Source organism: Callorhinus ursinus, unplaced genomic scaffold (assembly GCF_003265705.2).
Source record: "Callorhinus ursinus isolate GAN/ISIS: 27379988/994484 unplaced genomic scaffold, GSC_fseal_2.0 scaffold7, whole genome shotgun sequence".
Taxonomy (NCBI): domain Eukaryota; kingdom Metazoa; phylum Chordata; class Mammalia; order Carnivora; family Otariidae; genus Callorhinus; species Callorhinus ursinus.
The window spans coordinates 54829973-54890920 of record NW_027397069.1 but is presented as its reverse complement, the minus strand read 5'-3'; the positions used below and the strand labels follow the sequence as shown (position 1 = coordinate 54890920).

Here is a 60948-nt window from a genome sequence, read left to right as displayed (position 1 = left end):
ATAGGTAGTAACTGATTAAGTTGGGATTCGAAATCAAGCAGTCTGATTCCAGAACCCATTCTTGAGAGCTGTGTAAGTGTTCATGAAGAAAAGAAAGGGAAAGAGGCATTGAAGGTAGAAGGAACATGTGCCAAAGCACCAAGTGCACAGTGTTACTGAGAGAGCAGCAAGCAGTTAGTGTGGCTTAAGCACCGGTGAGGTATGGTTGCCAGAGATGGTGTGCTGGGAGACAAGGCCAGAAGTTAAAATGAGTACATATATGACTAACATACATGCCATAAATATGGAATTTCCAAACAAGAAAATGGCAATTTCTCTTTACTCTAAAAGGGAACAGGAACCTCATTTCTTTTTCTGAGATTGCTCTGACATGATGGTAGTCTCTGGTTTCAGTGTTTTGTTCATGGTGAGAACTTCAGGCCTTTTTATCCTTTCAAAGCTATAGCATTCACTTTTGTCTTCAGAGAGTAATGTTCTAGCGCTGACTAGGTGGAAGCCTTCCATTAATAAGGTGTCGATTAGTATCCCGAGGACATTAGTTCCGTTGGCCAATTTTCGGTTATCAGGTTTTATAGAAACATACCTAGGACACACAACAGACGTTTGATTATAAAGCATCCCTTTAATAACTAGCAAAACTAAACACATCAATTTGACTTATAACCTCAAATAAAGGCATCATACCATTTTTGATCAGATTTTTTTTTGAGACTTCATTTATAAATCCAAATTAGTAATTTCAGAGTATTGAAAATAAAGACCTTCCTGTGATCTCCAAAGTCACTTAAATCCACATTTAGGAATATAACCAACACTGATGAATTTTCATTGAGAAATTATTTTCTGGGCAAACAATTTGATTAAACAAATTAGCTTAACTTTTTATATAATTTAACAATTTCTAATTTTTGTTTTCAATTTACAAAATATTTTTTTAATCAGCTTAATTAAATGAACTGACAGTCATTTTAATGAATATTTTATACATTTACTTTCCCCTCCTAGATCTAATTCTACCCATTATTAGCACTGAAATTACAAATTTTTTCTTTTGTGACTTATTTCTATCAAATACATTTTTTCAGGTACAATTTTGCAGATAAAAAATGTCAAGATTTTATTGTCAATTTTTACTCAATAACTATCCATTGTTAAAGAGTAAAGCATGGGGTCAAAAGGCCTCTGGAGTAAAAATGACAAAACTTTGTATTTCCTAGGAGATTCTATAGAACCAATATACATAGTTCAAGAAAAAAGCCAACCTGAACTTTTCAGATTGGCTGTATGTTAGTTTTAATAATGTCAACATAACATGTCCACATAGATACAGCTATATTACCCCTTTAAATACCATCAAGGATATTTTTATGTCTTTGAGTCCTCTCACCGTTTATGAGACGTGAAGACTAACTTACTTCCACAAAGAAACCTAAATTCTCTGTAGTTTTATGGCATAAAAAGAGCCTTTATGACATCCTTTGCCTCCTTTTAACTATGATTAAAATAGAGTGGTTAATTGGGGCACCTGGGTTAAGCGTCTGCCTTCGGCTCAAGTCATGATCCCAGGGTCCTGGGATCAAGCCCCGCAACGGGGTGGGAGGCCTGCTTCTCCCTCTCCCACTCCCCCTGCTTGTGTTCCCTCTCTCGCTGTGTCTCTCTGTCAAATAAATAAATAAAATCTTTTTAAAAATAAAAAAATAAAATAAATAAAATAGAGTGGTTATTTTAGCTCATGTTTAGAAATTAATTCTAGGCAAAGAAAATACTGTAAGATTTATAAAAGTAAAAAGTACATATCAAAAAATGTTTAGTATGTTTGATACAGCAAATTTTTCACATTAGGAGATCATTCCATCTAGTCCCAAATCCCAGATCTTGATTGTGTAGCCTAGAAACATTTATTAAAGAGAAGAAAATTATAGCACATCTCTCATTAAGACACAAACGCTTGCAAGAAATCACTGAGCAATAGTACTTGATTCCCTAGGAGGTCAAATTAAGAAATGAAAGATTTTAAGGCAGAAGGAAAGGGTGGAAGAGTGAATGCATTGAGAAATAGAAAAATCAAATCTTATTTTTAAAAAAGGCAACTACACTTTTCCATTTGATCCAATTTAAAAAGGAAAGGTCAGATAGAATAAAGGCTACCAGAGACTCTAGAATCCTATGACCATAACTTGAGCTTGATAATGTGGTATCATATGAATGACTTTCTGCAAGATGCAAGCCAAGTATTTCTCATTCTGTGAACTTGAGAGATAGTAACTGAGCAATCTGCTGGGTTAACAAGATCTTAGAGTGGTGAATCATATTAATGGAACATACTGAACAGCTGGATGATACGCCAGACTCTTAGGAGCCATCCAGGCTTACTCCTCCACTTCCTACCTTCAAAAAACATCTGAATGGATGATTCAGAACAGGGAGTGAGCAAGAAATAAAAATGATGGCTAGCCAGGCAGTTATGTACCTAAGGTGGGCCTTTCAGGGCCAGAGTTTTCATACAGTCACCTGAAATCCCAATAATGTCCCCTTACTCAGGTTATCCATCTCTACTTTGAAATTGGCATGATAGAAAAAAATTGTAAACACTTATAGGATGGAAAAAAATTCTGAACCTCCAGCAAATGAATACTATTTGGTGATGAAAAAAAATAATTATTAAAATAACTTCTGGTTTTGGAATTATCTATATTGGAAGTTTAAATATAATGCCATTCTCAAATTAAGATGAAAAAACTTTGTAGTATTTCTAAAACACAAACACTTAGCAAAGGTAAAAACACTTGGCACTGTACATACAAGAATATTCCAACCTTAGTTTTTAATCTTGTTTTTCAGCATATTTTTTTCAATTATTTTCTCCACATGCATAGATTTTTAAGTGTTTAGTATTTCCAGGATGTTTTTACCTTGCATGTTTCTTCTTAAAATTAATTATATCATTTCCTGGGGTTTCTATCTTTTTTTAAAAGGGAACCTCAAAAATCTTTTTTTTTAAGATTTTATTTATTTATTTGACAGAGAGAGACACAGTGAGAGAGAGAACACAAGCAGGGGGAGTGGGAGAGGGAGAAGCACGCTCCCCACTGAGCAGAGAGCCTGATGCGGGGCTTGATCCCAGGACCCTGGGATCATGACCTGAGCCAAAGGCAGTCGCTTAATGACTGAGCCACCCAGGCACCCCGATCCTCAAAGATCTTAATCATTAAATCAAATTTTAAAAAAAAACCAATAGTTTTCCCTTCTGAATTATTCATGTTAGTGCCCCACCAGGGAAAAGAAAGGTGTATATAGAGATATCTTAAAACACTTTGAGATAAAGATAGGGTCTTAAGTTCTCTTCACAATCAGCCTATTAACTTAACTGGCTCCCTTTTCCCAAAGTGACATTTCAGCCTTTTTTGGGAGGGCAGGAAATTATTAAGTGTATAAACTGAAGAATTGTCATACTGCCCAGTGTTCTTCAGTTGGTAAGTAGAACAAAGGGGTGTGTTGTGGGAGAGGCAAACATTGATAGTTCCTGATGGCGACTGCTGAAGTCAAGAAAATATCCCAAACTATGTGTACCTTTTCTCCCCCCGCCCCGCAAAAAAAAAAAAAAACATTTTAAATAGTATCAGTAAAGAACATATGCAGACTACTTTTTTTTCCTCCTGGAAATTAAAGCCAGCTTTCACAGTTAGTAAAATAATGGTGGGACAGCTTTAAGACATTTTTAAGGAGAAAAAAAAGTGTCCCTGACAGCAGAGTAGAAATCAGCCTTAGTGTTCAGCCAAGAACAACAGGGAGAGAAAGTGAATAATTGACTCAGGAGCAACTATCCTTAACATACTGACAGCCTATCCCAATATTTTGAGTTGCCTAAGAGTGCCAAAGATGTAATAGGATACCAAATTAGCTATGGGATATATCTGCCTTAATGGTGTTTAAAAATAAAGTGAGATGGAGGAAAATCAGTAGTCAAATCATAAGGACTAAAAGAACAAATATACATAGAGTGTAAGGAAATCAAGAGAAACTACTGAGACTTTACCATATGCCAGCCACTAAAAGAATCTCTTGGGGGAAAGAAAGGTGTTGTCTCAGTCTTAAGCCAAATTCACTAGCAATAGAACATAATCTATAAAATTATTTCCTCTTACAACTTGAATGACCATAGTTCCAATTTTCCTTGGACAGTCTTGGTTTATTCCTACTGTCCCACATAATAACAATACCCTCTTTCACTCTGAAAAATAGCCCAGTTTGGACAATAATTATCTGATCATTCTACTCAACTCTACTTATTACCCCCAAAACATTTGAGTAATAATTTTTTCCAAGAAAAGTTTCAGCCATGAGAAACTTTCAGTCTTGAGGGGAAACATCAGGAACTGATATAGAAGAGAGATACTTCAAAGTACAAAATACCTGACTCCAATTTGGTTATCAGTAGTGCTGTCAGAGCCACACTGGAAAACCAGGTCATGGTAAGAAGGTCTTTGTGGAGGCAGTGGAAGTAAGGTCATCTGAGGAGGGAAAGAGTTACTACTCCAGGTCAGTGCTGAAGGTTGCTCTATAAACACTGTAATCCTCCCAGTTAGCATCTCAATTGTTTTGCTGCAAGAGCCAAACACCCTGAAAAAAGCTTGAGTGTTTCGGCTTAGGAAATGCACTTCCACAAGAGCAGGTCTTGGCTGTAGCAGGTGTTCTTGGTTTAAGAGATCAACCAGAGGATCCAGTTCATAGAAAAGAGCCTCTCTCTGAAGCCTAAGATGGTCTGAAAAGTCGGTGGGTAATAAAAGCTGGTGAGTTCTCAAAAAATCCAAGATGAAACTAAATAGAACACCATCTCTGTCCACAAAAATCTGGCCACCAATCATCTTGAATTCTTGGTCTCTGCCATCTATCATTCGTGTCAACCGAGAAGCAGGAAACTGCTTAATGGTAGAAAACCTTGTTGTGAATATCTTCCCTCCAACGTTCAAAGTGACCAGTTCCTGACTACTCATTCTTTTCTTCAAACTAGAGGCTACAGACTTAGAAACTTGTAAATCAAACTCTAGCCATAAATGTTGCTAGTTATATATGATTAAGAAATGGAGGGGAGGGGAAAATAACAAAAAACAGAGACCCAGATTCCCTCCTAACTACTGTAAAGCAAATAGTGTATCCATAGCTGTGTTTGCAAATTTGAGTTGCTTGGAAACTTGCAGTATACACAATGAAAAAGGAACAGATGAGGAACTGGATTATTTAAGAAAAACGGCCAATATTTCTAAGGATAGATGTCAAGTAGATCCCTCTCCTGTATTCCATTTAAAATATATATATATATCCATGAAAACCTATTATAAATCTGCATTTTATTTTTATTTTTTTAAAGATTTTTTTTATTATTCATTTGAGACACAGAGATAGAGAGAGAGAGAGCATGAGCAGGGGGAGAGGCAGAGGGAGAGGGAGAAGCAGGCTCCCCGCCAAGCAGGGAGCCTGATGCAGGGGTCGATCCCAGGACCCTGGGATCATGACCTGAGCCAAAGGCAGACACCTAACCATCTGAGCCACCCAGGCGCCCCGTAAATCTCTATTTTAAAAAAAGTACTGGGAGGGGGCGCCTGGGTGGCTCAGATGGTTGAGCGTCTGCCTTCGGCTCGGGTCATGATCCCAGGATCCTGGGATCGAGTCCCGCATTGGGCTCCCTGCTCTTTGGGAGCCTGCTTCTCCCTCTGCTTCTCTCTCTCTCCCCCTCTCTCTCCCTGTCTCTCATGAATAAATAAATAAAATCTTTAAAAAAAAAAAAAAAGTACTGGGAGGGGTGCCTAGGTGGCTCAGTTGGTTAAGCATCTGCCTTCAGCTCAGGTCATGATCCAGGGGTCCTGGGATCGAGCCCCCACATTGGGCTCTCTGCTCAATGGGGAGTCTGCTTCTCCTCTCTGCCCCTCCCCCCGCTCATGCTGTTTCTCTCTTGCTCCCTCTCTCTCAAATAAATAATCTTTAAAAAAAAATTTAAAGATTTAAAAAAATATTTAAAGATTTAAAAAATCTTTAAAAAAAAAAACAGTGGGAGCAGAAAAACATTCCTCTTTCCCCAGACCTATCTACAATGAGTTGTCATGGCAGAAGTAAGATTTACAGAGAAACATTATCATAATTTATGAACCCTTTAGCAATTTAGTGGCTAAATCATGAATTGTCAGTTATGGATGAGGCAGCCATTACCTCAACTAGCAGCTTAATTTGACTCTTATTCCCATAGGTGGATTCTTCTGTTCTTTAAATTTAGTTGCCTCCTCTCAACCAAATTAAAGGGCAGGGTAAAGACACTCTGGGCTTTCCAAGGAATGTCTTGTTCCATGACAGAAATAAGGGACTAGAGAGCAGTTCTAACATGAGATCACTTCTTGTTTTCATCTGGATTCTAAGCAAGTATTTTTAATCTGTGGGAGGTAGGGGGCACCTGGGTGGCTCAGTCCATTTAGGATCTGCCTTCAGCTCAGGTCATGATCCCAGGGTCCTGGGATTGAGCCCCACGTCGGGTTCCCTGCTCAGTGGGGAGTCTGCTTCTCCCTCTGACTCTCCTCCTTGCTCTTGCTCTATCTCTCAAATAAATTTTAAAAAACTACCTAGTTCTTAAAAAAAAAATCTGTGGGCGGTATCTTTATCTTATGTGAACATTAGTGTTTTATTTTTCCCTCAGTAGTATGTATGTATGTATGTATTGCTATTTTTTTTAATTTTTATTTAAATTCTAGTTAACAAATCATTTGTTTTTAGCTGATTACTTTGCACTTTATAATAGCTGAAAGATTGTTCCATCTATTGTCAAATTAATCTTACTACTCTTTAAAAAGATGTTAAGCAGTGGATGGTTTGGTTGTACAGTTGCCATGATACTTTGGAACAACATGACACTTAGCTGCCAATAAAAAGAAGGCTTTCCCATTTCCTGTTCTTGCCATGTGTTAGACTTTGTTGTTTTTTTTTTTTTTTACCTACACCTTTGCTTGCACAGCCACCTAACATTTCCTTTGAATTCCTTTGGTGACAAATTTACACAACCGAAGGAGAAAAAGGCAAGATTCCTCCTAAAAATGTAAACTTATTGAAAGAAAAATGCCACTTTTTGTTTACCTAAGATTTACATTTTAGCAAAAACGTAAAATTTAGAAATCCAAATCTAGAAAAATTTGAAGTCCAATCCACCCATATCTTCTTTTTTAAAAGAACGTCCAGTCTCCAAAAAAGTTGCTTTACAAGAGTAGTCTTTATTACATGTTTAAATGAACAATCACTGTTACACTACCTCATTTACATAATATTAGATCATGTGCTCTTCTTTCACCTCTTTTCCATAGCAAAACACAACCAATATTGGGGGTAGGAGGAGTATTACAAAAGCACTATTTAAAAAGGAAGGAGGGTTCAGGACTTAGTATCAAATCTCACATTTATCTTTATGCTACCTAATTTGAACAACACGTATAGGACATTATTTTTGAAAGGAATACTTTTGCAGGAAGATATCTGACTGAAATCTTGACCAAATCTGAACTACCACTCAGCTCTTTAACAAATTTCTAACAAAAGACAGAGAACCATACACTTGCAACAGATTTTATAGTAGTTTATATTTGCACACAAATTCTGCCACATTGTTCAGCACCACCAAAGTAAAATTCTTAAATCTTTCACTGAAAATGAAAAACCCATCCATCACCTGTTCCCAGTAAAACATTGATTGTTCTACAAAATCAGCTGATTTAGTCAGATAGGAACTGAAGTTTGAGAGATGGTCTTTCCAACTTGTGAATTCATCAAATAAAGACCCTTCTAGAAATATGGTGGGACCAAAGAAAATAAGAAAGCTAAGCAGAATGACTACCACAAATAACTGATAAAAGCTCCAGGGAATCCTGCTAATGAATGTGCCAGTGTCTTGAGGCAAAGAAAGTTTATCCACATCTACTAGTTTTATGTCTTCCCATTGACTGGTATCAAAGTTCTTCATTAAAGGGCTTGTGGGCAAATTAGAGGGAGGTAAAGGAGTTTCCTTGATTACTTTTATTTTCTCCCTGAACTCCTGCATCTGTTGCAGAAATATGATGGGTTCTGACACGTCTTTGAAAGCCTCAGCAATGTTAAAGGCCATTCGTTGTTCCTGCAAGATGGTGTTGAGTTTGTTGATCTCTGGGTCATAGGCTTGCATAACTGCAAGTTTCATGGTCTCAAAGTCAGACAGGATTTCATTCTTTTTTTGATCTAATGTATGTTGTAACTTCTCAAAAAACTCCTTTACTTTATCTGAATCTTTAGTCAGTAACTGTAGAGATTTCCTTTTGCTAGTTTCCAAGGTATCCAAGCGAGAAAGAGCATCTCCCCGACGCCAGGTCTCAAAGCTCTGGAAGAGGGACTCAAAGGCATCTCTTTCCTGAGCATAGGCATCTTCAATAGAACAGAAGACATGCTTGGTGTGGTCACCACGAGTAGCACAGATCCCACAAATCAGTTGCATATCAGTCAGGCAGAAAATGTTGAGAGGCTGCCCCAAGTGTCCTTTGCACACTGGCATTTTGGGAGAGATCTTGATCTTGTTATACTTTTCTACAATACCCTTCAGGGAGTAATTAACCTGCAGGCTATTGACTCCAGTAGCTGAAGTTTCCTTACGGCATGTAGGGCACTTGAATGGAGAGGATCTCCACAAGGAATTCCGCACAGTCCCCTCTAAGATCCCTTCTAAGCATTTTTTGCAAAAGTTGTGTGAGCAAGGCAAAACTCGCGGATCATCAAACAGACTGCAACAAATTGGGCACGTGAGATCTTCTTCAAGCAGCTCCATCACATCCTACCATAGAGAAAGAAACATTTTACTCCAGTAATCCCCTCCACTCAGACTATGTAATAATCAGAAGAAACTATCTTCAAAGGCTTTAAAAATGATCTCTCACTGAAATAGCCAGGCAAACAAAGGAAATGAATGAGAAATTTGGGAAGGGAATGCACACCAAAGCAGCTTTAATCTGCTGGGACTAGAACACCCTCCTTATTAGCAGGACTCCCTTACACAAGGCCTTTGTGTGGGCTTTCCAGCACCAGTCTTTGGCTGAGATAGGGTTAGGTCTAGGACAACTGCAAGTTGAGCCAGCAGGACCCAACTGATTGTTTTAAAACAGAAAGCTGACTACTTGCTGTCAGAAACAAAGCTACTCAGTGTTTGAATAGAATGAGCTCTTTAGTCTGGGCCCACAATTATAAAATGGTATGCTATTTAAAATAAAGAAGCACAGAAATATAAATTCAAGCATGCATCTTGTGCAGGCTTTTATTAAAAATTGGCAAATTTTTCTATTTCAGAGGCAAGATTACAATTATTGAAATCGTAAGTAAAAATATGAGTTGCAATTCATTCTTCAGAGAATTAAATGTTTTCTTTTAAACCACCACAACTGTCTAGTATGCATCAGTTCTCAAAATGTGGGCTGAAATCTGGTGTTCCTAAGACTCTTTCAAGTCATTTGTGAAGGTCAATACTTTTTTCACAATAATACTAAGATGATATTTACTTTTGGCACCATGTTGACAATTGCACTGTAAAAGCAATGCTGAGTAGACACTGCTGAAGCCTTAGCAGGAATGAAACAAGGCAAAAGGCAGCACCAAACTGTATTACAAGTTATTGTATTCTTCATTACCACATACCCACAGTATGGGTGGGGGTAGCCAGTTTCGTTTAAGAATGTTCTTTATGAAGCAGCAAAAATTATTCATTTTATTAAATCCTGATCACTGTGTACATGCCTTTTTAATATTTTGAGTGCTGCACCCAACAGATACTGTCTGGAGAAAAAGCAATTACATGATTGAGTCACAATCTGAACCAGCTGCTTTTTTTTATGAAAACACAATTTTTATATAAAGAATGAATGACAAACTGGCTATTTAGACTTAGGTAAAGCAGACATCTTCTCAAAAATGAACAAAATAGCTCTTCACTTCAAGGAAAACAAATGGTAAAAGTTTTTGAGTGAAAATTAGAATTTTGGAAAACATTTTTGCCACTTAAGTGCTTGATAACTTCCCATTAATTATTTTCTAATGAAATAAGTGGTAATTTTAACAAATGGGGGCTTTTACTTTTTTAGGGGGGAGATTACTGTATAATAAAATGTTAACATTTGGAGATCTGCATAACACAATGAACTAATTGGTTCAAATCACCAATGCATGTTATAAATCATGCTTGGGCAAAAGATCAAAAGACCAACACATTCAATAATATGATTTCAGATTCCATATTGCAACTTTTCAGAAACTACCACTTGTTGAGTTTTGGTATAGTATCAAAGAAGATCCACAATTATCAGAAAGGCTAATATTCCTCCCTTCACCAACTATATATCTGTGCAAGGCCAAATATGATCTTTGTATATTTCAACCAAAATTACTTAACAGGTGTAATGCAGGGACAGATATAAGACTCCAGTTATAATCTATTAATAGCAATTCATTAAAGAGACCTATAAATATGTAAAGCAATGCCACTCTTCCCACAACTGTTTTGAAAATGTTATTTTTCACAAATGTTAACATGTAATAGGTTTATCATTATTTTAAATGAAGATTTTAAATTTTTTGTTTTAATTTTTCAATACAATAAATATCTATATACAGTACATTGTAAACAAAAACTTTTGGGATCCTCAGTTTTTAAGAGTGTAAAGTCATCCTGAGACAAAAAAATTTGAGATTCCTGACCTAGAGAATACCATTTCTCAGTTCAAGTTTATTATTTTAAAATGTACATTTTAAAACTTCTATCCCTAAAGTTTTAAATCCAAATATAGTGCTAACTATGTCCTCATTCAGCTTACTGAGGGACAAATTACATCACATTACCACCAAACTAATAAATAAAACAGGGTCTAATAATCTACAGACCATTTTATAATCAAAAATAAATAAATTTTAGCACTAATTTTAAGAGTCACAATTAGAGCTATAATCTAGAAGACAAATAGTATTTAAAAGATTAGCTGAGTTTGCAAGGCTAATTAGTTTATGGCTTTACATTTAGTTGTGAGGGATAAGGTATAATAAATTATAAAATTATATGCAGAATTAAAGCAAAGATTATTCGGTCAAATTTAATGTCAAAAGGCAAAAATATGTGATGAGCTGATTTTTCTGAACAATCTTTTGTAATATAAGAAATCATAAGACCTTTTAAAGGCATTGGGAGGAGAATGGCTATAAAGACAGGTTAGTGTGCTCCCTGAGAGAAGTTATGAAGCAGCTGTAAAACATTCTGCCTCTAGGGGAACCTAGAAGGGTTGGTCAGTTAAGTGTCTGCCTTCAGCTCAGGTCATGATCCCAGAGTCCTGGGATGGAGCCCTACATCGGGCTCCCTGCTCAGTGGAGAGTCTGCTTCTCCCTCTCCCTCTGCTGCTCCCCCTGCTTGTGCTTGCTCTCTCTCTCTCTCTGTCAAATAAATAAAATCTTTAAAAAAAAATTCTGACTCAGGGCGCCTGGGTGGCTCAGTTGGTTAAGCGACTGCCTTCAGCTCAGGTCATGATCCTGGAGTCCCAGGATCAAGTCCCGCATCGGGCTCCCTGCTCAGCGGGGAGTCTGCTTCTGCCTCTGACCCTCTTCCCTCTTGTGCTCTCTATCTCTCATTCTCTCTCTCTCAAATAAATATATAAAATCTTTTAAAAAAAAATTCTGACTCTAGAACAGAGAAAAGAAAACTTTTGATGATCCTCCTACCTTAGTCCTGTTTTATATTTTATCATCTCCACTGCTCTTTGTCCTCTTTCACCTAAGAACTCTATGCTAAAACTAGATTTTGGAGAAGGTAGTAGAAACAGGAAAGTAATAAGAGGACAGCATTCAATAAAGTAAACTAATTTACTCATTCTTGCAAGGTTAATATTTCCAGAGAATCTTATCCAAGCATATTAAATAAATAAGAGGAAAAACAAAGAATACCAAGTGGTTGGAATGCAAAGGAAAAAAATGGGCAGCCAAGGCAAAGAAGATTTGAAAAAAATGGAAAAAGATACAGCAATAGGGGGCAAAAAGAATTTTAAGGCAATCAAGTATTAAAAAAATAAATAGGAATATGTCATACATGGGAAAATTTAGTAGTAAACAGTCATCCTACAGCCATGAATCACCTTATAGCTCTGAAAATGAACCAGAGGAAAAAAGGAAAAAACTATTTAGAAAGTCCCTTTTTAAAAATTCGCATCAAGGGGCACCTGGGTGGTTCAGTTGGTTAAGTGACTGACTCTTGATTTTGGCTCAGATCATGATCTCAGGGTCCTGGGATCAAGCCCCGTGTGAGGCTCCTTTCTCAGCAGGCAGTCTGCTTGTCTCCCTCTTCCTCTGCTCCTCTGCCCCTCCGCCAGCGCTCTCTCTCTCTCTCTCTCTCAAATCTTTTAAAACATAAAAATTTGCATCAAAATTATGGTGGATCCAGTTCCATTTTTAGTGATGCAGCTTACAAATTTTGGTTTATATTTTTTTTAAAGATTTTATTTATTTATTTTTTTGAAAGAGAGTACAAGTAGGCAAAGAGGCAGGCAGAGGGAGAGAGAGAGAAGCAGGTTCCCCGCTGAGCAGGGAGCCCGACGTGGGGCTCGATCGCAGGACCCCGGGATCATGACCTGAGCCGAGGGCAGCCACACAACTGACTGAGCCACCCAGGTGCCCCTATAATTTAAAGATTCTTATTTCTGTTCACTTTAAAAGCTAAACATTTTCTTTTCTTCTCTTTATACTCAAAACTTTCTCTATGACCAAATTAATGTGACCACTTCCACAGCCGACTTTAGAGAAAACTGAAACAGCCGAATCCAAAAAACCATAGCAAGTTTGTTGCCTCAAAAGTTTTAAAGGAAAATAGATAATTAATAATGTTTTTAGGCTAAGTGAAGAGTATACTTTGCAGTAAAGGAACTTTCAGATCCTTTTCTTAAAATGTGGCTAACATGTAAAAATCTGGAGAAGTCACTAAAACATACTCCTTTGTAGGAACTAAAGTACATATCCCCTCTTTTCTACAGCTAATCTTCTTTACCAATATAGAAGTCTAGAAACTTTATGTGAAAAAAATTATTGCTCTCCAGCAATAAAATCTCAACTTAAGCACTGTCAAATTCAGTGTACAATAGCAAACACATTTCCAAGATTTGTTTTTTTCCTTTGAATGTGTTTCTAAAAACCAAGAAAGTCTAAATTTTGAAGGACAAAAATCTTTTACCCACTAATTAGGAATTTCCCAAGTTTTATACCAACAAAGTAGCAAATATATATCTAATTATCTACCACCTCTCATTTTCAACCTCATTTTCCTGCCATATGTGTGTTTTTAAATATACTTTTAATTTACATACAATAAAATTCATTCTTTTTGGTATACAGTTCTGTGAGTTTTGACAAATGCATAGTGGTATAACACCACCACAGATTTATTTTTAGGCAAATATTCATATCTACACTCAAGGTAGACTATGGAAAAGTCAATACTTACAAAGGAAGTAGTCTTAAAATAAAAAGCAAAACCTACATATGTGTATTAGACTTCTCTCTCCTAGAAATCCTGTTTTTAAATGATCAACTCAAATGATTACAATGCAAAAGGTGCTCATTTATTTACTCTTAAAAGTTAATTTTAATAAAAAAAACTATTCAAAGAAACTTTCCTATTAAGGCTTTGAATTTAATTGGTAGGAATATAAAGTTGTTCAAGATACTACCCATGATTTCCTTCCAAATCCCATTAAAGAACAAAAAAAAAAAGTTAGTAATACTTTGTATCTTAAGGATTTAAATCAAATTTCCATCTTGCTTTGAGGCGTCTTTGGATTCAGGAATTCCAAAGTAGATACGTAATAAGAAACTACATAGCAAATATTGAAACCTCACAGACAAAACTAAATTATGCAAGCCTCTACTAAACTGGGAGCCATCAATCTTTCCTGAAACAATGCTTGGAATAAAAGGAATCACTTTTTTTTTTAAGCACTTCCTCTCAGCATATTAGTTAATCTTATTTTCAAGTAGTATACTGTATCCTGCTAGTATGAGGTCCACTAGTAATGCTTTCTTTTTTTTTTTTTTAAAGATTTTATTTATTTATTTGAGAGAGAGAGAATGAGAGATAGAGAGCACATGAGAGGGGGGAGGGTCAGAGGGAGAAGCAGACTCCCTGCTGAGCAGGGAGCCCGATGCGGGGCTCGATCCCGGGACTCCAGGATCATGACCTGAGCTGAAGGCAATCGCTTAACCAACTGAGCCACCCAGGCGCCCCCCACTAGTAATGCTTTCTTGAAACTTAGGGTCAAGTTACTGAATCAAGGTAGAGGATGTAAGGATATTTACTGTAGTACTTTCCAAATTTTCTGTATACTTGAAAATTTTCACAATAAAAAATTAAGGAAAAAAACTAAAAAGGGAGACCAATTATAAGAAAACCATATTGAGCTTAAAAAGCAAAACTTCAGAAGCATTAGCTAGGTATGATAAGCTTTACAAGAGCTTGATCTGCTATAGTATTGTTTTATCTTTTATAAAATAAAAAATGTTATTACTGAGAATCTCTGGATCCAGGCCTGTGAGGAGGCCTGTTTGTTCTTGTTTGGTTCTTAGTAGCCTTTGACAAACCACATACACATATTGCAGTTTCTCTCCTCGTTATACAACTGTTTTGAAAGTCATAATATATGAAAATTATTTACAAAATATTTGTTTTAAGTACTCCTTATCAATGTGTTATTATACTTTATTATGGCTATTAGAGACTGTTCCATAACTTATATGATCAAAACAGGATAAAGTGAGTTTAAGAATCTCAAAAAAGGACTATGGAAGATACATATAGTGTCTAAAATAGCTTGTGTAATTGTTATGCGGCTCCTGCAAACACAATATAAAAGTTACTTATGTGTCAGTGTAAGACAATAAGAAACTTCTGTTTTCTGGCATATCTTAGAATTAGTAGTTAAAATTTCCCCAGGATATTTCTAGTAGGATTCCTGATAAGTAGGACAAAATAAAGCTAGAACAAAAGTTCCGTCAGCTTGGAAGACCCACCTATTCAGCAATTTCAGAGATTTTGGACTATGGTAACATTCTCAGAAACGTAAAAGCCAGGTCATTATCCTTACTAGTTAGTCCAGACCACTCAAAAAAACAGGTTTTTTCCTTTTCTTCATTCTCTTTTCTGAACCACTATTTTGTCTTGCCTCTTTCCTTTGTTTTATTCTCTTAACTCATCATACTCCCCATGTCAAGGTGTACAATCTTTTGATTTCCTCCTATTCTTCCCTTATCCCCTACCTGCCTGTTCACCTTATCTTTCTTTCCGTTTTATCTTTTCCTTGTGTCTCTTGATAACTGCCCCAGCTATTACTTTGTAACAGCATTATATCAATAGGGTTTTAGGATACCAGCTCGATCAGATATCCCACTATCCCACTTCTGTACAACTATCAAGAAATCTGTGGGAGGATGCCTGGCTGGCTCAGTCGGTAGAGCATGCAACTCTTGATCTCAGGGTCATAAGTTCAAGCCCCATGTTGGATGTAGAGATTACTTAAAAAAAAAATTTTAATTTAGCAACAAAAAACCCCCACAGAAGTCTGTGTGATTTCCAAATAGTATTGAAGCCTATTCTCTCCCACCCAGATGAAATCTATTTGAATGAGTCTGAATTTGAGGAAAACATACGTATAGACTAAATTATTCTCCTACTCTGGTATCAACCAGATTCAGATATTTATCTTTACCTGTTAAGAGTTCCAATTTAGTTAAGTTGGAACTAATGACTTCTGGAAAGGTCAAACCAGAAATGTCTGGTCTCTTTTCTCCCAAATAAATATAAGTGGGTTTCATGAAGCTGGAAAATTTTTACCGCTAAAACAATTTGTCTTCTTTTACAACCATAAATTTGGCAATCACTATTGGTTGGTATCTATTAAAAAGTTTCCATCATCATCTAAATCTGTATTTCAGGTTAATGCCAGCTTTCAGAAAGTACTGTCAAAGTCTAGCATTTGGTAGGCAGCTAGCTGGATTTATCTAGATAAGTGAGGTTACTTATGTCATATATAATACTGTAGAAGGGAAAATAGGCATTTTGTAAATAAATGATAAGCACTACATATCAACTAATAACTTACTTCTGAGATGCCTATTGGAAATATAATTAGTATAACAAAGGTCCTTTTGCTCAGTACAGAATTATGTATACATCTTATTCTAAAGTAAACGTGAGCTATAGGCTATATCAAGTAGAAGGCCAATTATGCTAAACTTTGAGCAATTTTTAGGTTGGCTATATTATACATACTATGTTGGCACTCCTCGCTCATATTCAATACCACAAATATGCAGGGGGAATAAAAAAGCTCCTCATGGAGTTATAATAGGGAACCTGGCTATTGCCGTAGAATATACTTGTGGCACGAATGCCACACGAAAGACAGTAATTTAAACTGTCAACCAAAATTTTCAGTTCAACTTTTCCTTAGTAATATGTCTCCATATATAATGAAAATGATTTTTTATTTTTTTAATAAGATTTTATTTATTTGACAGAGAGAGAGATAGCGAGAGAGGGAACACAAGCAGGGGGAGAGGGAGAAGCAGACTCCCCGCCAAGCAGGGAGCCCGATGCAGGGCTTGATCCCAGGACCCTGGGATCATGACCTGAGCCGAAGGCAGATGCTTAACCAACTGAGCCACCCAGGCGCCCTGGAAATGATTTTTTTAAAAAGTTTATAGGAAATTGCTTTATAGAATTGCTTTAAGCCTTATAGAAGGCTTAATGGGACTAAAACTATTTTGTATGTCAGAGGACACCTGTATTTGGGTTAATTGTTATGAGAAGTGGGTATAGCAGTCTATTCATCAGTACCATTCTAGTATCCAGAGTTCAAGGCCAAGGTAATGAAGATGGCAGTGTCTTTAATGAATAATAAGAATGAATAATCCAATGACCTAATGATATTTAAAAAGATGAAATATAAGCCAAAAGTCAATTCCTACCCTAAATTCAGAAATACAGCACATTTACAAAGATATTGTTCCTCTAAAAGGTATGATAAATGCCTTATAAAAAAAGGACATAGAAAGTGGACACCATACTGAAGTTAGAGAGGTTATCCAAGCAACCAACTATAAAAGTAATTTGTGAGTATAGAAAATTCAGAAAGTACAGGGGAAAAATCACCCATAATCACATCAGCAAGGAATAACCATTATTATTGTTTTATTTCTTCCAATCTTGTGTGTCCTGTGTTTGTGCACATACCTATTTTAACAAAACTGGTAGCTTCACACAATTTTGTATCCACCATTTTTCACTTACTTTATCACATGTATTTCCCCTATTATTACATATTCTTCTAAAATGTGATAGTCCATCTTATGGATATGCTCTTATTGGCTATATGTCTTTTTGGATTATAACATTTAAATGAACATCTTGTAGAAAAGTCTTGGTCCATCGCTCTGATTATTTCCTTAGATGATTCCTGTAAGTGTACTGTTAGGTGTGTCAATGAGTAGAAACACTTTTAAAGACCTTGAAAAGATTGTCAGGTTTCCCTCTAGAAGGGGTGTACCAATTTATGAACTCTAACCAATGATGTATGAGTGCCCCACTTCTCCATGCAGTTCCTGATCTTACAATAGAACCATACTTTTATAGTTTAGTAAAACACCAAGAATAAGGCAGACATTTTTACCATACCTACCCAAATTTAAAATATAAAACAGTTTAAGGCAGTTAATATTAATATGTGTTTAGGATTACCAATATGTATAAGGGACTATATGGTAATAAAAGTTTTGGAGTAGGAATAAAATAGAAGTACTAGGTCTATGTACCTCTGAAACAAATAATACATTATATGTTTAAAAAAAAGATAGTAGGAAGGGAAAAATGAAGGAGGGGAATCGAAGGTAGAGAAAAACCATGAGAGACTATGGACTCTGAGAAACAGAGGGTTCGGGGCAGGGGGGATGGGTTAGCGCAGTGATGGGTATTAAGGAGGGCATGTATTGAATGGAGCACTGGGTGTTATATACAAACAAGGAATCATGGAACACTACATCAAAAACTAATGATGTAATGTATGGTGACTAACATAACATGATAAAATAAAATTTAAAAAATTAAAAAAAGAAGCACTCGGTCTAAAAGTATCTTAGAGACCATCTAGAAAACACCTAACTTTATAATTGAAAAAACTGAGCCCCCCCCCTCCAAAAATGGAGCTTTCTCAATTATACAAAGCAAGCTAGGCTTAGGACCTGAGTTCCCCAATTCTTAGACTTTTAGCACTATCCAGAAAGTGGATCAAGAATTCAGTGTTCTCATTCATAAAATGGAAAAGTTTAATCATGGCTCTCTAAATCCCTTCTAAAATTTTATGATTTTTACAAATTAGGCTATAACAGGCTCTCTAGTAGACGAAACACAGCACTGAACCTGTCTCTGAATACCTAACGTCAAGCAAAGAGTTTTAGCCTTCATAGAATGAGGATGTTTACATTATCTACCTCATCATGTTTCTGGGAATATTAAGTAATGAGTGCCAGTTTTGTAAATTGCTAAACTATATAAAGGTAAAGTGGATAATTACAGTTGGGTACAAATACACAAAATGTAAATTCACATTTAAAGTGTTATTTTAGAGCATGAGTATATTAACCAAGAAAGGTCCTGAAAGAGCCAGACTCTCTTGAACTACAATTTCTTGAAAAGGTAAAGCATTATATAGGATAGCAGGTACAAAGCACTTTCATGGAAACGGGCATATCTGAACAGTAGCTATGGTACAAGTAAGACCAGGTAACCAGCCAGTCATAAGTGTATAGAATGGAAAGAATAACCTGGTGTTATGGAAGGACTTACCAGGGAAGCTTAGTATCTCAGCTAGTGCAAAAAAAGATAGTATTTTTAAGAAAAGGAGAGCCTGAAGAAATGTACCTTCTCATTGTGGAAGACAGAAGTATAACCAGTTAATCAACAGCTCCATCAAGTTCTACCAGAAGGAGTGGCTATGTAAATGAAATTCTGCTTTTAAAATACCTATTGTATAAAAGTCTCTAGAGTTAGAAAACTCAGTATTTGTACAAGTCCTAGCAGCACAGTATGGGAGAAGGAAAAAAAAAATCTTAAAAAAAAAATAAATGCTACTAAGGCCTCTCTTTTCCTTTTCATTATAAATCTGTGGACTGCAGTACATGTCGAATAACTGCTACATAAAGATTTTCCAAATACTGAATCTATTCTCCTGAGTTTTGAAAAAATATGAAAAGAACAGAGACTGCCCATGAGGATGAGAACACATTCTGCACCTAGTTCAATTTTGCGTGATTCTGGGCTTAAAAAAAAAAAAAAAAAAAAAACTGGGTGCTTTTTTGGTTTCTTAATGTAGGGAGAAGTATTGTAGTTTACCTCTGTCCCCTGCGAGCAGGTGTATTCGTCAGGGTTACTATTTCCCAGGACAAAGCAATCAGGTTTTTGTTTTTTTCTCACGTTGTGATTGACAATCAAACGAGGCTACTGCAAAGAAAGAACAAAGAAGAGAGTATTATGCATTTATTTGCACAGGACTCTTAGTCTTGACTCTTAATTTTTTCAGTCGTCCCCCACAAATAAAGCCAGCGTGCTAGGACCTGGTGAAAAAGCCAGGAGCATGGCTGGAAATCTTTTTGCAGTACTAAGGAGCTTCCCGGTTAGGGCGCCCTCCCTCGGCGCCAGGCACCTCCCCAGGTTCAGTGCCAGAAAGTGCTGAGTGCTCGGACTTGTGACTCATGGTCGCCTTTTCTTTCCTAGGCGATACTGAGGCGCCGGCAGTGAAGCCGGTCATAATCCGTAGCGGAGCAGGTTTTCTGGAACACAGACACGCTGCGGGCCCAGCGGACGCCCCCTGCACGCCACTCCACCCCAAGCCCTGTTCCAGCGCCCAGCTGGTTTCCGCTCTGCAGCTGTGGAGCTCAAAGTGAGCTCTCCGCCAGCCCCCCACCCACGCAGGTCGCTGTTCTGCCAGGGCAAGTCCCCACCCTCGCTGCCGGCCCAAGAATCACCCCCCCCCTCGAGAGGGACCCGGCGGGTACTTATCTCGGACCTTGGGGGGTCGTGGGAGGGGCCCCACCTGGAGCCGCGCAGCTGCCTGTCCTCCAGCAGCGGGGACCGCGCGTTACCGGCTGGGCACCGCAGCAAAATGGACTCGCGGCGCCCGCCGTGCCCCGCCCCACCGCCCTCCTCTCCCGGCACCTCGGTCCGCCTCCTCGGCCGGGCTTCGCCTTTGTTCTGTCTCCCGAGTCTCGTCTTTCCCAGGGTGGGGGTGGGGGTGGGGGTGGGGGGCGGTGGGTGAGGTGAGGCGGGAGTCCTTCCGGTGTCAACAACCGCCACCAATAACTGCCACCGCCTGCGGTGCGCCTGGAAGAGGGGAGGGTCCCGGGCTGCTCGCTTCTCTCCCTTCCAGAGGGGCTGCGCGCGGCGCGGAGCACGGTGCCCAGAGCCCGCCGAGCCTGGGCGCTGGCAGGCTGACGGCTCGCTAAGACTCGTGGGCTGGGCCTGACGGAGCGCGGGCGACAGGAGGCGGCGCCGTCCCCGGTGGAGCCACCCGGGAAGAAAGCTGGCGCGCAACAAGATGGTTGGGTTTGGATTGTTGTACTTTTTTTTTTGTTCGTTGCATTTTTAGGAACAAAAAAAAAAGCCCAACCCTTCACACCACTTCATCTGCATCTCTCAAGACCAGAAACCCAGCCACAGTGGCTTGGAGGGACGGAGACAACTGTCTGCCTTGCACCCCACATTCGGGTTGGGTGGGACGGGCATTACTGTTGGGACCAGCGCCAGGGCTCCTCCTGAGCCAGAGCACAACCGAAATATGGTTAATTATCGTCCTCCCCAACCTTGCACCTATTTCTTTGCCGGCTTTAGGCTGAACACTAGCGACCCGATTCAATTTAAGATTTTCTTTTAGGAAAAACACCACTGTTCTTTCCTTTGGAGAGAAGGAAGAACTTAAAATTGGCTTTAACTTAAATACTGATAATGGTTATCCAGTTGCTAACCGGATTCCCTATTCTGTATAGGGACTTTGTCTAATATCAAACACATCAAGCACTTATACTAATGATCTGTTTGGTTCCCAGAGGATACAAAGGTGAAAGAATGGCTTCTCCAAAATTTACAATCTTGGGGGGAAGGGCAACAAGGACAAAAATCACAAAATATGCCCTGGGGTTGAGTTCACCCCCAGTAGGGAAGTCTGGTCTTTGGAAGTAGAATTTCAGGGAGAGGTATTCTAGGCCTACCATACATAGCACTTGGGCTCTGTGACTAATAATGCTTAGTTCAAACTCCATAAAGAGCCCCTCCCCTCTCCCTTCTGAGATGTCTAGTTCCTTGCCATGCCCCTGTCCCTTAAACCCAATTTTGCCTCTAGAGAACAGCTCCTATGTGCCATATCGTCTTCATAAAAAAACATTGGGGGATGGAAATTATGATTCTCATCCTGTAGATGAGTAAGTGGATGAAGTGATTTCTCCAAGATAAAAATCAAGAGGCAGAGCCAAGACTCTATAATAAAGTTAGATTCCAGGTATAGTTTCTTTCTATAGCACCATAACTGTCAATGCCATTGAAAACTGCACCCTAGTCTCCTACTAAGTTAGTGTTATTTTTTTAAACACACCAAAAAAATCTGATTTATAAAAGCATTTTAAATACCTAATATTAAAATGATACAAGAGTGAAAGTTTATTGACTCAAACACAAATTATCCTTAATATAATTATATAATACATATTTATACAGTTAGATCTGTTTGGTGGCAAATACTTATTAATAAACTTCTGCCCAACTAAATGTAAAACATTGGTTAAATCAGCATAGAAATCTTTAGACTCTTAAATTACTAAGAGAACATTACGCAGTAAACTCTCAAGTATAGAAAAATGGGGGAAGAATAGCCTCTCTCCTCCCATGGTCCTAATAAAACAGCAATGGGAATCGCCACATACAGTATGACTAGAATAAGAGTAACTGCCAGATTAAAACATACATACACAGCTACATCCTTCCTGGAAGATCACAATGTAACTAGATCCCATTAGAGATAATACTGAGGGATTGTCAAAATTCTTGTCACACTGGAATTTCCTTCTATTGACTGTTCTTCAAATAAGTAAACTAACAGCTGAAGGTTGGAATTCATATGTCAGAATAAGACTATATAGTCTTATTTAACTTTGTCTTTGCGATCTATTATTACAGGGAGAATTTCTAATATACATATGAAATATATGTATATACTTATTGTTGTGTTGATTTCATTCTGTTGTTTTTGTCTTGAGCCTTGACAAACATAAAAACTGCCAGCTCTCCTTCCACCTACCAAGACATGTGATCATATGTTCCATAACAAAAGGGACAGTGCCAAATTTGGCGTAAACTGTAATGTAAATGGTCAGAGTGGGGAACACCTAATAAACGAAGACTGGAGTAAGTGTGTGCAGGAGAGGACTGTTGGTGAGCCTCCTCAAATACACTGAAACATTTTATTATTATTCTGCCCTTCCCAATAGCTGCCAAGGGTATCAGTACAAGCCCCAACATTCCCAAAACAGAATTCCTGGCAATACAAGGCACTGACATTGCAAGGTGTAGTGAAAAGAGCAGAGGCTTTAGAATCAGTTCTGCATCCAAACTCTAGCTGTGCCACTTACTAGTTGTTCAAATTTACTTAACATCTCTAAGCCTCTGTAAGCCTTTTGTCTTCTGTAAAATGGGAATCATGATTCACTTGATTATGATAATTAGATGATATATAAAGCAACCAATACCGTGTCTGCCATATAGGAGGTGACTAATAAATGGGTGCTATAATTATATGGAGGAAGAGAACCATGCTGGTTTGGGATTACAGCTGCCTTGGATTTGTAGATTTCAACCTCAAGCCTAACAGTCTTAAGCAGAGCAAAGCTGCCTATGCAGTAGAGGAAGCTAGGACCATAATTCATGCTTTTCTATACCCAGCCCAGGGTGGCCTTTTAAAAAGCATATATCCTACCACTTCTATACCCCCTTCCCTTTGCTCAGTTAGGGAAAGTAGAGAAAAAAGGAAAAAACATCACACTCAATGGAAGGAAACCGGCAGTTATTTTAAAGCTCTATAATTTCAGAGAAATTGATTGAACATTCAAAATATTCCATTAAAAGGGGAAAAAATCTATCTGTAAATATACATTTATCGCAAAAGACAGAAACTTATCTAAGACTTGATGAAATTAAAGGTATTAGCCCGTGGTTTGAAGAAAATTCCAGATTCCATGTATTTTAGTTGCACAGTAAAGTTCATGCATTAATAATGGGAGCAAAGAGCAAAGTCAGTTGGCTTCTGGAGAGAACGAGAGACACTACAGCAAGAGTAAACTTGGCCTTTAGTTGTGCTGTTTCTGTAGTTGGAAAGAAAAATTGTTAAGAATAAAGTAAAATGTCAGAGGTGATTAAGATGATACTAGCATGTGCTTATAATTATATACTCAGGATTGTGCTAGGCACCAAAGGCACTAATCAAGGAATTTCCCATTTAGTTGAAGAGACAAGTCTTAAAAACAGAAACTAGTTTGGTAACTGTACATGAGCATGGCTATTTAAAAGCCAACATGAGTGTTAAAGACCAGATTAGAGGAAGGCATCAGAAACATTAGGGGAATTTACACAGGGGAGTTGGGAGTCAAAGGCATAGGGTTTGGGGCACCTGGCTGGCTCAGTCAGTAGAGCATGGGACTCTTGATCTCAGGGTTGGGAGTTCAAGCCCCACGTTGAGTGTGAAGCCTACGAAAGAAAGAAAGAAAGAAAGAAAGAAAGAGAGAGAGAGAGAGAGAGAGAGAGAGAGAGAGAGAAAGAAAGAAAGAAAAAGAGAAGAAGAAAGAAGGGAGGGAGGGAGGGAGGAAGGAAGGAAGGAAGGAAGGAAGGAAGGAAGGAAGGAAGGAAGAAAAGAAAGAAAGAAAGCCATAGGATTTGAAGATGAGAAAGGGGAGCATTGGAAGTGAGACAGTTCAGAGTTGGAATGAGCTTTGCTGATAGTGAAGAGCATGGCCTGGTTTGAAAATAAAGTTTGAGGCTGAAGCATGGAATATTTTGAATATCAGAATAAAGAGTTCAACTTCATTCTGTAGAAAATGGGAGCCACTGAATAATTATTTTTGTGGCACTAATAAGATGAAATAATTTTAGGAAGATTAATCTGATTACAGGATCCGAGATTTAAGGGAGAAGAAATTTCCTTTATATTTACTTCTGAGGTTTGTTGTTGAAAATTATAGATTTTTAAAAATGCAATAATGTATATAAAAGTACAGCATATATGAGTAAGTCTTCTGAACCATTTAATACCAAATAATTATTTATAAAGTTCTTAACTTGTAAATAAAATACAATATAGAAAGAATTAACTATGACACATATTTTCCTAAAATCCAATAAGAGGAAATTACATATATTTATGTATATAGATTTATATATCAATCATATATATAATTTATTTTTCTATAATCTTAACTACATTGTGTGACTAATACATTAATACATTGCTTAGCTACATTTTAGAGTGTGTCTCACTAGAGCCTTAAAAATCATTACACATATATACTCTGAAATGTACTGCTCTGTTTTGATATTTTAACAATGTTTAATTACATTCAATATGCTAACTAAATTTTTTCTGAATTTAATTCCCATATATGTAGAATTTTATTCTTGATGAAGAGTAACTTTGTGAGGGCCTTGAGAATTTTTAATTCAAGTAAAGCTATATATACTATATATTTACAGTTGTTTAAGAGAATTAAATTTGTAGAAACTTTATTTTGGAATCTTTCTGTTGAGTTCATTAATCATTAATGTGCTCTGTTTTTATCTTGAAAAATGTCAGTTTTGATAATAAAGTTTTATAATTTCAATTTAGAAAATGACTTTCATCCTGTTCTATGGCACATTTTTTAGAATATATCTTCCACAAATAAAGATACACCAGGGGTAGGGTTCTGCAGTTTTCAGTAGCTGGTAGATTCCTGTACCTTCAACAGTCTATGTTAAATAAAGGCAATAGTACATTTCATAGAGCTTTGGTTCTGAAGGCCAAGATTTATTAGATACCTATCTTTACAGCATTGCACAAGAAATACATGCTTCATGGTTTTTGATGTGAGCCCACTTGAGTCTCTCTGATTTTAAAGCATTTGGTAATAAATACCTTGTCAAAAATGTGTTTTTCTTATAGTGGTCTTGTTTATTATGCCATGCTGATTGCTGCTGGAATGAAGCCGGGTCTCTAGGAGCTTGTGCTGGATCTAACTCAGCCACACCCCCTCCCAGTCAGGCAAAAGACACAGACAATTCAGAAGATGCATGAGACTTATTATACAATATCAGCAAAGTTTAGGCGTCTTGTGGAGGTCACTATTTCAGTTCCTCATTTTCCTTGATCTCTTAGCAGCACTCACTGCATCCTCCTTAAAAGGCCTTCTTTTCCTGGCCTTTAGTAAGGTCTTGCTCACTCCTAGCTTTTCTTTTCCCAACTCAGGAACACTTTCTGGGTCATCCTCTTCTCAAATTCTGGAATTCTTTGAACACGCCGCCATTTCAGGACACTTTCAGGACTTCAGTCACTGTTTAGTGATCTCACATTCCCTGTAAATCAGGGATCACAAACTGATAGCTTGTAGTCATACCATTTATTTTTATCTCTTTTTTAAGGATTTTATTTTTAAGTAATCTCTACACCCAGCGTGGGGCTCAAACTTACAACCCCGCAATCAAGAGTCGCATGCTCTACCAACTGAGCCAACCAGGGTCCCCCGACTCCTCCCCCCCCCCCCCGGCCCCGTCATACCATTTTTAGATGATGAAAACTGTTTGAATTTAAATACTTCAGCGGAGGCATGCTTCTTCCTCTCGCATAGCCTCTCTTCTCTGTGGGCAGTTGAGTTAGCCCTTGTGTTACCCAAGGCTTGAGCTCCTTCTAGCTTCAGGGTTCCTACCCCTGTAGTTCCTTCTCTCCCTAATGCATGCTCTCCCTGCCACCAAACCCCACATTCCCACCCCCAACTGCTGCACAGCTGACACATCCCAGGTTAGCTTTCCAAAATGTTCCAGGCCAGGGACAGATCCCTCTGAATCATCCCATTCTTTTTTTTTTTTTTTAATTTTTTTTTTATGAATGTTTCAGGGAAGAATTCTCTTTCAAAGACTACTGATGCATTTCAACCTTCTAGAAATCAGCTGTTGAGACCAGCCAAAAAGGTAATGTACTCTGATCTTATTGACTTAAAATAGGAACTTTAATACATTTTATTTGATCAAAACAGTATCTTTCCCCCCTTCATTTGCAAAGCAGTCTTTCAGACTCCTACAGTTTACAAGATGTGTCAACAGTCTTCACTCTTTCACAGCATAGCTTGTCTCTGAAAATGAGAATAATTTCTTGAACAGTCCAGAGAATTCCCATAAAAATTGAGAACCTTCTTTCTATGCATAAAAGTTAAGCAATCTACCATAAAAAAGACTTAAAGATATAACTCAATAAAAATGTAAAACTATTCATTTCAAACACAGTATAGTCATGACAGCACACAACTATTAAAAAGATAAGCTGGGGGCACCTGGGTGGCTCAGTCGATTAAGTGTCTGCCTTTGGCTCAGGTCATGATCCCAGGGTCCTGGGATCGAGTCCTGCATCGGGCTTCCTGCTCAGTGGGGAGTCTGCTTCTCCCTCTGCTGCTCTCCCTGTTTGTGCACAGGGAGCAAGTACATGTGCGGGCTCTCTCTCAAATAATAAATAAAATCCTTAAAAAATAAAATAATTTTTAAAAAGAAGATAAAGCTGTATGTTTGACAATGGGGTATGTAGAAGATATAGCAAGTGAAAAATAAGTTAAATGCAATAGGTTTACTATGATTCCAATTTTGAAAAGAAATGTAATTGGTAGAATATGGATAGAAAAAAACCTTTTGGAGGAATATACACCACATTATCAGTTTGAGAGGATAAAATTTGGAGATTTTCAGTGCTTATGTTTTATATTATTACAATTCTTTTATATTTTTACATTGAGCATCTATTACTTTTGTAAAGAAGAGAAAAATTTGTAAAAGAAAAATGCACTCAATTAGAACAAACTCTTCCAACTGAATAACAAGGAAACACAGAGAAAAACAGGCCAAATACATGAAAAGCAGGATATTAAAAAAGGAAATACAAATGATCAATAAGCATGAGAAAAAAAATTTCATTCTCAATGATAATCAAAGAAATACCAAGCAAGCATTGATACAGCCCTTTTTAGTTCATTAAATTAGCAGAGGTTTAAAACATAATGACAAGTAGGCCCGCAGTGAGGGAGATACTGGAAACCAGTTTGCAGCTGGAAACCAGTTTGCAGCTGGAAACCAACATAGATGAATACAACCTGGTAATCTGTATAAAAAACATTCAAAAATTACATATACTTAATTCAATTTCTAGGAATTTATCCTAGGAAAGTAATCATAAACACTGCAATTTATATGCCAAGAATATTTGTTACAGTAGCTATCAGGAAAATTAGAAATATTGTTATTATCCATCAAAAGGATATGAATTAAATGAATCCCGGTACATTCATGCAAAATAATAACATGAAGGCATTTTTCAATCATGTTTTAGAAGACCATTTAACAACTCAAAAAATGTATATCTTTTATAAGTGAAGAAAAGCAAATTTCAAAAGGTATATATAGCATAATGCAGATTGTGTGTGTGTGTACACATAGTAAAAAGTGATCACAATGTTAACAATTGTTATCCATAAGTAGTAAAAAGTGGGAATGACTTTTATTTTGTCCTGATTCTTCCCTGGATTTTTCAGTTTCTCTAATGGTTATATAATGTATTATCTTTACAGTCATAAAAAAAGTTATTTTAAGAGCTGTTGGCCTATGCTTTGGAAAAAAAATTGTCCGTTCCTCTAGAAATTAAATAGAGTTACTGTATGATCCAGCATATCTACTCCTAGATATATTCCTAAGAGAATTGAAAGCATATGTACAAACAATAACATATACATGAATGTTCATAGCAGCATTATGTAGAATAGCCCCCCGTCAAAAATGGAAATAACCCACATGCCTGTGAACTGATGGATGGATAAGCAGAATGTGGTATAGCTATCCAATGGAATATTATTCAGCCTATAAAGGATGATACTGATTCATGCTACAATATGGATGAAACTTGGTTACATTATGCTAAAAGTGAAAGGAGTTTGTCAAAAAGGCCACCTATTGTAGGCGTCCATTCAGATGAATTGTCCAGAACAAGCAAAATAATATAAATAAGGCTGATTAGTGATTGCCAGGGCCTGGGGAGAAGGAAGAATGATGAGTGACTGCTAATGAGCACAGGGTTTCTTTTGGGGGATGATGAAATAATTCTGGAATTAGATAGTGGTGACGGTTGCACACAACCTTGTGAATATACTAAAACCCACTGAATTTTAATACTTTAAAAGGGAGAATTATTATGGTATATGAATCATATCTCAATTTTTAAGTGTGGAAAAAGTTTGGAGGCCTGTCAAAATTTCCTGGAAAAGAAGAATAGCATTTTAAGTAAATGTCCTTTATAAACATAACCTACAAAGTGGTAAGTGCTGTGGAGGAGGGGTGGGAACACAGGGAAAACATCTAACAGTACCTGAGGGGCAGAGGAGACCTCCATTAAAACAGAGATTCTCAAACTTTTTGCAAACAGTAAATAAATTAATTCATTTAAAAATAACAATAATGATCTATTGTGTCACTCAGTTCTCTCAATGATGACATCTTACATAACTGCAAGACATTCTCAAAACCAAGACATTGATATTGGCACAACACTGCTGACTACAGACATTATTCACTTTTACCAGATTTTGCATGCACTCATTTCTAAAAGACAATTTTTAACATTAAAAATTTTATTTTATTTTATTTTATTTTCAGATTTTATTTATTAATTTGAGAGCGAGAGAGAGAGCGTGAGCAGTGGGGAGAGGCAGATGGAGAGGGAGAAGCAGGCTCCCCGCTGAGCAGGGAGCTGGATGTGGGGCTCAATCCCAGGATCCCAAGATCGTGACCTGAGCTGATGGCTGATGGCAGACGCCTAACCAACTGAGCCACCCAGGTGCCCCACATTAAAAATTTTAAATAAATGATTAGAACTACCCATATCACTCTAAAAGCAGCCTGATTACCTTATATAGAAATATATGAAATTTTTATTATAAAATAGTTTAAATGTACAAAAAAGTTATATAAAAAATAGCTATGTACCCACATTATCTCCATGTATGTTTTTACACCTTTACTACATATGTGAATATCTGTGAAAATAAATAGTATTATTTTGCACATCTAAAAACCTATGTAAACATTGTATCACAATACACAAAAGGATGCACTTTTTTAAATATAAATATTCTATCGTAGTAACACATACTGTCAAGTGCTAGTTGGGGAGGGAACTTTGTCATCCTCTCTACCTTGCCTGGACTGGAATCCAGAATCTTCTATTCACCAACAGTATAACATCAGACAAATTACTTAGTCACTCTGACCCTCAGTTTCCTCATATGTAAAACAGAGGTAACAACAGTTCCTATTTCATAAAGTGACTTGAGAATAAATTAAGGTTATGCATGGGACGTGCTTGGTACAGTGAAGCACAGTACCTAGACGTGCTCAATAGGTTGTCATTGTCATCTTTGTTATTGCAGATGTGAACTCAGACATTGACCTAATGCTCTCCCCACAATGAAACGGAACGGTGCATTTTATAACCAAAGCCAACTCAGAGTAAGGGAGTGTTGCATGTTTTCTGCCCTCTCCTGGTGGTGTGCTGATAAATAGTTAACATTCAGTTTTGAGCAAAGGTGGGGGGTGGGAAGCCACACTTTGTAGTGTCTACCAACTTCCACGATGTAAATATTCTTGCCAGGGCTAATTTCAACCTGAAGTTCGCTAAACGCGGAATTGGAAAGAGATGATCAGAATCTGCTCTCTCAAGCTCCTATGAGCCTGCCCCAGCACAGCCAAGAATCTCTTTTCTCTTTTGCAGCCCCTTTGTTCACTGCTGAAACCAGATCTCTTCCCTCTCAGACAGAGGACCTGGCACCTCTCTCTGATATGCTCCTGCAGGTAAGAGTCTATGTATGCGTGGAAGATAGAGGCAGTCTTCAGGCCTGAAGCCCACAGGGGTGCTCAGGCCCAGCAAATGGCACTTTAATTCTCATCTGCTAGTGTTCCCTACATGCCTACTGCCCTTGGGGGATCTTGGCTGTGGCTGTGGCTTGGGTAAGGCTCTGTTATCTTTGGATCACATAATGCCGTCATAATGCCTTCTTAAGACCAAAAGCTCCTTACCTATTTTTAACATGTAGCATTTTCTATGGCACTATTTCTACTTAGGATGTTAAAGTAATCATTCCTGCATCTTTCCACAGTCTTCACAGGATACTTTTTGATAACTGTATAATTCCATCAATATACCTACATGTAAGGTATATGTAAAAGAAAAAGAACCAGGGGACAAACACTGGGAGAAGTGGCATAAATATGAGAAAAGAATAAGAATTTCAAGAACTGAGTATAGTCTTGAATATTGACAAAGAAGTAAAGGGAACCATTGAATCTTTCAATGAGGTCACTAACAATTTTAGGAGGAGGAAATTAATCTCTGTCCTGGGCGCAGAAGTAGGTAAAGGAAGTGAAGGAATTAAGAGCTCACGTTTGCTACCTGCCAGGGACTATGTTCGATGCTTTTCTGGCATGACCTTATTTACAAGTCACGGTGGGGAAACTGAGGCTTGAAGTCATTCATTAACCTGCCCAGGGTTGCCCAGATCATCAGGAGTGAATGAGAACGAAGGCAGTGGAGACAGGAAGTATGAACAATTCTTTCTGGAATCATGATGGAGAAAGAAGACAAAGAGTGATAGATAAAGTATAAGGGCAGGGAATCACTGCTTTTATAATAAAAATAAAGCTCAGTTCCTCCAGGGTTGACACCAAAAAAGAGCCCCCAGGTGACTGTAGAGCCAGAAGCAGAGACCACCAAACCCTAAACCCTGTCCCAGACATTCATCTTTCTTCTGGGAATCTTGGCCTCATTATCTTTGCTTCAGCAAAACCTCCTTGGATCCTTTCTTCCTTTCATTTCTGAGACCCGAGCATGAGATAACAAAAGGCATTTTTTAAAATTGAAGTATAGTTGATACAATGTTACATACGAAAGGCATTTCTTAACATCCCATGGCACAACTAAATCAAAGCTAGAAAGTTTAAACGACTTTTCTCAGGGCAAGGGCAATGTCTTCTAACTTTACATGGCCAGGATGCTAGCTAATTATTTTTTTAAAAGATTTTATTTATTTATTTGAGAGAGAGAGAGAGAACATGAGCATGAGGAAGGACAAAAGGAGAGGGAGAAGCAGGCTCTCCACCAAGCAGGGAGCCTGACACAGGGCTCCACCCCAGGACCCCAGGATCATGACCTGAGCGGAAGGCAGATGCTTAATCAACTGAGCCACACAGGTGCCCCCAGGAGGCAAGTTTAAACAGACAGAATGTTAAGAGATTTGGATTCAGAAGGTCTATAGTGGCAGTATGGAAATGGGTGTTTTAAAGTAATGCCAGTTTAGCCTTAAATTCCTGCAAATTTGGACATTATTGCACTAGCAATTAACAGAGAAGTAAACACAGTAGCATAAATGAATGTGGTCTGGATCCCAAGAAAAGGCCTACTTATAACCATGCTGGGGTCTTCACCCTAACCCTGTGGGTTTGATGCTGTCTTGGCACATGCTGGCTATTTTAATCTCCAGCCCAGTCTGGGCCCAACAGAGGGAAGTCCTTTGCCGAATCATAAGGTGGCAAGGGAGGAGGGAAAGAGGGTTTCTTCTACTTTTTTAAGACTTTATTTATTTATTTGACAGAGAAGAGGGAGCACAAGCAGAGGGGGCAGCAGACAGAGGGAGAAGGAGAAACAGACTCCTCACTGAGCAGGGAGCCCAATGCGGGGCTCAATCCCAGGACCCCGGGATTATGACCTGAGCCAAAGGCAGATGTTCAACCGACTGAGACCCCCAGGCGCCCCAGCTTCTTCTATTCTTTACATTTTCCAAAGACTGGGTCATTAGCTCCTAACTAACTTACCAATACAGGCAAGGCCCCCCTCTCCCCTTTCTTCTTGTCATCTCTCCAGCAGGAGGTATGACAGCAGCCAGCTCTCTCCTGGCTCCTGCCTCACCGGAAGTTAGTCTTTGGGAGGGTGACCATACATCCAGGTTTGCTTGGGATTAGTCCTGACCTACTCCTAAGAGCTCAGAATCCACTCTGGTTTGCTCTACTCTTTCATTCGCAGAAGGGTCCCAGTTTGGATGATAACTTATGTAGTCACACTGTCTATGAACAACAGAGCTAGAACAAAAACATGAGTGCGCAAAAGCAAGTAGTAGTCTGCAGGCAATTTACATAATTAATTTCCATTTCTCAAGCAAGTCATTCTGTAACACCACACACATCATTTCAATGAACCCTCACAGCAACCCCACGAGGGAGTTTCAGGGACATGGATTTTACAAATGAAGGAAGTAACAGGGTTAAAGCGCCTTGACCAAAGTCATCCAACTATGAGGCACAGAACAGGACGCAAACATCCATCTGCATGACCCCAGCTTCTGCCCTAAAAGGGGCCTGGCTGCCTCTTCAGAACATGTGGCCACCTCCCCCCCACCACCAATTTCTGACTGTGGAGAAACAACTTTACCAAGAAAGTTGGTCGCTTTTGGCACTAAAGGAATACTCTCAATATTCCCTTTTTCATCTTACATTTGAAAGGAGAAATCTGTTTCTGCAGCTGTCTGTGTAATTCAGCTCTTGTTTCTGTAACCTAATTTGAAAGAACACTTCCAAAAGAAGCAACCAAGTCTACAAAAGCACAGTTTGACTCAAATGGATCCAACCAATTCTCAAATGGAAAATAACACTGAGGAGTAAATTTTGCATCACAAGCATCCCTGCTCTGAGTCATTCCCAATGACACTGAAGATTCAAGTAACCCAGAAAATGGATGGTTTAAAATCTTTGCATGGCTAAATCTTCTAAACTCATTGCTCTTCCAGAAAACGTGACTTAAGTTTTAGCCTTTGCCTTCATCACCAGGTAGTCTGCAGTTTTCTTTTTTCCCCCTTTTTTAAAAAGGTGGGTATTTTTTTTGCATTTTAATTCCAAAAGCACTCCCTTAATGCGTTCACTTTCACACACACACACATCTCAAGTAATGCTTAAGTGATCTTTGATCAATACCCCAATCTCAGACCTGTACAATGTTACTGATTTGTTTTTTTGTCCTTCTAGATAGTTTCCTAGCCAGGAAATTATTTTTTTTCATCTACTTTCTGCCTTTTCCAATAAAGTTTCCAATATAACTTTTTCCCTTCCTCCCCTCAAACTCCATCATGGGAAAGCAACCAAAATCTCAGACTTTGAAATCTCCCTCAGAGCTACAGCCGTTCCCCTCTGTCTAGTTCCTCCTTACGCCGTTGAGTACATAAGAGCAAAAGCTCTAGTGTCAGACTTCTGGGTGTGAATCTTGGCTCCATCACTTACTAGCTGAGTGACCTTGGGCAAGTTCATTCATTCACCATTCACTCAGCAAACATTTGTTGAGTGCCCATTATTATGTGTTAGAGATAAAATGGTGCATAAGACAATATTCCTACCCTTATGGAGCTTACATTCTAGTGGGAGACATCGAATATAAACCTATGAATGAATATAGCATAATTCCAGGAAGCAATAAATGTCATGTAGAAAAATGAAACAGAGTCAGGGGACAGAGACTTTTTTCAATCTAGGTGATCAGACAAAACCTCCCTGAGGATGTGACATTAGAGCAGAGAGCTGAGTAGAGTTAGAGAACAAGCCATGAAAAGATGTGAAGGGAATGACAAGTACAAAGGCCCTGAGGCAGAAACCAACTTTAAGTGTTGGAGAAACAGCAGTAAGGCAAGTGAGCTGAAATGGAGTGTAGGAGAGAGAATGGTGGCACGTGAAGCATTCCAGTTTCTACTCCCCCATCTTCCTAGCCATACAGTCCCCCAAACCCAAAATTTCTCCAGCTCCATTGGATCCTACAGTAGTCCGCTGTTGCATTACCTTTTTGTTGCTCCTCTCCTCCCTCATATCCTCACTTCCATCCTTAATCAGCTTAGATCCAAAGTCCAGTATAGTAACTACCCCTTTGCGTAAACACTCAACTCCTCAGCTGCATGTCCTCTTTCTTTCCTCAAACCTGTAACACTTCTCCTGCAATCCTCATCTTCACGGAGACTTCCTATCTCACTAAGAAAACAGAAGCAAGCAATTGAGGACGCCCATGGGCTCCCAGCTGCCCTTGCATCCCATCCTCGCCCTCCGTCCTGTGAGTGCCAGGGCTGCACGCCTTCTGGCAGGTATGCACACTCCATCCCTCCAGACTTCTCTAGAGAGTGTCCTTCTTTCTCCTTCATGATCCCACCAGCATAAGGAACTGTATTACTTCCCTCCACTGTCACGAAGTCATCGCTCTCTTTTTTTTTTAAGATTTTATTTATTTATTTGAGAGAGAGCACAGAGGGAGAGGGAGAAGCAGACTTCTTGCTGAGCAGGGAGCCCGATGTGGGGCTCGATCCCGGGACCCTGGATCATGACCTGAGCCACCCAGGTGCCCCTCACAAAATCGTCTCTTGCTGACCCACCACCTCAGGCTTCTGATGGTCTCTACAGCACAACCACTTTTGCTCACCATCTTTACCTCCTTTCTCCCCATTCCCTCTGAACCCTCTCCAGCAGGCCGTGGCCACCATCCCATGGAAAACGCCTCATTTGCGAAATCTTTTGCCTCAGCACATCCAATGCTTGGTCTTCTATCCTCACTTCCCAGACCCATGGGCATCACTGGAGCCCTCTTCCTGCATTGCCTCCCTTCTGATCTTTGCCTCCATTATTGCTCCTGTTTCTGATTCCAAGCAAGTCTCCCTGCCCTTCTCCACAGTCACATCGCTGCCCTGCTCATATTCTTCCCCTGCTGCCCACCCACTCAAAATCCAGGCCCCCAGAGTGGGGGCAGAGTGGGGACCCACAAGTACTTACATGGCCTGATCTCACCCCCAGCCCACCCCAGGGACCTCTCTGACCTCTGCTTACTCCCCTGCCTTACTCTCTCTGCTCTAGCTACATCTGCCTCATTGCTGTTCCTCAAATATGCCAAGCACACTCTTCCTTAGGGCCTTTGCACTTGCTGTTCCCTCCATCTTGAATGCTCTTTCTCCAGAATCCACTTGGCTCACTCCTTCCTCATCTTCAGGTCTCTGCTCTAGTGTCACTTTCTCAGGAAGAATTTCCTGGCTGCCCACTTGGCCATCCTGGTAGACCCTCACTGCCACTCAGCACTCCCTATTCTTTTGTTTCCTTTTTTAAGTTTACTATTTTTTTTAATAATCTCTACATGGTAGAGCTTGCACTCACAACCCCAAGATCAAAAGACGACATGCTCTACCAACTGAGCCACCCAGGCACCCGCCCGTTCTCCTTTTCTACTTCATTTATCTTCATAGAACGTATTACCACCTGATGGTCTACATATTTCTTTAGCTATTGTTTCCTCCCACTAGAATATAAGCTCTATACAGGAACAAGATGCCCAACATCTAGAATAGTGCCTGGCACATAGTAGGCCCTCAACAAATACTTGTTGAATGAATGAAGAATTTGCACGCAGGAACTGGGAGCAGATCATGTAGGGCCTTGTAAGTCCTGGAAAGGACTGTGAGTTTTATTTTAAATGTTAAGGGAAGGGGCACCTGGGTGGCTCAGTCGGTTAAGCATCTGCCTTCGGCTCAGGTCATGATCCCAGGGTCCTGGGATCGAGTCTTGCATCGGGCTCCCTGCTCAGCGGGAAACCTGCTTCTCCCTCTCCCTCTCCCCCTGCTTGTGTTCCCTCTCTCGCTGTGTCTGTGTCAAATAAATAAATAAAATCTTAAAAATAAACGTGAAGGGAAGTCACTCAAGAGTACATGGTATGACTTACAATTTTAAAAAGACCGCTCTGGGAAGATGCAGACTTGCAGTTATGGAATGAATTAGTCACAGGGATGAAAGGGCACAGGGAAGAGAGTCAGTGATATTGTAATAGCATCACACAGGGACAGATGGTTGCTTCACTCGTGGTGAGCACAGCATAAAGTATAGAGAAGTGCAATCAGCTATGCTGTAAACCTAAAACTGATGTAACGCTGTGTCAATGAGGCTCAAATAAAAACACTTAAAAAATAAAAATAAACAGACCACTCTGGCCGCTGTGTGTAGGGAGGAAAGTCCTAGGGTTAAGAGTAGCATCATGAGGGCAGTTGAAGGCTAATGCAGTGTTCAAGCAAGATGGCTAACGAGGGCCTGAGCTAGGTTGAAAAAAGGTCAGAGTTTTGGATCTATTTTGGAGTTATCACAGACAGACAGAACTTGTTATAAGTTGGATGAGGGAATCTGAGAGAAAAAGAGGAATTTGGTTTTGGGACTCAGGGAGACTGTTTCCTCTAACTGTGAAATGGGGACAAGGAGAGCATCTCCCTCATGGGATTGTTGCAGAAAGGGGTAGAGGACATCGAGTCTCACACAGTGTCGGGCACATGGTAAATCCTCGAAAAACGCTGGCGCTTATGACTACCCCCAAGATGACTGTGTTTCCCTGCTTCCTGGGTAAATAGGATTATAAAAATATCCACCCCACAGAGACCGAGGAAACAAAACACTTTATTTGCAGAGTGCACCCTCCCCTCCCAAGGGATACACTTTGACTTTACTTAACAGAATACTTAACATTAGTGTTGGAACAGTTTCCTTGCACACAGATACACAAAAGGATTGCTCACATTTCAAAAGAATCCTACAGCTCCTTTAAGTGGTGTTTGTCCATTCAATACTTAGCAGAAGGAGTAACTAAAAGCTAAAATTACAAACCTCTGCTGATTCAAAATCACTCCAAATGTAAGAAAAGTACATCTGAAATAATAATGATTTTTTAAAACAGGTATTTGCTGCATTTTAATACACCAGAAGCTAAAATACCACACAGTTTGGTTCAATACAGGACACCTGGCAACGCTGTTTGTCCGTGTAACTCAGCTTTCTGCAAAGGCAACACCCAGCCCTTTTTGGCTGCCTTGGCCCGTCCTCATTTCCCCCTGGAAAACTGTTTTAGACTTAGTACAGATAACATTCTGCCTCTATTACAATTAGCAGGTTCTCTCAATGGGTCACCTGGTTTGGCAAGTGCTTCTGTGGGGTAACCCAGTATCTTGTTTCAAAACCTCTCAAATGGCAGCCTCTAGGTAGCATGTGAAAAGCTGCCTGTGGGGAATTTAGGGGCTGCTTTGGGACCTTCAGGTGCTAGCATCTTCTGCCTCACCAGATCTCCCTGATTACTGGTCATCTCCCTGATTATTATTCCCCCACTCATGGAAAGACCAGCCATTCTTCTTCCTAGCCCCCAGGTACCCTGGGAGGTTGGTGAGGAGTCCCTAAATCTGAGACCCCTTTCCCTCCTTGCCCCATAAATGAACTCCTCCTTAAATGCTTTTACTACCTGGGAACCTGGAGACAACCTTGGAATTTGAACTGGAGCTGAAAGAGTCTGCCCAGTGATTGGGTCTCTGCTCCCTGACCTCTAGACTCAAATAGAAGAGACCCTTGCTTCTGAAAGTAGGGTCTTGGGATCAGCAGGCTCACCAAGGATCTTCTTAGAAATGCAGAATCAGAGGTGGTATTCCATACCTTTGAATCAGAATCAGAAGATCCCCAGGTGATTCCCACTCATCTGCAAGTTTGAGAAGCCAGAGAAGCTCTCAGGCCCCTCCCTTCTTGCTGGCTGGGAGAATTCGTGTAAGTGTTCTGTTGAAGGGCCCTTAAGCCCCAGCCCACTTCATTGTCCTTCCTTTCTTTTCTTTCTTCCTTCCTTCCTTCCTTCCTACCTTCCTTCCTACCTTCCTTCCTTCCATCTTCCTATTCTTTCTTTCTCTCTTTTTCTTTCTTTTCTTTCTTTCTCTCTCTCTTCCTTCTTTCCTTCCTTCCTTTTCTTTTTTAAGTGATCTCTACACCCAACATGGGGCTTGAACTCACACCCCAAGATCAAGAGTCACATGCCAGATGGCCTGTCCTCTCTTTTCAAAGAATCCTGAGCTCAGGACTTCTGACACCCACTCTGCCCTGCCCCCTTACAGCCAGCGTCTCTTTTATGGACCCCTTTTCCTTCTACGAACACCCCCGCCCCACTCCTGGGCTCTGAGGAGGCTCCAGGCTCCACTCCTGGGACATTTCCTGGAGGGTGGCTTTCTTGCTGTGCTTCTCCCCAAGGAGGACCTGTGATACCAACCCAAGTGCTCCCCCTTCTGCACTTTTTTAGAGTTGCCTTAACCTGTCCAGTGACAGTCCCTTAGAGTTGGGCCGGACTGCCCTCGACCCTGGTTTTTGCCAGGGATGTGAGCCGTCCGTCTCATGAAGAGCAAGGGATTCCCTTTGCCATGACTTGCCCTGAAGTTGAGACCTCCCAGACTTCCCACGCTGCACAGACATACTATCCTGTTTCTTTTTCCTGCCAGTTACTCCCTACAGCCCCAACAGAAAAACAGAACACAAGTAAGGCTGCCTTCAAATGGACACCTGGGGAAGGAGGGAGATGAGAACTGACCAGCCTTGGAGAGAGAGTCATGGTTCGTCAGAAACAATGCAGCAAGAGGGGTAGGTGCATTTAAAATGCTCTAAGCACTTGATTCTTTGAAGGTTTGAGGATTTCAGTTTGGGTTGTTTTTGAAGCTTTCCAAAAGGAGGAAAAAAAAAGCTATCAGAAAACTTTTATGGACCTTGGAAACCAGAGCCTCTCCTGGAATTGTAATGTAAAGCCTTTTGGTCAGGTTAATTAACCACACATTCTTTCTCACACCTTTATAATTTATCACACAATTGATTCCTCCCCCCTGCAAAGATTTTTCAAAGCCAATTTCTAATCTTTTAAAAAAGTACCCTTGGAATGTTGCCCTTATGTACTTTTAAAATAGTGTCTTTCCAAATTTTTATGTATTTTATTTAGCAGAAAATTATTACACTACTTTTTATGTCCCAAGCACTGTCCTAGAAGGTTTACAAAGATTAACTCATTGAATCCTTAAAGTAATCTAATAAAATATGTACTGTTATTAGCTACCTTTATAGATGAGGAAATTAAGTCACAAAGAGGTTAAGTAACCTGCTCAAGGTCACACAGCTAATAAATGACAGAACCAGAATTCAAACCCAGGCAGTCTGGGTGGATCACAGCCATATGCTGAATCACTAGGCTATACTGCCTCTTTATAGGGCCTGGGTATGTGTGTGTGTGTTTATATATACTTATATTTCAAATTTAATTTTGATGTTATTTATATATAAATATACATTACATATTCCATATTTTTACATATTTATATGTACATTATGTACATACATAAATGTATATGAGAGAGTGTGAAAGAGAGATAGAAGGATTCTAGATGCAGTTTTTCCAAATGGCCATCTTTCCACATGTTTTCAAAACACGCCTAAAACCCAGTGTTGAGAGAAGTATAATTTTTCTCTAGCTCTATCCTCTTCAGGAGCCTAGAGGACAAACCTCAGCTTCCTCGCCTGAGAAATGTGGTAGCTGGATTAAAGGAACTAGTTTGTCAAGTGAGTGTAAAGAGCATTCCAACTTTAAAATTACTAAGATTTCCTGGAACACTAGGTAATTTTTCTTCTTTAGGTTTGATTCTACCAGAGATGTCATGGCTTAGTATTCCTCAAGCTAATTCTGGATTGTTCTTGTGCCTTTGGACTGAATGTAACACAGACTTCATCTGTACAGTTGGTGATGTCCTAATGCATGTGTGCGAGGTTTAAGTTTAAATGTCTGTAGTCTCAGGCCCTGGGTTCACCCAAAAGGTAACGCTCCAGTAAACAAGTGGGGGTGGGTAAGGAACCGCGCTCTCTCTACTGATGCAAGGGCGCTCTCTGCTGGCCCTGTGAAGGTGATGCAGCCTCATACAGCATCCTCTTCTCCGCCTGGGTACACAGCCCAGCTTTTGCCCTTCCCCTCCTGCTGTAGCATTCCAACCAAGCAACATTTATTTAGTACATATCCTGAGCGAGGCACAAGTGTGCTTAGGGCTGGGGATCAAAGATAAAGAAAAGTGTCGCAGCCTCAAAGGATCTCACAGTCTACTGGGACACACCCAAATCAGATCATTAAAATGTCACTTGAAAGGGGTGTCACTGAACTGTGCCTCATGTACCATAAGTTTGCAACCTCAAGTGGCGTACAAGAGCCCAACTCAAACAGCACAATACAATGCCCTTTGGTTAGGAAAGGAGGACTATGACTCACTCTAGCATTTTCTCTGTGCACACAAACTGATGACCTGCATAGGAGCAATCTGGCTACCCGGTGCTCCCTTAGACACAGGAGACAACCTGGGAGTAGTCCTGACAGCTCTGATCCAAGGTAGGTGTGGGAGGGGCTGCGGAGAAGGATCAGGACTCCACAGAGAGGGAATGGAGGCTAAGAACAGAACAAGGGCCAGGAGGATATCTATGCATTTTGATATTAAACTAATAAGTAATTAGTGCATTTAAAATATACAACCAAGATCTCTGACACTTTTAGTAACAAGAGCCTGGCTTATCTTCCCAACTTGATTTTGTTGGATTTTATTTTTTTAATTTTTTTAATAGGCTTTCTCTGGTCATGCATGTCCTTGAAACTAGGCCAGGAGGCCTCCTCACTTTCCAAAATACAAAAATTACTTCTGCTCCTCTTCTCAAATCTAAATCAGACTCTGGACATACCCAGCAACTCAGTGTGCCTTTTAGTTAACTTTGTCTCCTCTAGCAATAATTTCCTTTTGCTTTTTTTTTTTTTTAAGATTTTATTTATTTATTTGACAGAGAGAGAGAGCGAGAGAGGGAACACAAGCAGGGGGAGTGGGAGAGGGAGAAGCAGGCTTCCCATGGAGCACGGACCCCGATGCAGGGCTCGATCCCAGGACCCTGGGATCGTGACCTGGGCCGAAGGCAGTCGCTTAACGACTGAGCCACCCAGGCACCCCTTCCTTTTGCTTTAAAAGAAAATTCTGCTGTTAACAAATATTCTGTATAAGCCAGGGGGCAAAAGAAGTTGAAGAGGAAGAACACAGGTTTTCCTTATATCCTTCTCAAAATATGTGAGGGGAGAAAATAAAGGAAGTCGAGAAATATGCCACTCCATACAGAAGTCACTGTGGACAAACTTCTTGAAACCAAGGCCTAAAGAAGCAGTCATCACAGCGACAAATCGTGGGTGTAATTACAAATGAGGGCCTTCGATGAATCTCTAAAACAGATCCTACAGAGGTATAGTTCACCAAAACCCATGCAAAAGAAGAAAGGACAGGCAGAGCTGGAACCCCATGAGAGTGGAGGAAAAGCAAAAGGTTAGAAAAGAGAAGGCTGGGGAAGCAGAAAGGCATACGAAGTATGAGAAGCCACAGGGCAAGGGCTGCACCATGATGAACATCTTACAGTAAGAAACACATGTCTTTGGAAAGAGCAAGCAAAAGCGAGTGGAACTTACAGGTTCTCACAAAAAGGCACATGTGGGAGAAATGCAGGCAGCACAGAAGTGCATAGGGTGAAAAGTGAGAGCCCCTTCCCCCCACCCCCACCCTCACAAACAGACACCACTGATGGAAGTGGGCGGGGTGCAGGGGCAGGTACAGGTGGGAGGCCCTGAGCACCTAAGGCAAATGGCCACGCTCTGACCTGATGAAGCCCAGCCCGGGATACTTGTGGTTTGACCAAATGCTGTCAGCCAATGGTTTAACAGAAAATGCTTTGACAGGCTTCTTGCCCCTGAAAATCCTCACCTAATTCTCTGCAAATGTGAGCCCTATTACCAAACAACAACAAGAAACCACCACCTCCCAATTTTATTCAATCAGCAAAAACAAAACCAATATTTTTATGTGTGTCAGAAGTGTTGAGAATGTACCTGTACCAATTCTGAACAAAGCACATTAAGCTTTGTGAAATAAACTGAATGAAAGTGTGTGAAACATACAAATGTCACTGTAATGACCAAGGTCGCTGGTACGTAGTAGTGAAAGCTCATCAGAAGGTTTGCCAGGTTATATCATATTTATATTCTTATTTGTCCTAATTCAGGGGGAGGTAGGAGGTGGGAGTGAGGACCAGGATGGAGAGGAGGGGATGGTAGACCAATGTCCTGTGCCTGGTGACATGTTAAAACATGTTGAATTTCCACAGTTATGTTAGAATTTCATGTATCTTGTAGAGAGGTTTAGGCAGTATCTTTTCATACAGTTTTAACATAAAATATTTAATCCTGAAGAATGGTTAACATATAGTACTTTACCTATTATATAAATAATAATAAATACTATTTATGTAATACTTAATGAATAATAAATATTTATGAGTAAACACAGATTCTCCTTCATACAATTATAAAAAGAGCTCTAATCATTATTTTTCTTCTTTTTTTTCTTTTTTATTTATTTTTTAAAGATTTTATTTATTTGACAGAGAGAGACAGAGTGAGAGAGGGAGTGGGAGAGGGAGAAGCAGCTTCCTGCTGAGCAGGGAGCCCGATGCAGGACTCAATCCCAGGACCCCTAGATCATGGCCTGAGCCAAAGGCAGATGCTTAACCAACTGAGCCACCCAGGTGTCCCTAATCATTATTTTATTAATAATCCTTTATATCATAATTCTTTATGAAGTATTAAAGTATTGGTTTGGCCTTTAACCAGAATACCCCTAGGTTCTAGTAAGGTTAGGACTAGTACAGTGCTCTTTGCATCTCCCCTCTTGTATCTTTGTAGTTTGTTAGTTGGTTGGTTTATACCCTACTTTGTTCCATAAAAGATTTAAGATTGCTCAGTGCCTTTCACATCAGAGGTGCTAAATTGTATTGAACCATATGCTGCGAGGCTATGGATATACTTATCTAAAAAAATGTGCCAGTTACATCAGCCATAATGTTAGATGAACATATTTGAATAGCACTGAATACCAAAACTGATGGTAACTGAAACAAGTTACACACACACACACACACACACACACACACACACACACACACACGTGTTCATTTTCTTCTTTATAGTTTTTTCAAACAGTAACAGAAGAAAAATGCAGAAAAGATAATGCCAAGCTGGGGTAGATCCTATGCAGTGAGTTCTGGGGGTTTCCTATCCGAGGAATGGATCTCCATGTGTTCATAGTTACCCAAATGAACACAACAGACTAGAGATGTGAAGATGACTCAAGATTCAATCATCTCAACATAGTCCTTGCAAACTGCTTTCATAAGTCTCCTTTGGGTTCCAGAGGGAAAGGGATACAAATTCCCTGTTCTCTGTAGGGAGCTAATCTTCTGTTAAAATAGTCAAACCACATAGCTCTTTATGTTTATTTACAGTGTTGAATTCTATAACAGGGTAGAGATATCCCATGCATTCGATAAATAAAACGCACTTTATTTAAAATAGAGAAGGATTTCCTGGGGGAACAATAAAATCAGGAATGTTACAGTAATTTTATGAATCATGCAGGCATAATTACCAACCAATAAAAATAAAATATCCACAATGCTCTCAGTCTTCATTAAATACTAGTTTATGAGGCATTGTTCTGTTGTTTGCTCTTGTTCAAACAAAGCCTTTAAAACTACTATTCTGTATCTGTCGATATGTACTGGGTGGAAATCTTTATAATTATGGAGTTTTATATGCAAAAACGTTGTCTAAGCCCCAGCTCTGAGTACGCAGTGGGCACAAGCCATAGGAGCATCGCTGTGGCCCAAGGGCCCTGGGTTGGTTGGGTCTTGCCCAAGGGATGCTGAAATAACACAGCTAAAAGTGGAGAAACAAAAGCTAAAGTCTCAGTTGGTAAAATGGGCCTTGCATGAGATCAGAGGACAAGTAAAGTCAACAAGGGGAGAGGAGTGGTATTTAGAACCCAGAAGCTGAGAAAAACGCTTTAGGAGCCGTGAGTCAACTAGAACCATTGAAAGCTAAGGCTATGGCTGATAAAGTGGGCCAAAATATTCCTCATTCCCCTTTCTCAGTTATTAAATTACCAACTTAATTTACACTGAGAAATTAATGGCCACAAGAGATGATGATGAGGAGGAGGAGGAAGATGTTGGCATGATTGGTGTTTTTTTTCTCCCTGAATTCTAGACATGTGATGTAACAACTCTTCATTATAAGCTACTTTACTTGTTTGCTTGAGTAACCACTGTTACAGGGACCAGAAAGACTAAATACTGCATTCTCTCTGCAGACCTATGTGGAAATCAGAAGATAGCCTGGTGAACAAGTTATCAGCCCAAGGGAGTCCAAAGAGCAAAGTCACAGTGGTTAAGGCTGTAACAGCTTAGGCATCCTTCTGACTGTTGGAGTTCCTTACTCCCCTACAGCATCCACATTAGGACCAGATTTGCCACTGGGAACAGAAATGCCAGTTGGCAGTCCTATTGGATCAAAAGCTATGAGAAAGGGAGAATCAAGATGACTAGAAGTTGTTTCTACAGCCTAGGGAATGTAGAGGATTTTGTGGTTTGTTTTTTGTAAAGTGGAGATTTTTTTTTTTCAAATATAAAACATTTTTCATAGACCCCCCCCGCCCCCGGCCAAACCTCATAGGCCCTTGGTGTGGAGTCTATGGTATTCCATGATAAAATGGTCCTGACAGTGTAGCCTTAGCCAGAGATGCAGGAACCAGCATTCCTGACAGAATTAAGGGAGTAGAGGTACTGGTTATTGGGATAAACCATGGATGGAAGCCCCGTGGGGACAGAGACAATATTTGCCAATACCTACATAGGGCCTGGTGCGTAGTAGGCAAAGATAAGTATTTGAAAATGAATGAGCAATTTAACAGGTAAACCAGAAAGTCAAAGTAGAGGGATAATAAGGTAACTAGTTTTAAGTAGTAAAAACCACAAGAGATCAGAATCCAGGAAATTAAATTAAGTCTAAAACACTATAGAACCTGGTAATCAGAATACAGATCTAATCATAGCGGTGGCCTCTTTTGCATTTCCTACTGAATGAATTAGGGTGGCATTAAGTTTCTTGATAGTTTTTCAGACATTTTATTATGCAAATTTAGAAAACATAGAGCAAAACTGAGAGAATTTTATAGTGAATACTGTACATCTACCCTCCAGCTTCTACCATTAACATTTTACCTTTTGCACGTCTATTCATTTCTCTATCCAATCATCTAATCATCTTATTTTTCATGCATTCCAAAGTAAATTGCAGACATTGCTCTATGTCCCCTTAAATAATTCAACATGCATATCATTAATAGAATTAAAGATTTGTTGATGGTTTTTTAAATTTTTGAAGTGAAATTTATATACAATTAAATGCAAAATCTTACATGTAAATCCCCAAGTTTTAACAAATGCCTACACCTGTGTATCCCAAATCCCTATCAAGATAATAGAACATTACCATCACCTCAGAAATTACTCATAACTTTTTAAGAGTGGTGATTTTTTTGGTAGAAGGTGGATAGAAGTGTTGAAACTTCAATGTGGTCTGATTACAGCTTACAATAGTGGGGAAAAACTTTCAGGCGGTCCTATACTGGGGAGTAGATAGAATTCCACGAGCCTCATCTTCAGAAATGATATCAAGAGATCCATAGGAATGACTGATTACTGGCTGTTCTTGAACTTCAGTCTCAAGTTAAAGAAAATACAAGTAGAGACAGCTTGTAGCAAACTTCTTTCTTCTATAACATACCCTACACTGACAGACACACAGAAGGAAAAGTACTCACTTGTATCCCCGGCCTCTATCCTGATACTGGGTTGGCCTGTCTCTCACTGCCAGAGTCCAGACTGTTCTGTGTAGCTTTCTACACTGTTTCCAGTACGCAGGCAAGTTAAATTCTTAAAACCAATGAGCCAAAGTCTTATTTCCTCTCAGAATTGTGTACTGGAAACCATTCAAAAAGCTTTCTGATTATATATCTTAAGACATTAAATGAAATAATTTATATTACCAGATTTGATCTCCATTTATCTAGCATTTTGCTGTGCAACATTTTAGATGTGGCTTCTAGCATCAGAATATGGAATTTTAATCACATTTGTGTCATATCTGGACATTATGATGTCATTAAAATACTACATCAAAATACTGTTTAAAAACTTTTATGATGGAAATTTTCAATTACATACAAAAGTAGAGAATATAAAAATGAATCTCCGTGGATTTATCATCCAGCCCCAACAATCATGTTCTTCTTACTAAAATGCATTCAAATTCACGAATGTTGTTGCATGAATCAATAGTTTGTTCCTTTTTATTACTGAGTGATGTTCCATTGTATGGATTACTACAGTTTATTTATTAATTTATACCTTGATGGCTTGTTTGGGGGCAATTGTGAATAAATACTCACCTACACATTTTTATGTAAACATAAGTTTTAATCGGACAAATACCTAGGAGTGGGATTGCTGCGGGGTCATGTGCTAAATGTATATTTAACTTTATAAGAAATGGCTAATTTTTTTTCTAAAGTGGCTGTACCATTTTGCATTTCCAGCAGCAATGAATGAGAGTTCTTGCTGCTGCTCATCATGGCCAACATTTTGTATTCAGCTCTTTATCTTAGCCATTCTAATAGGTTTGTAGTATTGACTCATTGTTTTCATTTATGTATCCTCAGTCACTAAAGATATTGGACATCTTTCCATATATTTATTTGCCATCCATATATCTTCTTGGGGTAGTTTCTTTTCAAATATTTCGCCTATTTTTAAATTGGGTTATTTGTTTTATTATTGTTGAGGTATAAGAGTTCTTTATATATTCTAAATAGAATTACCCTTTGATCCAGTAATTCCACTACTGAGTATTTACCCAAAGAATACAAAGAATACAAAAAATACCCTAATTTGAAAAGATATACACACCTCTATGTTTATTGCAGCAATATGGAAGCAGCCCAAGAGTCCATTGATAGATAAATGGATAAAGAAGATGTGGTTTATACATATAATGGAATATTATTCAGCCATAAAAAAGAATGAAATCTTGTCATTTGCAACAACATGGATGTATCCAGAGGATATAAAGCTAAGTGAAATAAGTCAATCAGATAAAGACAAATACCATATGATTTTACTCATATATGGAATTTAGAAAACAAAACAAATGAAAAAAAAAGATAAACCAAAAAACAGACTCTTAAATATAGAGAACAAACTGATTGCCAGAGGGGTAGATGGGTGGGGAGAAACAAGTGAAGGGGATTAAGAGAGTACACTTATCATGATGAGCACTAAGTAATGTAGAGAATTGTTGAATCACTACATTGTACATCTGAAACTAATATAACACTGTATGTTAACTATACTGGAATTCAAATTTTAAAAAATTACAGCAGGGGTGCCTGGCTGGCTCTGTGGTAGAACATGCAACTCTTGATCTTAGGGTTGTGAGTTCAAGCCCCATGTTGGGCATAGAGCCTACTTTAAAAAAAAAATTATAGCCCAAAAAAGAGTTCTTTATATACTCTAAATACAAGTTCTTTATATATATATATTTGAGCTTTGTTTTCTTTATTTTAGAGAGAGAGAGAGCGTGCACCTGCATGTGCACAAGGGAGAGGGAGAGAATCTCAAGCAGGCTGCTGAGCGTGGACCCCAACCTGGGGCTCAACCTCACCACCCTGAGATTATGACACAAGCCAAAACCAAGAGTCAGATGCTCAACTGACTGAGCCATCCAAGCACCCCTGAATACAAGTTCTTTACTGGGTATGTGATCTACAAATATTTTGTTCCCATTTACAGCTTGTTAATTCATTCTCTTAACAGATTATCTTGCAGAGCAAAAGTATTTAATTTTGATAAAATTCAGTTTCATAACTTTTTGTATTATGAGTTGTGCTTTTGGTGGCATATCTAAAAATGGATCACCAAATCCAAGATTTCCAGTGGTTTGTTTTTTTTTTCCCCTATAAGTCTTATAGTTTTACTTTTATATTTAAGTCTGTTAAGTTAATTTTTGTATGAGGTATGGGTTGTGTGTCTAGGTTTCTTTTCTGCACATGGATGAATGATTATTCTAGCACCATTTATGGAAAACACTATCTTTTCTCTACTGAATTGCCTTTGTAACTTTGTCACATATAAGTTGACTACATTTTTGTAGGTCTATTTTTGGCCTCTATTCTGATCAAATGATAAATTGATATATACATCTATCCTTTTAACACTACCACACTGTCTTGGTTACTATAGCTTTACAATAAGCCTTAAAATTGGGTAGTGTAAATCTTCCAACTTTTTTCTTTTTTGTTGACATTTTTTAAAAACTTGACTCTTCTAGTTTCATAAGCTTTTCCATATAAATGTTGAATCTACTTGTCAATATCTAAAAATATGTTGGCCAAGATTTTTCTTGGGATTGTGCTCAATGTGTAGATCAAAGTGGGGAGGATTGGCATCTTAACAATATTGAGTCTTCCAATCCATAAACACAGCATATCTCTCCATTTATTCAGATCTTCTTTGCTTTATTTCATCAATGTTTTGTAGTTCTCTGGATATAGATTCTGCACAGGTATCATAGATTATAAGCTTTTTTTTATTTTAGGAGGTACTATTTTAAACATCTTTTAAGTTTCAATTTTCAAAAAATATATAATAGAATGGCTAAAAAATTAACAAGTCAGGCAACGACAGATGTTGGCAAGGATGTAGAGAAAAGGGAACCCTCCTACACTGTTGGTGGGAATGCAAGCTGGTGTAGCCACTCTGGAAAACAGTATGGAGATTCCTCAAAAAGTTGAAAATAGAGCTACCCTATGACTCAGCAATTGCACTACTGGGTATTTACCCCAAAGGTACAAATGTAGTGATCCGAAGGGGTACGTGCACCCCAATGTTTATAGCAGCAATGTCCACAATAGCCAAACTATGGAAAGAGCCTAGATGTCCATCAACAGACAAATGGATAAAGAAGATGTGGTACATACACACACACACACACACACACACACACACACACACACACACACACACAATGGAATATTATGCAGCCATCAAAAAAATGAAATCTTGCCATTTGCAATGACGTGGATGGAACTGGAGGGTATTATGCTAAGCGAAATAAGTCAATCAGAGAAAGACACGTCTCATATGGTCTCATTGATATGAGGAATTGGAGAAACAAAACAGAGGATCATAGGGGAAGGGAGGGAAAAATGAAAGAAGATGAAACCAGAGAGGGAGACAAACCATAAGAGACTCTTAAATCTCAGGAAACAAACTGAGGGTTGCTGGAGTGGAGGGGGGTGGGAGAGATGGGGTGCCTGGGTGATGGACATTGGGGAGGGTATGTGCTATGGTGAGTGCTGTGAATTGTGTAAGACTGATGAATCACAGATCTGTACCCCTGAAACAAATAATACATTATATGTTAATAAAAATATATATATAATAAATAAACAAATTTCAAATTTCAACTTTTCCTAACTGCTATAAACATCTGTGGGCAGATGGAAATAAGTTTTCAATTCATTTGGGTAAACACCAGGGAGTGCAATTGCTAGATCATATGCTAATAATACGTTTAGTTTTGTAAAAAACTGCCGAACTCTGTTCCAAAGTGACTTTACCATTTGTATTCCCACAAGCAATTAATGAGAGTTCCTACTGCTCCACACGCTCATTACAATTTGATGTTGACAGTTTTAGATTTTGGCCATTCTAATAGGTATGTAGTGGTATCTCTTTATTGTTTTAATATCCATTTCCCTGATGACATATGATGTGAATCATCTTCCCATATGCTTACTTGCCATCTGTCTATTTGGAGAGATGTCTGTTAAGGTCTTTGGCTCATTTTTAAATCAGGTTATTTGTTTTCTACTTGTTGAGTTTTAAGTGTTCTCTGTATATTTTAGGGGCGCCTGGTGGCTCACTTGCTTAAGTGGCTGCTTTCAGCTCAAGTCATGATCTCAGGCTCCAGGGATCGAGCCCCGCATTGGGCTCTCTGCTCAGTGGGGAGTCTGCTCCTCCCTCTCCCTCTGTGCTCTCTCTCCCTCTCTCTCTCAAATAAATAAATAAAATCTTTTTTTTAAAAAGAGTTCTCTGTATATTTTAGATAACAGCCCTTTTTTTTTAAGTTTATTTATTTAAGTAATCGCTACACCCAATGTGGGGCTCAAACTCACAACCCCAAAATCAAGAGTTGCATGGTCTTCTGACTGAGCCAGCGAGTTGCCCCTAGATAATAGTTCTTTATCAGATGTGTCTTTTGCAAATATTTTCTCCCAGTTTGTGGCTTGTGTTCTCATTCTCTTCACGTTGACTTTCACAGAGGAGAAGTTTTTCATTTTAATGAAGTCCAGCTCATCAACTCATTCTTTCATGCAGTGCATCATGATTTTGGTGTTGTATCTAAAAAGTCATCACCATATTCAAGTCATCTAAGTTTTCTCCTATGTTATATTTTTAGGAGTTTTACATTTATGGCTATAATCATTTTGAGTTAATTGTGAAAGGTGTAAGGTCTGTGTCTAGAAATATTTTTTTTCATGTGGATGTCTAGTTGTTCCAGCATCATTTGTTGAAGACATTTATGTTTGCTCCATTGTATTGCTTTTACTCCTTTGTCGAAGTTCAGTCAACTATATTTATGAGGGTCTATTCCTGGGGTTTTTATTCTGTTCCATCAGTCTATTTGTCTATTCTTTCACCAATAAGTTACTGTCTTTCTCACTGTGCCTTCATAACAAGTCTTGAAGTTGGGTCATGTCAGTCCTCTGGCTTTGTTCTACTTCAGTACGGAGCTGGCTGTTCTGGGTCTTTTTCCTCTCCATCAGTCTGTTGTTATCCACGAGATGACTTGTCTGCCATAAGGGAGTTTTTCTTTCTGAATTCCAGAACTACATTAATTAGGCATCAGAAACCGCCATTTTCAAATGCAATTGGAATACATTATTTCCTACATTAAAACAAAGTGATGAATAAAATGCAGCAAGAAGACTCCACTTTTTTGTTTTTTGGTTTTTTTCTTCAGGGAATTTCTCCATTTTCTTTTAATAAGGGATCATTAAAATAACCAGAAGACAAATGACACCAAATTAATAAAAGTGTAGATCAAATGTTCCTCTGTTAACTATTTTTACTTGTTTGTAGATGAGGAATGTGTTGCTTAAACTGCTAGCTAACAAACAACAACAACAAATTCATATGCTTCTCCTGATGTCTAAGTGGTCTTAGTTATACCATATATGGTGATCTAGACTATAACTACTTGGTGACACTGACTATGTGGCTTAACCAAAGTTATGGTGATCCAAACCAAGTTGAACAACAAATCCCAAAGTGGAGTGACCTGTGCTCTTCAGGTTATATTTTTGGTTGTGGGAAAGTGTGGGCTACAGAATAACCCTCTGTTGGAAATGGAGTGGCTTTTTGGCCTAACTATTGCACTCTGTAATTATTGACAATGACACTGTAGATCAGCAGGTCAGTTTAAACTCCCTTGTGTGGATCATAATGGATTATAGCTTTGCCTTGGACCTCATCCTGGCTGTCTGAAATAAGACTTACTGATCCCCTTTGGGACTAACTCATAGCTGGCTGAGTCTGCACCCTTGGCAGAGAGAGGTCTGATTGAGGTGAAGACTGCAAGGTGGTCGCATCTTGCTGCTTGGAGTCCTGTTGATAGAAGCTTTGATTAAATGCTGAATGAGACAAATTAAATGAATTTGCTCCCAGACTCTGTGGTCAAATTAATCAGAGTGGCTGACGGAGTGGCATACTCATGTAAAAACTCAAGTTGGCCAAGAATGTGTTATTGTGGGCTGAGGGGTGGATTGTTGAGAGAGGCAATCTGCCATAGGCCCTGAGTGTCCCTGCATGTTTTTACTGGGTATGTCATGAATGCAAAGCCTTAACCATTCTTTACAGGGTCAATTTCTGCAGGTTGTGTTTATAGCAAGCAACCTTGGGCTGGGGTAATATCTCCCCCCTCAAAAAAAGAGCAGGCTGGCTTTCACTTACTATATAAACAGTGAGTCCCCTAAACTCAGTGTTTCCTCTAATGCAACTCACTGCATGCCCAGGCATCCATCACGGGCCCTTTGTGTGAGTTCTGTGGGACTTTTGGAGCATGAAGAATCAACACAAAGGAACATGAAGCTCTGAGTATACTACTTTTGCTGTGAGCAATAAAGTCCTTTGTCTCTGACTCAGGAATTTTGTGTCTTCTGCCAGCATCCACAAAACAGGAACAGGCTAACTTGTTAGCTTGTACACAGGGTAAAATCCCATGCCTTGCATAGCTCTTGACAATCCTACATTTGGATTTGGCTGATTGTGTTGCAGCAGAGTCATTTAACTAGTCCTCTGTGTCTGTATTTCTTATGAACGGGAAGCCAATCTAGAAGTTTTGTCAGATTCTACTTCAGCTTTAAAGGCAGAAATACTTTGCATTCATGCTGTATTCTTCCTATTGCCCCACATTAGGAGACATAATGTCAGGTTTTCCACTTTTAGTGAAACTAAGCTTATTCAGCGGATTTAGGTGGTTTCAGTATGTTATGAAATTCTCCATCAACATTTCAGCTAATCGTTCTAGCATTCATTGATGATCATTGCCTGGATCCCTTATTTCATTAGTGGATTTTAAAGATTTTATTTATTTATTTGAGAGAGGGAATGAGATAGAGCATGAGAGCAGGGAGGGTCAGAGGGAGAAGCAGACTCCCTGCTGAGCAGGGAGCCTGGTGTGGGACTCGATCCTGGGACTCCAGGATCATGACCTGAGCCGAAGGCAGTCGCCCAACCAACTGAGCCACCCAGGCGCCCTCATTAGTGGATTTTAAAGGGTGATGTTTAAATGGTATCATTCTCCCTATATTTATCACTGTGACTCTTTGGTAAAGGAGAACTTTCTATCATCAGCTAATTGTTTGCCCTGAAATCAGTTCAGCCCTTTGACCTAGGTAGCAAGGGCCTCTTCTCTGGGCCCCTTATTTCAGGGGACCCTACCTTTTAAGTACCTTCTTCAAACTGAAACCATGGATAGGGGGGCACTCCTTTACCAGTATCAGCCTACATTTGTGCTCTCACCTTCATGGTAAATATATATATACATTTATATACATATATATGTAGTAAATATGCACATGTATATATGGTAAATATGTACATATGTACATATATGAAGATTTTTGTTTAGCTCTTATTTCAAAATGTCCAACATAAAAAGGTGGTAATATTCAAGTGTTTTTTTTGAAGTTGTGTTTCATAACTTTGCTCACAAATAAAGTACACATTTTGCCAAGTTGTTTTTCTAGTAAAGCAATGAAACCATCAGGTGTCCATTTTACAGAGAAATATTGATAAAGCTGGCAAAAAATCGTATTTCTGTTATTTAAGGGAAATGTCAAAAAATCATCATACTATGATTGGAATGTGTTTTTTTAATCTTCTGAAGGATAAAAGTTGGGGTTGCCTGGGTGGCTCAGTTGATTGAGCATGGGACTCTTGATTTTGGCTCAGGTCATGATCTCAGGGTTGTGAGATCAAGCCCCGCATTGGGCTCCACACTCAGTGCAGAGTCTGCTTGTCCCTCTCCATCCCTTTCTGCCCCTCCTTCTGTGTGCTCTCTCTCTCAAATAAATAGATAAATAAAATCTTTAAAAAAAATAAAGGATTCTAATTGAATTTAAATAAAAAATTTAAAAATTAAGGGATAAAAGTCTATGGGAAATGGATAAATAAACTGATATATGTAATAGCAAAAAGTACACAGCATTAAAAAAAAAAACAAATTCTCATACAGCAATAGGGTGGGTAATTCTCACAGACATTGAGTAAAAAGGCCAAACACAAAAAAATACATATGGTATGATTCTGTTTATAAAAAGTCCAACCAAGTGCGCCTGGGTGGCTCAGTTGTTAAGCATCTGCCTTCGGCTCAGGTCATGATCCCAAGGTCCTGGGATCGAGCCCCATGTCGGGCTCCCTGCTCGGCGGGAAGCCTGCTTCTCCCTCTCTCACTCCCCCTGCTTGTGTTCCTTCTCCCACTGTGTCTCTCTCTGTCAAATCAATCAATCAATCAATCAATCTTAAAAAAAAAAGTCCAACAACACTTAATTAATGGCAAAAAGAAGTCAGAATAGTACGTATCTTTGGTGTGTGAGGAGTTGCCTGGGAAGGGACAAAGGGAAACTGAGATGCTGGAAATGTGCTAGATGTTAATATGAGGGATAGTTACATAGGTATATGTTTATAAAAACTCATCAAGCTATATACTTAGTATCAGCACACTTTATGTATTTTACTGCATGTATTAGTTTCCTCTTGTTGCTATACAAGTAACCACATATTTAGTGGTTGAAAACAACACAATTTTTTTATGGGTCAATTCTAAAGATTAGTCTAAAGTGGGTTTGCAGGGCTGCATTCCTTCAGTATGTTCTAGGGAGAATCCATTCCAAGGCTTTTCTACCTTCTAGAGGCCACTTGCATTCCTTGGCACACATCACTCCAACCTCTGCTTCCATCTCCTTCCCTGTCAGACCCTCCTGCTTCCCTCTTACAAGAAGCCTTGTGACTAGTTGACCTACCTGGATAATCCAAGATAATCTCCCCATCTCAAAATCCTTAAATTAATCACATTTGCAAAGTCCCTTTTGACATATAAAATAACATATTCACTGGTTCTAGGGATTTAGGACATGAATATCTTTGCGGGGGAGCCCAGTATTCTGCCTAACAGGTATGAATAATGGTGTTTTTTTACCTCAATTAAAAAAACACGCAAAAATTAAGTTGATGAACGATATATGATAGATAGTTTTACAAACAACAATGATAATGAAAAAGAATTTGAAACATGAATGTCTTTTCTAAATAAGAAAGTTTTGCCACAGGAAATTATTTTAAAAGACTATGTTCACTATTTGATACAACTGTAGAGTTTTTTTATTTAATGAAAAATTAAACATTAAAGTTAAAATATTTCAAAATTAAATCTCATGTCTTTTCAATGTATTTGAAAAGCTAAAAGAGCTCTTTTTTAAGCAGAAAGAAAATGAGAACAATTTCATTAATATGAAGGATATTATCATGGAATTTATTAGCAAACTTAAACCATTTACAAATAACCCTTTGTTCAAGATTTTTCAATTTCCATCCTTGCAATTAATGGATAGAAATGTGCTTAATGATACTGACTTGGAAATGTATTGCTCTCACTTGGCTATTATTTTAAAAGGCGTTTTTTTTCTAATTTAAAGCACTGAATTGGATAATTTATACATTTGAAATGAATGTAGACCTTGTTAGCCAACTTAGCAGAAATTAATAAAGCATAATAAAAAATTAACAAAAGAAAACATAAAGATTTTGAGTCCAAAGAGCAATTTAATCAGTCTAACTACACAAGTGCTTCTAGATCCAACTAAAATGTTCATACCTACTTTCTTGGAAAGTATTACTAGCTATATAGTTAGTTGAAAAGGGGCCAGGGCACTAGTGCAGTTGCTGCAAAAGCAAGAAAACCAACTGCAAACACATAACAGAGAAGATTACAGAATCATATTATTAGGCTCAAAGCCACTATTATGCAATTAGCTGAGATACTAAGTGCAAGGAGTTTATTAAATTTCATTTTATACTACTGCCATTATATATATAATATATATTTAATTTAATATATATTTAATAACATTATTCATTGAAATTATTTATTTATTTGGAGGTTATTATTGGACTTGTTTTTCACTCTTAATCTAACACTCTCCTGAGATGATTTATAAAAAGTCTTATGTAATTTTCAGTAAGGATGCCAAGACAATTCCATGGGGAAATTGTACCATACAACTTCTTCTTAGTCTTCTGTACTAGTTTCTGTTCTCAATCCAGACACTATTCTCTGATAGTATCAAAGCATATGATCTCCAAGATATTGTTAAGCACAAACAACTGAATGCATGCCTCTTTATTTAATAGTAAGGGCATTATATTGATTTTCTGAAATTATCTATATAGATACATTATAATATCTAAGAGTTACATTTCAGGAGAGTAAAGTGGACAAAGTATTAGTTATGTAAAAAGGAAGCATGAGGTCTGATGAGGATGAGGACCAATGGTGAAAGGAAGAGTTCCTAGTACAGACCCAAACCAGGATGTTGCATCCAGGGAACTGATGAGGAGAGATGGGGTGGGGAAAATAAAGACTGACAAACTGGAGGTGTGCCTGAAGGATCCATGAGGGAATGTGGTTTTGCTACTCACTTTTACAAAAGTAACTATAAAATGAATAGTTGATACAAAAACTCCAGGTAATCTTTACAACCATGTTTAAAACACATACAGAGGGGGGCACCTGGGTGGCTCAGTCATTAAGCGTCTGCCTTCTGCTAAGGTCATGATCCCAGAGTCCTGGGATCGAGCCCCGAGCCCCGCATCGGGCTTCCTGCTCCGCGGGAAGCCTGCTTCTCCCTCCCCCACTCCCCTGCTTGTGTTCCCTCTCTCGCTGTGTCTCTCTCTGTCAAATAAATAAAATCTAAAAAAAAAAAAAGTATACAAGTATTTAAAAGATCTTGGTACCTGCTTTCTGACTACCCATATTAATTAAGATTAAACCAACCATGAATATTCTTTGTAGTCAGATAAAATCTTTGTTATCTGATTTATAAAAAGTCCTATGTAATTTTCAATAAAGATGGCAAGACAATTCCATGGGGAAAAAAGGACCCTTTTAACAAGTGGTGCAGGGACATCTGGATGTCTGTGCCAAAAAATGAGTTGAACACCTACTTCACATCATACAGGAAAATTAACTTAGAATGTATCGAACATCTAAATGTAGGAGCTGAAAGTATACAACTGTTTTCCTTCCTTGCACTAAAACATGTGTGTTTATGAATGTAGATGTGGTTCTGGGTAGGCCTAATTTCAGTTGGGGGAATAACCGCTAGGCCACTAAACTTTGCAGATCCTGGAAGCTGAGTCACAGGGAATGTGAGACTACTTAAAATTGCCGGTAAAAGTTTACAAAGCTCTGGAATATTTGAAAACTGCTTAAAAAAACTCACTGTGAAATAAATGATTTTGAAATACTAACCATAAGAGTTAGCTCCAAGGTTATGTTATGGCCAAGAGAACTTCAGTGCAGGAAAATGGAACTGCTAAGAATTGAGCATAATTAAAATACCGTTTTCCCCTCTTATTTTGGCTGTTCCTAACTTTTATTTGTTTTTCTTTTTGTTTTGAAGTAGGCTCCACACCCAGTGCAGAGCCCAGTGCAGGGCCTGAACTCACGCCCCCAGGTCAAGACCTGAGCGGAGATCAAGAGTTGGATGCTCAACCAACTGAGCCATCCAGGTGCCCTGCTATTCCAAAGCTTTAACCAAATGCTTTAAAAATTGTTATATATCTTTTCTTTTAAACTTCCTGTTTGTATATATCATGTCTAATATCTAATGTGGATCTCAGTTCATGCCAAATACTTAAAATATTCTGTAAAAAGAGATGTAAAGCTTTGGAAAGGAGGGAAATAAAAAAGGAAGATACTTGAATTTTCCCCAAATTTTGGAAATAGTAAAATCCCATTTTATATGTTCTTAATTCATCAGCACTCTGTAAATGTAAGAACAGCAAATGAATAAAGCTCCTAAAATAAATACATGTATGATAATTACACTTCATCTGGAACCCAGAAAGTAGTATGTAAACTGAATTCTTAGAAACAAATTTCTACATTAACTGTACTAAGGCAGGTTGTTTTATAAAGGAAATCTATATACAGGATTTTAAAAATAGTAATAGCTTTATTGAGCTATAATTCACATATGACAAAGTCCAACCTTTTAAAGTGTGTAATTCAATGGTTTTTAGTATATCCACAGAGTTGTGCAAGCATTGCCATCACCTCAAAAAGAAACCATGTACCCCTTAGTCACTCCGCATTCTGCTGCCCCCTGGCCCCTGGCAATCATTAATTTACTTTCTGACTCTAGCCGTTTGCCTATTCTGGACATTTCATATAAATGGAATCATGCAATATGTGGTCTTTTTGTCTGGCTTCTTTTACTTAGCATGATGTTTTCCAAGTTCATCCATGTGGTAGCATGTATGGGTACCTCATTCCTTTTTGTGGTCAAATACTCTTCCACTGTAATAAATATACTGTATTTTGTTTATCCATGCATCAGTTGATGGACGTTTGGGTTATTTCCATTTTTTGACTGTTATGGATAATATTGCTATGAACATTTGTGTACAGGCTCTTTAGTGAACATGTGTTTAAATTCTCCTGGTTATATACCTAGGAATGGAATTACTGGATCATCTGGCAACTCTATGTTTAAACGTTTGAATAACTGCCAAACTGTTTTTGCAAAGTGGCTGCATCAAATTACAAACCCAGCAATGTACAGTTTCACCACATCCTCACCAAATTATCGTCTGTCCTTTTTATTTTAGCTGTCCCGTGAGGTATGAAATCGTATCTCACTATAGTTTTGATTTGCATTTCCTTAATGACCCAGGATGCTGAGCTTCTTTTCATGTGTTTTTTGGCAATTTGTGTATCTTCTTTGGAGTAATCCTATTCAGATCCTTTGCCCATTTTTAAACTGGGTTATTTATCTTTTTGTTCTTGAGTTATAAAAGTTTTTGTATATTCTTGGTCCAAGTCCCTTGCCAGATTATATAATTTGCAAATAATTTCTCCCATTTTGTAGGTTGTCTTTTCACATTCTTTTTTTTTAAGATTTCATTTTTTAAGTAATCTCTACACCCACACTCGAACTCACAACCCTGAGATCAAGAGTCACACATTTCACAGACTGAGCCAACCAGTCTTTTCACATTTTTGATGGTGTCCTTTGAAGCACAAAGATTAATTTTGACAAAGCCCACTTTATCCATTTCTTTCTTCGGTCACCATGCTTTTGGTATTATATCTAAGAAACCACTATCTAATACAAGGTCAGAGAGATTTACTCCTATAAACATAGTGACTGGTTTAAGTACCCTCTGTACTACTAGACAAGGAGTGTAGATCCCAGGACTAACTTTACTTATCTTCATCTTCCTTAACTTCTGGGAATGCAAAACCTACCCCAGTAGTGCCCTTTGCCTTCCTTCTTTTCTTTTCTTTTTTTTTCTTTATCCTCAATATCTCTTTCTTCTAATTATTGCAGCAATTGTACCTAGAATCAAAATTGGTAAGGAAAGGTATGTATAAGTACATTAGGATACCTGCCTTTTGAGTGAGAGAAGCTGAGGTTGGGGAGAAATCACAGACCTCCCCTCAGTTTATGACAGTCTGCTTTACCTTCTCCAGAAGGGAAGCAGATGAAGGCACCGTCCTTCCAGGTTGAAAGTTCTTGGCAAATCACATTTTTTATTCCCTGAGTTCTTATTTATAGAGCACTTGCTATTGGCTTCTTTTTCTTCCTCTTCAATACTAAAAATTGTTCTGTTTTATCCTCTATTATTCTTATTTTTCGTACCTCTATCAAATTCTTTTATTTTACCACATCTTCTCTTTCTTTCCTACTACAGATCTCTGTATTTTCCCAGTATCCAACCTGGCTTAACTGTTTTAGCAACTGAAAGTACTAACTATCCTTTTCTTTGGATCATTTAGAGACACTCTATCTATGAAGGACACACTTACAAAACGTTCAAATGTGTTGCTAACAAAGGGGAGCTGTTGCAGGAGAAAGTTCTCAATGTTATCTTTTGGTTGTTGAATATAGGTAAGATACTTTAGAATTCGGTAAATCCAGACTTAAGGAGTGCAATTTTTTAAATATTTTATTTTATTTTATTTTATTTTATTATGTTAGTCACCATACAATACATCATTAGTTTTTGATGTACTGTTCCATGATTCATTGTTTTCTTATAACACCCAGGGCTCCATGCAGTACGTGCCCTTCTTAATACCCATCACCAGGCTAACCCATCCCCCACCCCCTCCCCTCTAGAACCCTCAGTTTGTTTCTCAGAGTCCATAGTCTCTCATGGTTCATCTCTCCCTCCGATTTCCCCCCCTTCATTTTTCCCTTCCTTCTCCTAATGTCCTCCACGCTATTCCTTATGTTCCACAAATAAGTGAAACCATATGATAATTGACTTTCTCTGCTGGACTTATTTCACTTAGCATCATCTCCTCCAGTCCCATCCATGTTGATGTAAAAGTTGGGTATTCATCCTTTCTGATGGCTGAGTAATATTCCATTGTATATTTGGACCACATCTTCTTTATCCATTCATCTGTTGAAGGGCATCTCGGCTCTTTCCACAGTTTGGCTATTGCAGACATTGCTGCTATGAACATTGGGTGCATATGGCCCTTCTTTTCACTATGTCTGTGTCTTTGGGGTAAATACCCAGGAGTGCAATTGCTGGGTCATAGGGGAGCTCTATTTTTAATTTTTGAGGCACCTCCACACTGTTTTCCAAAGTGACTGTACCAACTTGCATTCCCACCAACAGTGTAAGAGCGTTCCTCTTTCTCCACAACCTCTCCAACATTTGTTGTTTCTTGCCTTGTCAGTTTTTGCCATTCTAACTGGTGTGAGGTGGTATCTCAGTGTGGTTTTGATTCGAATTTCCCTGATGGCTAATGATGATGAACATTTTTTCATGTGTCTGTTAACCATTTGTATATCTTCTTTGGAGAAGTGTCTGTTCATGTCTTCTGCCCATTTTTTGACTTGATTATTTTTTGGGGGGTG

The 60948-nt window shown here is 38.7% G+C and overlaps 2 protein-coding genes across 5 annotated transcripts; both read right to left on the bottom strand.

Moving 5' to 3' along the window:
- Nucleotides 1-301: 301 nt before the first annotated feature.
- Nucleotides 302-5015, bottom strand: KCNRG (potassium channel regulator). Its single transcript, XM_025874952.2, has 2 exons — nucleotides 4414-5015; nucleotides 302-583 (listed from the first exon to the last, which is right to left on the bottom strand). The coding sequence occupies exons 1-2, from the start codon at nucleotides 4992-4994 to the stop codon at nucleotides 343-345; spliced, it is 822 nt and encodes a 273-aa protein (XP_025730737.1). The 5' UTR covers nucleotides 4995-5015; the 3' UTR covers nucleotides 302-342.
- Nucleotides 5016-7583: 2568 nt separating this feature from the next.
- TRIM13 (tripartite motif containing 13) lies at nucleotides 7584-20595 on the bottom strand. 4 transcript variants are annotated; one of them, XM_025874946.2, is made up of 3 exons: nucleotides 20127-20595; nucleotides 19454-19561; nucleotides 7584-8830 (listed from the first exon to the last, which is right to left on the bottom strand). In XM_025874946.2, exon 3 carries the CDS (start codon nucleotides 8822-8824, stop codon nucleotides 7601-7603), a length of 1224 nt encoding a protein of 407 aa, XP_025730731.1. In that variant the 5' UTR covers nucleotides 8825-8830; nucleotides 19454-19561; nucleotides 20127-20595; the 3' UTR covers nucleotides 7584-7600. The 4 variants fall into 4 exon arrangements, with proteins under 4 accessions (XP_025730731.1, XP_025730732.1, XP_025730734.1 ...); XM_025874947.2 differs by having other exon boundaries at nucleotides 19454-19558; XM_025874949.2 differs by having other exon boundaries at nucleotides 20154-20595.
- Between the last annotated feature and the right edge of the window lie 40353 nt (nucleotides 20596-60948).

Excerpts from the sequence above, each read along its gene's own strand:
- KCNRG (XM_025874952.2), bottom strand. The coding sequence starts at position 4,994 with ATGAGTAGTCAGGAACTGGTCACTTTGAACGTTGGAGGGAAGATATTC. Across the intron at positions 584-4,413 it reads GATAACCAAATTGGAGTCAG|GTATGTTTCTATAAAACCTG; the intron begins GTATTTTGTACT and ends TGTGTGTCCTAG.
- TRIM13 (XM_025874946.2), bottom strand. The coding sequence starts at position 8,824 with ATGGAGCTGCTTGAAGAAGATCTCACGTGCCCAATTTGTTGCAGTCTG.